Source organism: Sarcophilus harrisii, chromosome X (assembly GCF_902635505.1).
Source record: "Sarcophilus harrisii chromosome X, mSarHar1.11, whole genome shotgun sequence".
Lineage (NCBI taxonomy): Eukaryota > Metazoa > Chordata > Mammalia > Dasyuromorphia > Dasyuridae > Sarcophilus > Sarcophilus harrisii.
In genome coordinates this window covers 26,469,539-26,526,533 of record NC_045432.1, presented here as the reverse complement: position 1 = coordinate 26,526,533, position 56,995 = coordinate 26,469,539, and the positions used below count along the sequence as shown (strand labels likewise).

The 56,995-nt window shown below is 42.0% G+C and overlaps 1 protein-coding gene across 4 annotated transcripts; it reads left to right on the top strand.

Moving 5' to 3' along the window:
- The first annotated feature begins 475 nt into the window (after positions 1-475).
- On the top strand, positions 476-37,872 carry LAMP2 (lysosomal associated membrane protein 2). 4 transcript variants are annotated; one of them, XM_031945001.1, is made up of 9 exons: positions 476-680; positions 5,691-5,809; positions 6,721-6,934; positions 13,779-13,940; positions 15,014-15,201; positions 16,453-16,575; positions 19,657-19,720; positions 20,629-20,793; positions 35,199-37,872. In XM_031945001.1, the coding sequence occupies exons 1-9, from the start codon at positions 605-607 to the stop codon at positions 35,339-35,341; spliced, it is 1,254 nt and encodes a 417-aa protein (XP_031800861.1). In that variant the 5' UTR covers positions 476-604; the 3' UTR covers positions 35,342-37,872. The 4 variants fall into 4 exon arrangements, with proteins under 4 accessions (XP_031800861.1, XP_023362682.1, XP_012408683.1 ...); XM_023506914.2 differs by lacking the exon at positions 35,199-37,872 and adding an exon at positions 30,543-31,084 and having other exon boundaries at positions 477-680; XM_012553229.3 differs by lacking the exon at positions 35,199-37,872 and adding an exon at positions 24,210-24,538 and having other exon boundaries at positions 477-680.
- Positions 37,873-56,995: the final 19,123 nt, after the last annotated feature.

Here is a 56,995-nt window from a genome sequence, read left to right as displayed (position 1 = left end):
GACTAGACTAAGGTAATCAATCCCCTTCTTCTCGCTTCCCATAATTAGTCATTGACTGTACGCATTTATTGAGGGGCCATCAGGTCCCCGGCCCTAGACTAGGCGCGGGACACGAAGGGGAGGTGCCGGTAAATTAATCACTGCTTCTATCATTCCCCCTGTCTCCCCACTCCAGCCTTCCCCCCCCCCTCCCACTCCCGACTCTTCCTCTTCCTCGCCCCTCCACCACCCCTTTCACTGGCGTAACAAATCTGCCTACCAACCGCCGGTAGCGTTTCTAGGCACCGGAGGGCGCTCTCAAGGCTCGCCCCACCCCCGCAGCCCCGCCTCTCTCCAGTTTATCCCGCCCCTCCCCTCACTAGCCCAGCCCATCCTTAGCCTAATCCCTTCCCCCCACCCTCAGCCCCGCCTTATCTCCGCCCACAAGCGCCGATCTGCCTTCTGATTGGCTAAATGTAGAACTCCGCCCCGCTTCATCATAAGACCCGGGGTCGAAGCGTCCGTGTCTCATCGTTCGGCTGCAGCGTCCCAAAGCTCCCCGTTGTCGACCATCTGATTCTGCCGGGACTTTGGTTGCCTCGGTAGCCTACCTTGGGCTAGGACCATGTCCCGCAACTGCGGTCTTACTCTCCCCCTCCTCACTCGGGGTTCGGCCTTTGCTCTGCTCTGCCTTTTATTGGGTGAGTAAGCGCTGTTGGGGGGGAGGCGGGCGCAGCTCTTACTCCCGCTCTGGGTCCGAGGCCAAGGCCGGGTCGCCCCTTGTGCGACAGCGACAACAGTGGTCGGGGAGGGGGGCTGAAGCCGGGACCGGAGGGAGTCGGGGGTGGGGGTGGGGGGCAGCGGCCTGGCCACTTGGAACAGGGGAGAAGAAGAGCTCGTGAGGTGAGGGAGGCCGGCGACCGAGGGGTGACCAAGATGAGAATGGAGCGGGGAGGGGTGCGTGGGGACCAAAGAGTGACTAAGATGAGAGGGGAGGGGAGGGGCTGTGGTGAAAGAGTAATCTCGCTGGTTGGGGGTGGGTAAGGAGTGATCTACATAGGTTGGGTAGTTGTCGGGGGCCCAAAGGCGACCCGAGTGAGGAGGGGTCAGAACGCTGCGATCTTACAGAGTGACCTGGATGGGAATGGAAAGGAAGGTGCGGAGGGAGTGGGGGGGAGAGAAATGACCAAAATGACTGTGGAGTTGGGGGGTGGGGAAGGTGGACCAGCAGTGTAGTTGATTGGTAAGCTAGGAGAAAGAGGGGGGCTGGGGGTTTTGGACTATCCTGGGGAGGAGCAGAGGAGTGACCAAAATGGGAATGGGAGGGAGTGTCAGGGACTAAAAAATGACTTCGGTGGAAGAGGGGACCAAGAAGTGACCAAAGTAGAAGTGAGAGGGTCAAGGGGGACCTGGTGGGAAAATGATATGGAGACCCTAACACTAGCCCCAGTTTGAACCCAGATCCTGAAGCCAAGTATGTCTTGGGGTGAAGAATGAATTTTTTCACCTGGGGGACACCTCCCCAGGCACTTCTCTTTGCTTGAGTGGCTTGGTGAGAGCCCCCCCCCCCACCCTTGACTCAGTTGAGGGGGCTTCCCCTAGCATGAGTTGAGTTTGAGTTGTTTCTGCTACCTGGCTCCTCAGTCTGTTGCTTTTCAGTCTTCTCCCCTTCCCCCTCATTCTATTATTACCTCCTAGGTTTGTTTTATAAGGAAAGCATCCCAGAGTTCCATCACTTATTTAGCTCAGTCAACCTCATATAAAGGAGGATGGAGGCTGGTTTTTAAATGAAGGTTGGAGGAAAAATCTTGCCAATGGATTGTAAATATCCTCTGTGTACTTTATGATAGAAAACTGAATCTTGCCATCCAACCTGCTAATCCCTCTTCCCATATGCCCCCCCCAAAGGTCCCTATTTCTTCTCCCTCCCCCCCCCACTTTCTAAATTCTCATGTAAGCCTTAAGAGGGAGCACACAAGTTCTGTGACATTTAAACTGCGTTACACAGATGAGCTTTGAATTATGGGTTTTGAATTGAGGACTTCCATGAAAGTGCTAAATGGTAAAAATTTCTCTAAAGCCAACTTGTTGAGGCAATCCTCCGGTCAATTTGAATCCTGGGGTCGTCACAGATGTTTCATTAGGATATATAGTTAGAGGGATTGTTGAATACATAGACTCTGTCATGATAGGTCCTCATATCATTTCTGAGATTTGGCAAAAGCCAAGGATTTGTCACGATGACATTAGTTGAATAGACATTTTGATCCTCTCATCTTGGGTGTTTGTGAGGTTTTATTTTTTTTTAACGAGGCTTTTTTGTTGTTGATGATGATGATGAATCATTTTAACTTCAGCAAGAAGCATTCAAATGTGTGAACTGTAATAAAGATAACCATGAAACAAAGTGACTGTAAATCATCCCAGGATAATTAACTTTTTGTCGAGATTGTGCCTTCAGATATAAGTATTCTTTTAATCAAGCTAGTTTCCCCCCACTGTGATTTACTTGTAATATGGTTATTCTGTTCCCCGCCTCCACCAATTGTGTATCAACTTTGTGACATTACAATAGATTATACATCTAGACCTTGGTTCCTGGAGCTTCTGAAATGGGCAAAACCTTCCTATCATTGTTACCTTCAAGTAATTACAAATTGTTCTGATATGAAGTGATTGCTTGGAGTCAAGGCTATCTTGAACGAGATGGCTCTGGAGGTTGGCCAAATGGACACTTCTTCCCATGCTATTGTTTCTTTCTTCCATTGTTTCTCAAAATGAACAAACATTTAATTGAAAAAAAGTTTAAATTTGGCAGTTTTTAATCATGTTGCTAACAAACGTATCAGCCTCTGGGGTACGAGTCCATTCTTGACAGTGAGTGAAAGGGTAGTACTAGTTAATTCTCTCATGGGGAAACTCTCTTTTCATGGAAAAAGATTAATTAGATGGGGAACCACATGTCAGTAGAGTCAAAGAACCTTTATGATTTCTCGGCATTAATCAAAGTTAATGTCAGCTTGGAGTGAGAATCCTTAATGTGAAAAGAATAATTGTTAGCAGCAAAGTTGGCTTTGGGGAGGAGGTACCATGTAGTAAATCAGAATAACCCAGTAGAATCATGCTACAGAGGAGCTCATTCTGCCTCTATTTCTATTTTTTCTGTAAGTTCTAGAAACTATGGAGGATTATTTTTTTATTTTTTTTTTTTTACAAGGCAATTGGGGTTAAGTGACTTGCATAGGGTCACACAGCTAGTAAACTTTAAGTATCTGAAGCTGGATTTGAACTCAGATCCTGTTGACTTTAGGACCAGTACTCTATCCACTGCACCATCTAATTTCCCCAGGACTATATATATATATATATATATATATATATATATATATATATATAATATGTACATACACACGTGTATATTTAATTTTTTATTATAACTTTTTATTGACAGAACATATGCATGGGGAATTATTTACAAAATTATCCCTTGCACTCACTTTTGTTCCGACTTTATATTAAATTATATTAAATTTATATTAAAACGTTTTTAAAAACTACTCCCTGAAAAAAAATATCCCCTGTATTCTCTTTGCTATTTTTTCACCTTTGTCCACTCCTCTTTTTTTTCTATCTAGCAAATAGTAATAAAGGCAATGTCAGAATCATTGTATGAGTTATGGTTTGTTTGCTGTCCTGGGGTATAGGGATGGGATGTTGGATTTAAAGAATTCTTAATGGGGATGGAGCTGAAGGTTAGAAATGCTTTTTAAAAAGTGGGGGCTACTTTGGGATCCCTTAGAACTGTCATTCCAAAGTTTAGTCCCAGGGTATGTCTATAATTTTGAAATGCACAGTGTAATTAAAGGATAATGACCAATGTTGCCCCCCCCCAAAGACCTGTCATCTCCCTTGGCTTCTTTGCAGAAGTGGGGGACGATAGGTATGGAATACTACATATAGAGTATCATAAGATCCTTTTTGGGGGAGGGCTATGTTTCCCTGCATTGCTTTTCTTGTCCCTCTTTTGTTATGAGATGGCTCTCTGGGAGGGCTGTGTTGGCAAATGGAGGGAAAATAAAAACAAAAGATATTGCCTAAAAATGTGTGCATATATATATATATATATTATCTTTTTGGAGAATGGGGAGTCCTAGGAGCAAACAATGATACATTGAGAATTGTCTCACTAGAGATTTGACTGAAATGCGGAACTAACTGTCCGCTTTAATTTGCTGGTTTCAGATAAAGATAGGGATCAACATTTTTGTCACTGCGATAAAATCCATGAAGAGGTATTCAAAGGCCTTGTTCTTACTTAATTTTATGCCGATACTCTACCCAAAGGCTCCATCATAAATAAGAGAGATCGCTTCTATACTTGAACAGTTGATGGTCTCTTTAGGGAAACGAAGTTGCGACAGATGCCATGTTGATCTAATAACAGAGGACATTGGTATCAGGAAGACCTGATTTCCATACCCCACTTCAGATGTTTACAGTGACTCTAAACAAGTCATTTCAGTTTTCAAATCGAAGAAGTCAGTGAATTTCAGGTTCCAAATAGATGCCCTTATGAAATAATGTCTGATCGTGACAGCATATTATGGTGCGTAACGAATCTAAGTGCAATCTGTTCAGTAAAGGATTCTGGGACAAAGCTGAGACTTGAGCTGAGCCTTGAAGGATGGAGAGAATTTCTATAGAAAGACAACCCTTTTGCCTTGTGAAGAATAGCCACAGGAGGAATGGTGTGGAGGTACACATGAACATCACTTGGTCAGGGGACGGTGAGGAGGCCAACTTTATTAGAAGTGTTGGTACTTGGAAGGATAGGAAAGGTGGGGACAAATTAAGGAGGGCCTAAAAGGTCCAGCAGAGGGACATGGAGCCCTGAAAGATTTTAAGAAAGGAAAGAATTTGGAAAAAAAAGTATTTTAAGGAAATCTGCCAGGATAATTTGGAGTAGGGAGATGCTGGGAGAGAGGTTAGTTAAGGAGTCTGTAATAATTTAGGCGGCAGGTAATAGGACTTGTGATTTCACTGGTAAAGGGGATTTCCAAGTGAGGAAATTTCCTCTATTACTACAGATCTTTTCTTCAACTTATTTAACCTGAGAGTTGCCTAGGGCACTAGGAGATAAGTGACTTGTCCAGGGTCACACGACCAGGTCGAGTCCAAGGAAGGGCTTGAATGTGCAATCTTCTGGCTTTGAGCCTGGCTCTCTATTTCCTGTACCATGCTGCCCTGATAATTTCAATGACTCCAAAATAATGTGGATCAGATGGGTTCTGAATTTTCATCTTGCTTGAAAATGTCATATTTGGGGGGCAGCTAGATGGCTCGGCAGAAAGAGCACCAGCCCTGGAGTCAGGAGGGCCCGAGTTCAAATGTGGCCTCAGAACTTAACACTTACTAGCTGTGTGACCCTGGGCAAGTCTCTTAACCCCAAATGTCTCACCAAGAAAAAGGAAACAAGTATATAATTAAGAAAATAAACATCATCATTAGCATAACTAGCATTTTAAAAAAAAATGTCATGTTTTTGTGATCATTCCAGCCTTCTTTTAAATGCATGAGAAAGCAGTGATGGAAGAACACCCAGGAGGGATGGAACTTGCATTACAAGCATCACTTGGGGTTTGTATTTACAAATGCATCTTTTTTTAGAATCATTTTGTAAAATGTTGTGGATTTTTTTTTTTTAACTCCAGGAACTCTTGAGCTCAATGCATTGGATGTTACTCTGAACAACTTTCAGGATACCGTTTGCCTGCATGCTGAATGGCAGATGAATTTCACAATAAAATATGAAACCGTAAAGTCTGGTCCCGTAAGTAAACATTTGGCAAATGAATGGGAATTTCTATTTCTATCATTTGGGCCTGATTTTGTGCTTCTGTAGCCCTGCCTCCTCTGAAAAGGCTCCTAAGTTGATTAACTTAGCACTTAGTCTATCTGTGTTTTTTTCTGTGTGCTTGAAAGCATTTAATTTTTGTGGTTTTATGAATTTTATTTCTCTGAGCTCATAAATGATTTGGGTTTCTCAGAATCGATTAAGGAAAAATGATGAAGAATATAAGCTACTCATTTTTAATTACTTAATACTTTGATGAATGCTCTTCATTTAAATGTTTCCCCTTAGCTCATCTTCCTCCTCCATTCTTGGTTTCTCTTATTTCCTTACTTGTTGGTTAAGGGTTATTTTTTCCTCTCCCCATATTCTTTTATTTTTAATTAGCCCTTTGCTTTTATTGTAATTTACCAGTCCAGATTAATACCTGCTCTCCAACTTAGAGCATTAGAGACTTGTTGGGGGGAGTGGTGGGGAGAAGGGCAGATTTACTAAGAGTCACACAGTCAGTGGGTGTCAGAAATAGTGCTCAAACTTCATCCTGAGGGATCTATCTTCATCTGTCTGCTGGGTGGTGGGGCCTCTCTGAACCTCTCTACCAACTTGCAGTCTGGGGGGAGGGGGAAAGAGGAGGACAAAGACAGATTTGTCTGCTAAACAACATTTGCTGGTCTTGACCCATAATCAGTTTTGTGATTTCCCCAGAGGAGTGAAAAATATGGAAGCACCTGAGCCCCACCTCTCCCCCCTCCCCCCCCCCTTTTTTTTTTTAACATAGCAGGCTAGGGAAAGAGTCTTAATACTAAACTCTAAACTTTGAAGAAATGCTTTTATGTATGTTCATATTTCATTTCTCTCCTTCCTTTATCCCTTTCTACTTTTTCTTTTAGAAAACCGTATCAGTTCAGGTCCCTACCAACGTATCATACAGTGGAAGTGATTGCGGTACTGTTAACAATATCTCCCAAATTCAAGTCCGATTTGGAGCCAGTTTCTTTTGGAATGTGAACTTTACCAGAGAGAAATCCACTTATTTCATTGACTCCATCTCCTTTTCCTATAACACCAGTGATAACGACACATTTCCCGATGCTAAAGAGAAAGGTAACTTGGGCATTTAGAGTTTTGTTGTTTTGAGAAGAATCAGGTAAGTTGGGTGAAGTGGTCAGAGACTTCTTGGGCAATTTCAGGTGTTTTTTTTTTTTTTTATCAAAACTTTAGGCATCCTGAGTGTGGATCACAACATAGTATTTTCACTCCTTTTGTTGTTGTTTGCTTGCTTTTTTTTTCTTTCTCATTTTTTCCATTTTTGATCTGATTTTTCTTGTGCAGCATGATAATTGTGGAAACATGTATAGAGGAACTGCACATGTTTAACATATATTGGATCACTTGCCCACTGGAAGGGAGAAGGTAGGGGAAAAAAATTAAAACAGGGTTTTATAGGGGTGAATGTCAAAAATTACCCATGTATATATTTTGAAAATAAAAAACTATAATTAAAAAATAATTACAAAAATAAAGTATGTTATCACTAAGGAAAAAAAAAAACTTCAGGCATCCAGTGATGACCAATCACATGCCCAGTCCCCAGCCTCACCCTCTTTGGCTGTTGGAAACCCTGTTGAACCAAAATTAACTGAGAAAGACTTGTAGAGTGGATATAGCATTTGTGGCTCCTTAAAGGAGCTGTTCAATTTGGAATGACTTAATCCTAGAACTAGAAGAGATTCCTGGTATTTTAAAACTGTGGCTGTTTGAGACTTCAGCTGTGGCCCACATTTCAGCCAGTTATGTGTGCAGGATGTAATGATAGCATTAATAAATATAGTTTGTACGTGAACTGAAACCCCTTCTAAAGTGGAAGGGAATTAGGCTATAGTTTAGTTGTTTTTTAGTTGCAGCTGACTCTTCCCGACCCCTTTTTGGAGTTTTCTTGGCAAAGATACTGTAATCATTTGCCATTTCCTACTCCTGTTCATTTTGCAGATGAGGAACTGAGGCACAGAGGGTGAAATGATTTAGGGTCACACAGCTAGTAAGTATTTGAGGCCAGATTTGAATTCGGTCCTTTTGACTCCAGGTCCGGCACTCTATCTACTGCTGCACCACCTAGTTCCCCTGAAACATTGTGGTATAATGGGGGAAAAACCCATTGTTATTAGACTCAGTAGAGCTAAATGCAAATGCTACTTTCCTTGGTATGCTTATGACTTGTATGACTTTAGGCAAGTCCTTTATCTCCCAGGGCCCCAGTACCTGCCTCTGTAAGATGGTGGCCCATGAGGTCCCTTCTGGCTCTAGAACTTGGAGCTCATGATTTGCTCTCGTGTGTTTTAGGGGCAATATTTTTGTTTTTCTCAGACATAGCAAACGCTTCATTTTGTTCACCATAACCGCCATCTGGAAGCAGCCTTTTTATTTAGACTTGCTAATGAATAATTCATAGTTGCCTCTAGTCTACAGAGCTGTACTTCTTGAGAGATAGAAGTAAATGATCTAAGTGTAAAGGTCGGGAAGGGGATAACAAACTAGACATTGAAAATCTTTTTGCTCAGGCTCCCTCTTATCTCCTTGGTCTACAAGAGTGTTTATTATTTTTTTTCCTCAATAGTGTTTTATTTTTCCAAATAGGCATTTAGATAGTTTCCAACATTCATTTTTGTATGATCTTGTGTTCCAAATTTTCCCCTCCCTCTCTTAGCTCCCTCTTCCCCAAGCAATCTGATACAGTTTAAACATATGCAATCCTTTTAAACATATTTTCATATCTGTCATGTACAAGAAAAATCAGACTAAAAGGGGAAAAAAAACCATGAGAAAGAAAAAGCAAACAAACAAAAAAAGGTGAAAATCCTATGCTTCAATCCACATTCAGTCTCCATAGTTCTTTCTCTGGAAGTGGTTGGCATTTTTCATCCCAAGTCTATTGAAATTGTCTTCAATTACTACTTTGCTAAAGAGAGCCAAGGCCATCACAGTTGATCATCACACAGTCTTTTTGTTCCTATGTACAATGTTCTCTTGGTTCTGCTCATTTTTCTCAGTATCAGTTCATGTGAGTCTTTCCAGACTTTTCTGAAATCAGCCTGCTCATCATTTCCTATAGAACAATAATATTCTATAACATTCATATCCCATAATTTATTCATCCATTCCCCAACTGATGAGCAGCCATTCACTTTCCAGTTCCTTGCTACTACGAAAAGGGCTGCCACAAACATTTTCGCACGTGTGGGTCCTTTCCCTTCTTTTATGATCTCTTTGGGATAAAAGCACAGTAGGAACACTGTTGGATCAAAGGGGATGCACAATTTTATAGACCTTTGGGCATTGTTCCAAACTGGAGGGTGTTCATTATTAAGCCAGAGTTTCTAGATCTCTTTTTCAGTATGTGCCTAGCAAGTGTGCTGGGTGGCAGGGGGGGAAACTCCTGAGATTGGTCTCTGGTCCCGAGTACTTTAGCTAGGGATAATTAGATAAAACTGATGTGGAATTTGGGGAGAAAACCAATGGTGTACCCTGGAAGGATGATGAGATGGCAGAAAGTGAAAGGGTGAATGTGGGCTGGTGTTTCACGGAGAAGGTACCGCTTGGCTAGGGAGAAGGAAGCCCACACAGGAACAGAGCAGCCTGAGCAAGGCAGCCATGAGTATGCAACAGGCTTCTCTGACTGTAGTTGAAATGTGCATGTTAGATGGAGTTGTGTGTCTGTGAAACTTGAACCTTCTAGCAGTCTCATGCCAGGAAACTGAATTGCTTCCATTTGGATTGTCTTAGGAAGATTCTAAAAATCACCTGGCAAAATAAGATACCGGACACCCTGAGGTCTTGAACCAGCCGAGAATTCAATCCCAGTCAGAATGGATAATAGTGCTAAGCCTGGAATCAGGAAGATCCAAGTTTAAATGTGGTTTCTGACACTTACTAGCTGTGTAGTCCTAAGTAACTCACTTAATCCCTGTTTGCCTCAGTTTTCCCAAGTATAAAATGGGGCTAATAATAGCATCTACCTCCCAAGGTTTTTGTGAAAAATCAAATGAGAAAATATTTGTAAAATGCTTAGCCCGTAGTAAGCACCATATAGGTGTCAGCTATTATTATCATTGTGGTGGTTGTTGCTAGAGGGCTTCCGAAGCTAGACTGAGTGATTTAAGCTTGTTATATATGTCATAGGGAGTTCCTACACATAGGAGTTGCTGTAGCAAGAGGAGAATTGAAAATGTAGGATGAGTTTGTAAGTGGGAGCACTAGAAACGGGGATACCAAAGGACCAAGGGTTTGGAAATAGGGTAGTTGGATTGGAGAGGAGAGAGTAAATCAAACAATAAGCATTGATTAAATGATACATATTAAGTACTTAATGTTTTTTTCATTTATTCATTGGGATACAAAGTTAACAGAATGAAACAGCCCTGTCCTCAAGGAGCTTATAATGTAACTAGGGAGATAAGAAGTACTTAAAAATATTTACAGAATATATATACTAAAATAGATGCAAAGGGGAGGTTATGCAAGGGTATAGGACACTGGAAGTTGAGGAGTTGGTTGGTTGTTGTCTGTTCTCAAAGATGACCAAAATGTTGGATGACTGCTGTGTTAGAATCAGGTTATAGTGTGTGTCTGATCAGACCAATGTGAGCTAAGCTGCTTTACCACAACATATAATCCATGGGAATTTGGGGTGGATTCTCTAAATTTGCACATCTTGCATCTCTCTTTTTTTAAACTTTTTAATTTCAAAACCTATGCATGGTTTTCAACATTCACCCTTGCAAAACCTTGTGTTCCAAATTTTTTTCTCCCTCCCTTAGACTTGCATTTCTTTTAAGCTACCTGAATTCTGCTTTGCTCCTAGAGCATGGTGCCTCCCATGTCACACAATCAATTTCAAAGTTGAGAGACCCCGTATCACTTGTATCGCTTCTTTCGACCACCATGCGAATGCTTGTTGTGTGTGAATTCTCCACAAAATAAGTCTTTTTGGCAAGCATACATTTGGCATTCAAACAGTGGCCAGCCCAGTGGAATTGCGCTCTCTGGAGCAGATTTGAATTCTTGGCAGTGTCGTTCGAGAAGGGACCTCACTCAGTGTCTGGTAGCTTCTAGTGCCAGGGCATCTTCAGAATCTTCCTAGGGCGATGCAAATGGAAGCGATTCCGTTTCCTGGCACAACACTGGCACACGGTCTAGGTTTCACAGGAATACAACAGTGAGGTCAGCACAACACCTCTGCAGCCCTTCATTGTGATAGTCAGCCTGATATCTCTTCTCCCCACACTTTCCTTCAGAGCCTCCCAAACACTAAACTACTAACCTCATTGGCATCAACCTCATTGGCAATGTATACATCCCTAGAAAGTGTACTGCCAAGATAAGGGAACTTATCCACAGTATTCAAAACTTCCCTACAGTTCTCTATATGGATGCTGTGGTGCTGGCTGCCAAAGCACCTGTGTTTTCTTGGTCTTAATCATTGGCCCAAAATTAGACACGTGGTAGACAGTTGATCCAAACTGAACTTCATCCGCCTTCTTACTGAACTAAGAATCCTGCTTCTCTCTAAGCTTATCTTGCACTTTATTTTTCATGTTGTTAAATGCTGCCTCCTTAGAGACAAACTATCCTGCTGGTATGCTGTGTAGAGTTCTCATTTTCCATTTAGCAGCTTCTGAATTTCCTCATCATTTTCCTCAAACCAATCTAGATGTTTGTGAGTGGTCTGACTTATATGAGCAAATGCAGTGCTTTATACCAAAGGTCTGAAAGCTGCCTACTCCTTTTCTGCTCCACTGTTGCCAACCATGTGTTGGCTCAACTTTCCCTCCAAGTTAACAAGGAACTGTTCTCACTCAAAGAAGTGCTTCAGGCTGTTGACATTAAATCTTCTGGTCATCATCCTATCTTGGGGCTGCTGTTTTTGTAGAATGAGAATATTTAGGGGCAGCGAGGTGGCGCAGTGGATAGAGCACCAGCCTTGAAGTCAGGAGGACCTGAGTTCAAATCTGGTCTCAGACACTTAACACTTCCTGGCTGGGTGACTGTGGGCAAGTCACTTAACCCCAATTGCCTCAGCAAAAAAAAAAAAAAGAATGAGGATATTTAGCTTGGAGAGGATAAATCTGATTAGTTCAGCACTCTACACTACACAATGCATCTCTGTCTTATTATCTACACAATACACATCTTACTCTCACATCTCCTTATAATCACATAGATGCCAATGTTTACTGCAATGGTACATCCACAAAGTTTTATTGCATTTGAGTTAACAGAAGACAGTGTTTGTGATGAGATGTACAAGTCATTAGTTGTAAGTGACTGCTGCTGTTGCTGTTTCTGACTCTATTCCTCCCAAGGACTCCCTGTCATGTCTGGTGGTCTGAGCCCACTGGAGCATTAAAATCACCCAGAATCTTCATTTAAGGTTAAGAATTACAACTCTATATTAGCACTGCCAGGTCAAAGTCCCAAAGAGATCAAAGAAAAAGGATCTATTTGTACAAAAATATTTACAGAAGCTTTTTTTTGTGTTGGCAAAGAACTGAAAATTGAGGGGATGGCCTTGGGTTGGGGAACAGCTGAACAATATTGTGATAGAATACCATTGTATTATAAGAAATGAGCCCCATGCTCTCAGAAAAGCTTGAAAAGACTGATAAGAATTGATGCAAAGTCAAATGAGCCGCACGATGATCAACCGTGAATGACTTAACTATTCTCAGCGATACAATGATCCTTATAAGACAATTCCAAAGGACTAATGATGAAGCCAGTGGGCTTCTTTTCAGGTTAATGTTTTTAATAATGGAAGGAAATTCTACATTTCAGTTAGAGATTAATGAAAATTTTTTCCTTATCCAAAGCTCACAAATCCCTTGAAATTTGTCCACAGACCTGGTCGCAAGATCCCAGTTTAATCTAGAAAATCTAGAAAAAGCTAAAGTATCTCTACAGAGAAATGTGACAACATTTCCTATCAGGAAAACGACAGCAACAAAATCTCTATATGATAAGTTCTGTTAAGGTCACTGTGTTTCACCTCACTTATATTGTCAAGGCAGAGAAAAAAATTTTAGCTGACAGACACAGAGAAGCCTATTAGGTTACTACTTAGAGTAGTAGATAGATCACTGGATTTTTTTTTTGGGGGGGGAGGGAAAGATGCTTAGAAACTATGACTGTGGGTGGTCACTAAACTTATGTCTGCCTCCATTTTCTCATCTGTAAAATGGACATAATCCCCAGTACCTTCCTCATCAGATTGTTGCCAAGTTGGATTGAAATAAGCGATAAACATGTATAGACTATATTGGATCGCTTGCTGTCTCAAGGAAGAAAGGGAGGAACTCAAAACTTTAAAAAATGCTAAAAATCCTTTTAGCATGTAGCTAAGGGAAAAAATAAAATATATGATTTATATGAAATACATATATGTATAATATAATATATATAATGTGTAAAATTTTTAAAAAGATAAATGTAAAGCACTATCTAAATGTTAGTTCTTGGTTGATAAAGTTAATAGATTTTTTCTTTTTTTATTAAAGCTTTTTATATTTTAAAAATTATTTTTTATTTAAAAATATTTTTTAAAAAAATGCACAGATAATTTTTCAACATTAACCCTTGTAAAAACCTTGTGTTCCAATTTCCCCCCCTTCTGCCACCCTTCCCCTAGATGGCAAGTGGTCCAATATATGATAAACAGATTTTTTTCAAGCAAATTCATGGCTTCATCCACAATCATTTTGGGGTTTTCTTCATGATTTGAGTATTTGTTCTTGTTAACAGGTGTTAATAGATTCTGAAGGCATCCTAATAAAATGGAGATCCTTTATAAGTTATAGGGATATGATACTTCAGAATTCTGGCAATATATTTTGTTTTTGTTTTTTTTTTACATGGGAGAAGACCAATGTCCAAACTAATTTATCTTCTTTTGTAGGAGTATTTACCACCATTTTTGAAATCAACACAGTTGAAATTCCATTGGGTGATATCTTTAGGTGTCATAGTGAAATTACAGTAAAACAGGAAAATGTCACCCACACCTACTGGGATATCTTTGTACGTGCTTTTATCCAGAACAACACATCCGACTCACAAGGTAAGATGCCGAAAGCACATCGTGCGATCCTCTGAAACTTAAGTCTTTAATTAGATCCATTATAAAAAAACCTTAAGAAATGTTCTAACCCTAGCGAGGCAGCATAGCCTAGGAAATGGAGAGCTGGTCTCCAAGCCAGCAATACCTGGCTCCTCGTCCCACTTCTGACAGATACAGGCTGGGTAATTTTGGGTGAGCCAATTAATGTCTTAGTGCTCCAAGCGTCTTTCTGTGACTACAAGTTAAAGAGAAGGTGCTGACCTGCACTGGTAAAGGGAGTTTGCTCGCCTGGGAATTCTGAGTTCCGGTCCTTCTCCTCCTGTTATCTTCAGCGCTTAAAGTTTTTCCATCAGTAATCATTATCATGATGCTCATGACCCTAAAAACTCTATAGTTTGTGATGGACTCAATAAAATTGCCATTTCTTCTAGCTAAGGATTCCAGCAGATACTGCAGTAGAACTATGGACCCTTCAGCACACTCTAAGGTTTCTTCAAACACCACTTTCTAAATTCCACTCTGTTTTTTGGTTTGTTTTGGTTTGGTTGGGGGGAGCATGTGGAGTTAAGTGACTTGCTCAAGGTCACATAGCTGGTAAGTGTCTGAGGCTAGATTTGAACACAGGTCCTTCTAATTCCAAGGACGGTGCTCTATGCACTGTCCCACATAGCTGTTTTTGTCATTGACTTGGTAATTTATGACATTTCCCAGTCATGTAATTGCTCATTTAATTGTAGATAACTCCCAGATTTAAATTCTGGCTATGCCACTTGATATCTTGTGTGACCTTAGGCTAGTCCTTTTTCCTCCCTGGCCCCTACTTTCATCCTCTGTAAGATTAGATGACCTTTGAGTTTCCTTCTAGTGCTAGATCTTGCATAATGTGTGAACTTAGACAAGTCACTTTATTCCTCTCTCCATTTTTCTTATCTGTAAAATGAGGGAATTGATGACATCTGCTCCACAACTAGGAGTTACTTGGACTCCTTAGGGAAGAAATGTTTTCTTTTTTCCTAACTTTCAAGGTTAGGAAAATATCGCAATGAAGTCATCTTAATTTTTTCCCCCTTCAGAATACGTCTGTGATGATGATGAATTCCTGACCACTGTATCAACAATTATCCCTGCTACTGTGCCCGTTCCTACTACCAAACCTGTCCCAGAAGAAAAACCCTTTCCTGGTACCTATTCTGTTAAAAATGGGAGTGCTGTCTGTCTCTTGGCCACCATGGGACTTCGTCTGAACATCACCAAAGATAAGGTACAATTGTCTCCTCTTGTTTTCCCTTCCTCTCTCCTTCCTGATGGGTCCTTGGGTTTTTTTTGTTTGTTTGTTTGTTTGTTTTTTTGGTTTGTTTGGTTGGTTGGTTTTGGTTTGGTTTGGTTTTTTTTCTGAAACGATTGAAGTTAATTGACTTGCCCAGGGGTCACACAGCCAGGAAGTGTTAAGTGTCTGAGATCTGATTTGAACTCAGGTCCTGCTGACTTCAGAGTTGGTGCTCTACTCTGCCACCTAGCTGCCTCATGGATCCTTGTTTTAATTAAACCTAGATTTTCTTAAAGATTGTTTTGGGCCTCTGAGCCACAATTCAGAAATCTACTTTTACATCATAGTCAAGGAAGGAAGTGTTAACCAACAAAAAAGAAGCTTTTTTTTTAACCTTCAACCTCTGACAAGTTGACTGTGGAATCATGTGGACTTCAGAAGGCTCCCTGGTGTTTGTCTTTTAGCTTTTATTGGCTCAGCTCCCATTTGTCATGAAGAAGGGTTAATGTAACTTGAAAAATATAAGGCCCAATGTACCTTCATCTTTCAAGTCATAGGAATTCTTCTTAGTCTTAAAACTGGCTTAGTTGCTGCAATTCTGCCTCACCAACTCAGAGTATTAATAGTTGGTCCTTACTTCCAGGCAGTTAACTGCCGATCTTAGGTTTTTCACCAAAGCATTGATCTCTAGATTAGCCGGGGCTTGACATGTAGAATAACAGCCATAGATCGGCGCGCTCTGCTCTGATGCATCATTCTCCTAGCTGTCCAGAAGCTGTCCAGAACTGCAGGAGTACCAGCTAATGAATCTTATTCTTAGGGCTCAGTGGCAGAAGCAAGTCAGATGCTCTTGTACACCAGAAAAAAAGGGCATATTCCCTTAGCTTTTTAATTGAAGCAGCTTCTTTTTTGTTGCTTAACACATCCTTCCTTGACTATGATGTAAAAGTAGATTTCTGAATCTACTCATGAGCTCCAAACAATCTTTAAGAAAATCTAAGTTTAATTAAAACAAGGATTCTTATTCTTTGTTTTTTTTGTCCTAGACTCTGGGCAGTTTGGTGAGGTCTGTGAACCTCTTCTCAGAATAAGGCTTTTCAATGACTAAAGTAAGATACATAGAATTATCAAAGAAATGAATTATATTAAAATATAACAATCTATAATTGGCAGAATCCAGGCAAATGTTATTTTGTTCAGCCCCAAAGATTATAAGGCCTCAGTACCTTCTTTCTTTCCCTAAAGGTCACTTCAGTTTTTAACATTAACCCCAATACCACGGATTATAACGGCCTGTGTCTTAAGGAATCTGCCATGTTGTGGTTGAACAACAGTGCCATTGACTCTCTTGAATTTCTGTTTGCTATAGTAAGTAACACTTTTATATTAAGCTCCCATTTCTAATTATTTGTATTAAGTGCCTGCTGTGTGCTAAGAACTTTATTAGTTAAAACAAATATTTTCTGTCCTCAGAGAACTTACCTTCTCCTCAAAGGAAACAGCTCAATCAACAAGCTTGTAGTAACTGCTTACTATGTGTGAGGTATTGTACTAGGTGCTGGGGACACAGAGACAAAAGCAAAACGGTTCCTGCCCTCAAGGAGCTAACTTTGTATCAAAGTGTCACTCATTTCTCCTGGAGAATTAGATTGGCCCAAGTAACAGCTTTCCCTCTATCTGAGAGCTCCAGTGCTTTATGCTTCAAGGTTCCCTATCTGTCAGTCAGTGGGGGGGTGTTCCTTTCACTGGTACAGACTGTAACTTATTAGACCATCTTTGAGAACTGCTAGGGCCAAAGGATTTATCCCCTTGTGGCTACTCTGGTGAGAGGTGCTCTGGGACCACAGGCATCCAGAGTCTATCCAGCTTAGCATTAGGCCTTCCAGAGATTATATTCCACTGGTATAGCCATCAAGAACCAAGAGAGGAGGAAGCCTTTGAGGGGACCTTCTATTCCAATTTTTCCCCCAAATGTGGCCTGTGGGGGTCTTTAAAGAGTTTGTGAGTTGGTCTCTTATATGAATGCTTACGGTTGTCTTAATGCTAAAGATAAGTTCCTTGGTAAAGGAGAGGATCCAGAAGTCCCCAAAACTCTCTGCATGGATTTTTTCTAAAAGCCTCTGCGAAGAACATGTGTTTTTAATATTTTTAGTTAGAACTCCATTATGGCTCTCCAGAAATATTTTAGGCCTTTCAAGGAGCATCTCATTTTTGATCCTAACATCAATACAGCCCATAGTGGCAATTTTCCTCCCTATGCACTAACTTCACGGCCCACACTCATAGTTCTGAAAGCTGTAGGCTGGTTGCCCTGGCCTTTAGTTTTGGTTGGTTGTTAACCATATATTCAGGGTATTCTCAAAGTCTTAGTGCTGATATAAGTGACTTAGTCTCTCTGTGCCTCTGTCTCCTCATCTGTACAATGAGGGAGTTGGACTCAGTGACTTTGAAGGTCCCTTCTAGCACATATTCTAGAATTCCCATGAATTTCAGTAGTCTGGTGGCAAGTGGGAATCTTTGGGATTTTGGGGAGTCTTGCCCCTTACTGGAGTGCCTCGTGAATAAAGCTCATTTGAGAACCATCGGTATAGAAGAACAGTTTTCAAATTAGGGGTTATTTCATTGAATTAAGAACACGATTTCCCCTTTTATAGAGCTAACCTAGCATAGTGCTGGGCTTGGAATGAGGAAGAACCCACACAGGTTTCTAGTCCTGTCTCCGACACATATGAGCATGATTGTGGGCAAGTCTCTTATCCTCTCACTGACTCAGGCTCTAAGACTCTAAACCTCAGTGGCTAACTAAAGACCAGGGTGGCTAGCCTTAAGCCCTTCAGAACTATGACTGCAGCCCGTGAAGTTAGTGCATAGGGAGGAAAATTGCCACCATGGGCTGTAATGATGTTAGGATAAAAAGGGAGATTGTTCTTTGAAAGGCCAAAGCACACACGAGGCGTTCCAGAAGAAGTCACAGATGGTGACCCATCCTCCACCCGCAAATTGGTTCTTTATTGGAGCACATTTCCTCTAGTCTGTAGCCCCACCCCCTCCCATAGGATGATGTTCATTTGTAAACTACTCTGAAGACTCATTATAGATTAACTATTAAGTTAGAGAGGAATCAGTTGGATAAAACTGTATATTTTCTCCCTTTATTGAAATTTGTCCCTGTTATTTGGCCTGTCTTTGATTAAACAGTTATGTTCAAAATGACTTGTTAAACTAATCGTTGGGAGCCCTGGCCATATTTACTAATTTAAGTTTTAATAGGATAGCTTTAGATTCATTTTCATTTATATTAATGATATAAAGTAGATTAAATATGTTTAAACTTACTTTTAAATATTGTTTTCCTACGGTGTTTATAGTTTTGCTTTTTTGTATGTTTGTTTTTAATAATACATAGATTTGTGCTCTGATGAACAACATATAAAAGTTGTTATTCTTTGGTCTGATGACAGGACAGTGGTAGGGATTTATTGTGAAGATTTTTCTAGTGCGTTTTTGCTTGATTTGTCCAGTGTCGCTATATGTTTCAAGTACACACAGCTTCTTATGACAAACAGAACTGACTGTCCTAGGAAAAGGAAATTTAATTTCATTTTGGTATAAAAAAAGTTAAAAAAAAAAAAAGCAATCTCCCAAATAGTTTGATGCTTAAATCTTTCTATTAAATAAAATCCTTCAAATAATGAAATAAAATTTAAAAAATCCTCTGTTATGGTGCCATAAGATCTAATTGTGGTCTATACCACCTTCAGAAGGCTTTACTCATTTAGTTCCATAAAGGAAAGAATGCCATGTGTTGTTCTTGTCATTGTTGGGTTTTTAATTCTATTTATTTAGCCCATAATGCTAATTCGAATCATCTGGGGAACCCTAAGTGACTAAAGGCCATGTGATTGAAAATGTAGTGAAGAAGAAGGAAAACAGAGGAACAGGATTTGGTATTTCTTTTGAAGTCTCCTAGGAGAGAGAGTGTGGTGTAGTAGATAGAAAAGACCCAGATTCAGGTCCCTCTGATATATACCAATTGTGTTACCCTGGGCAAGTCCCCTAACCTGGTCTCCTAGGTAACTCTGGAAGCCTGGAGATTGCAGAGAAGGTTCCATCATGCACTAGTGGAAGGTGTTTCTTCAGCTGGCAGTTTCTCGAGCCAATGAAATCCCAGGCCCAGGCCCTGGCCCTATATCCAATTGCTTTCCTGGTTTCAGCATCTCATGTTGGGGGGCGGGACCTCGCTCCATTGCCACAGTTGTCCATCTCATCGCACATTTCCATCCATGTCCCGTTTCTATTTTCCTTCAACAATATTGTTCTGGGCCCGCTTTCTTCTGCTCTGCTATCTTGGGCCTCAGCCTGCCTTTTTCCCTCTGGATGTTTAATGTTACTGTAGACAGTTGTGAGATGATCCTGCATTTTGTTTAACTGAAAGCTTTCTTCAAACAGAGAGATGAAAACCGGTTCTATCTGAAAGGGGTGAATATCAGCTTGCCTTTTGTAAAAGGTTCTGGTAAGCCAAATGGGTCCTCCCAACCTGAGGAGGGGAGGGTGGGACAGGGGGACAGAATAAATGAGAGTCACTTGACCTTGGGTTATCTATTTTTAGTGAATACTTAACTACTTAGAGTTCCTTTAGTGTTTTCCATGAGACCAAAAGCTAGTTTATTGTTGGAAATGAGGTCACAGCTAAAATTTGGAAACTTGCTTAATTAAAGTTTATTGATGGAACTCTGACATAAGTAGAGTGTTGAGTCCTTTCAAAATAGGGAAGGGAAAGAAGAAGAGAATTAGCATTTCTATAGTACCTACTATGTGCCAGGAATCATGCTAAGCATTTTTTTTATAAATATTATCTCATAATATAGTTTAAAATACTCAGGTTAATTTGGATTGTAGAGAAGGCTAAAGATTGAGAGTGACAAGTGTTAGGGACTGACTGCAGTTCCCCTGGAAGGACATGAGACCCGGAGTTTGCTCCTAACAGACAAGGGCAGCAGACTTCAGACAGAGGGCCTGCCTTAGGCAAGGCATTTAACTTTTCTGGGTCTGAATTTCCCCTTCAGTAAAATGAAGGGATTGAACTAGACAGTCCCTGAGACTCCTTCCAACTCTAGCTCTGTGATCCCACGTCTGATCTGGGGCAAATCCCTTCCCTTCCCTGGGCCTCAGGTTCCCCCTCTATATAATTGAAGGGGTTGGGGGGAAATGACCTTTAGGGCCCCTTCCACCTCCAAGTCTATGATTCTAAGAGTCTAAGGAGAATATCTTTAATATTAACCCATTTGCTATTATTAAAAATCATAAATTCTGAAAAATTTGTATGTCCCAAGCTAGCATCCTTAACTAGGAATCTTAAGACCTTGGGCAAGCTCTAATTTGACATTTGAAGAAATAACGGATCTTTATTTTTCTTTAAAGGGTTCGTTGCTGGCAATAACAACCTTACCTGTTGGGATGCCCCATTAGGAAGCTCTTACATGTGCAAGAAGGAGGATGTCATTGTAGTTTCTGATTCATTTAAAATAAATACTTTTGATCTAAGAGTACAGCCTTTCAACGTGATGGAAGGAAAGTATGCCACAGGTAAGAATAAAGCAGATTTTATTAAAAATTTCTTCTATGGAAGTTACAAACCCAACAGCCCAATAGAGAAAATAGACACTTTTCTGGGCTGCAGACCTTCCTGTGCACAGGGCGATCTGCAGATGAGGCTGAAGTTTGCACTCGCTTTGCTCAGACTTAAGTTGATCGGGCTGTTACAGGAATTCAAGAAGAGCCAAATATGAAGAACAAAATGTATGAACAAAGTGAGGGCAGCTTTAGTGAACTTAGTTAATAGGCTAGAGCAGGGGTCCTCAAACTATGGCCCACGGGCCAGATGCAGCAGCTGAGGATGTTTATCCCCCTCACCCAGGGCTATGAAGTTTCTTTATTTAAAGGCCCACAAAACAAAGGTTTTGTTTTTACTATAGTCCGGCTCTCCAACAGTCTGAGGGACAGTGAACTGGCCCCCTATTTAAAAAGTTTGAGGATCCCTGGGCTAGAGCAAAGGTCAGCAAATTTTTGGCAGGGCCTGTGAGCTAAAGATGGTTTTTGCATTTTAAAATAAAGGTTTATTGTATTTAAAAATGTAAAAACAAAAATTCAGTAGGCTAGATTTAGGCATAGTCCATGCTTTGCCGATCCCTGAGCTAGAATGCCCCTTATCCTTTTTGGAGGACAAGTTTTAGATCATGGCAGGAATATGATAGCTAAGGCCATCATCTCCTTTCATACCCTATAATATTTGTATTATTGAAAAATCCATTTTTTTATTTTATTTTTCAATGACTAGAGGCCTTTGAAAAATGTGGTAAATTTGGATTATCTTTTTTTGTCCTCAATAGGATTTTACTTTTCCAAATACACATAAAAATAGTTTCCATCATTAATGTGTTTAACTAGATACAATTTCTGTTTGGAATATTTAAATAGAAAAATATACGTATTAAGGGCATGTAGAGGTTCACTAGAGAACAAGATGAGTATGTGTAGAAGAAGATATGCTATTGTTACAAATGAGAAGGATGACTGTGTTCTTCAGCATTCCAAACAAGATTTGCTAGTCATTTCTTTTTATGTTTTCTTTTGTTTTCTTTTCTTTTAATAATTGCTTTTTATTTTCAAAATACATGCAAAGATAGTTCTTAACATTCACCTTTGCAAAACCTTGTGTTCCATATTTTTCTCCCTCCTTCCCCACCTCCCCTAGACAGCAAGTAATCCAATCTAGGTTAAACATGTGCAATTCTTCTAAACATGTTTCCACATTTAGCATGCTGCACAAGAAAAATCGGATCAAAAAGGGAAAAAAGTGAGAAAAAAGCAAACAACAACTAAAAACATGAAAATACTATTCCGACATTAATTTTTGTAAGATTTTGAGTTTCAGAATTTTTTTCTCTCTCCTTTCCTTACTTACCTCCTTCCTCCCCTCAAGGCAGCAAGCAGTCTGATATGTTATACCCGTACAATCATTTTAAACAAATTTCCCTATTTGTCATGTGAAAGAAAAATCAGAACAAAAGGGGGGAAAAATGTGGATTAACTTGACCAGCTCGAAAGAGCAGAGGATTCGAAACAATGTGTACCTGTACACAAATGGGCTTTGGGGAGTGTCCCCAGCACAGTTTTACATGTACTGATCCTAAAAGTAATGCCAGCTTTTTAGATGTTTAAAAAAAGAGAAACATTAATGGCACTACAGAATTATTCATTATTGCAAATTCTAAATCATGCATATATTTCTTTCACTAATATGCCCTTTCTCTCTGACTATTGAATTTTGTTTTGCAGCCAGGGATAAATGGACCATATCAGTTATTCCCATCTTCTGCATACAGAATTTTCATAGTGAAATACAACCCAAAAACCTTACTGTAAATATTGTAAATAAAACTAGCCATGCTTTATGAAGCATCTCATTGATTCTGTAGTGGGCTTAAATCCTGAATTTGATTTCATTCTGTGAAAATTAAGCTTTTCACATCAGTGCAACCCAAATGTTTACTTCTGAAATTAATTTTCCCCCCTGTCAATCCTTCAAAGATTTGGATTCTTTGAGAACTTTATTTTGACTATCTTTTTTTTTTCTGATGTCTTGTGTTATTAACCTTGTTTTTGGTCCCAGGATTTAAGAGTCTTTTCAAGTGTGTTTATTCCTCAGTTATTTGTAATAGAGATGAGCTATGTTTTCTTCTCATTTGGAACTCTGGCCTTACGTGTACAAATATTTAAGGATATCCAACTAGGGGAGCTACATGACCCAAGAGTCAGGAAGACCTGAGTTCAAATCCTGTCTCAGGCACAGCTGTATAACCCTGGGCAAGTCACTTAACCCCAATTGCCTCCACCAAAAAAAATTGTAAAAAGAATACTTATCCAGAATATATATACAAGCTGGTAAAGTTTGATAACATGATATAGTAATCTATTCGTGAAAAAAAAACAAAACAACTGTTGTCCACAGGTGCCAAAAAGCCAGGTTTGCTTGGCTAAATAGGGCAAAATAGAGAAACTGAAATGTCAAATGGGGAATATGGCTTGGTCACAGAAGAAGGAACAGTGTGGTATATGGTAGAACAGAGACCTAGATTTGCAGGCCGAAGACCTGAATGTGAATCTCAGCTCTGTTCCTTACTACCTGTATCATCTTCAGCAAATCACTTCTTTTTCCCTGAGCCTCAGTTTGCTCCTCTGCAAAATGAGGCAATTGGACCAGCTGCCCTCTGAGGTCCCTTCCTGCTTTATTTTTGTGATCTTGGACAAGTCACTTCTTGTCCAAGTTTCCTCACCCATAATATAGGAAGATTGAACTAAATGGCTTCTTAAGTCCCTTCTGGCTCTTGATTCAGTAGCATGTGGAGCCAGAGTAATCTCAAACTGTGACTCTGGGAGTGAATTGAAACAGGCCATCTTTTTGACTCTTGGGTATTTGTGGTCTATCCCTCAGTTGCTTGTTTCTGTGGGGAGGATAAAACCTGGGCAGCATAGGCTGTTCTGATCCAACATTTCCGACTGTTTCCAAGTAAACAGCCCAGGGATGTGGCTCCTGTCTGTGAGCTGGGAGTCAGAGGAAGGATCACATTCTTTACCTTCAATGGAGTTCCCAAGTCACCCAACCCCAAGGAGAAATAACTCCACCCAGTAGCCATTCACCTTCCCATCAGTTTTCCATTCTGGTTCTGTAGTCCTCTTACACTTCCCATCAAGCAACGGCTCTTTAAAAAGGAGCAGATGGCCTCGAGGGGTGGGTCTTGGGCCTGTGTCTGCCACCTCGCTGCTTGGGGTCATCTCCAATTCTCTGGGGCTTTGAGCGGGTTCAGAAAGTTGGTTGCTTAAAACGACTTGCTTTTTGAACACTAAGCAAAATTATTTCTAAAGCTCAATATAATCAGTTGTGGACAAATCAAGGATTTTGCTTGTATTTACTGTTTGTTGCAAACTTTTTCTATCTACAGCCCAGGAGTGCTCACTGGACGATGACAGCATTCTAATCCCAGTTGTAGTTGGTGCCGGGCTTGCAGGCTTGATTCTCATTATAGTGGTTGCTTACATAATTGGCAGAAGAAAAAGCTATGCTGGATATCAGACCTTGTAAACGGAATCACTGTTTACAGTATGATGAAGCAAGTGCAAGTTCCAAAATTAAACACCATTCAATTGCAATATCATTAAGCTGCGATCCAGAACTTTGGGGGGGGAGGGATTGGGGTGTGTGTGGGGGGAATGGGAATTGAAACAAACTGCAGCAACAAAACAAACAACAATAATAAAAAAAAAGAGCAAAATAAAATGCATGGTCATGTGGCTTTCCTTTCCCAACTAAAAAGTAAACTCATCAAGTTTCCATTTTTCAATCAAAAAAAAAGAGAGAGAGAGAAAGGAAAAAAATATTCATAATCAAATAGATTAAAGAGCCCATTTTGGGGCTCTTGTTACTATTTGAGCTTTCTACTTCTATACCTACAGTAAGGAAAATGTTTCATAATGAAAGGAATTACCTACACATGACAAACCGGGGCATTTTGTCCCCTTCCCTTCTCCACTGAAATTTGTACTTGCTTCTTCTGTGTTTTTATGATGATCTCTTTGGAAGATAAACTTAACACAGCCCTTGCTAATTCTGTACATCTTGATCTTGGAAAATACTCACAAATGGATTTATCCAGTGCTGAACAACATCTCAGTCTTAGCAGGGGCTGCTCGCTTCCCTTTATAGAATTTTGACCATGTTTTTTGGTGGTAGCTGTAAAAACCAGAGTAATACTGGTTACTTCCCCTCCTACTTCTCTCTTTATTACTGTGGCTTTGCTTAGGTTTTAAACAAATAATTGGATAGCATTGAAAGCACAGGATTACAACTGAGTCCTTTCAGTCTCATTTCCAAGTCCTCTAACTCATATGATGTTTGTCATAGTACTTATTAGCCTACTCTCTGTAGACTGCTTCTATCTGCAATCATAAAACTAATGGAAGGTGTTTTTTGGGGGGCGGGGCTATTGTAGCATCCTTGCTGGTATTGATTAGGTTGAAGGAATACCCATTTGATTAACTAGCTTGGCATCTGGATGATGAAGTGCACTTACCTTTTATTTGTGTTGAATAGTGTCCGATGAGGGATCTGATTGTTACTGTCATTTTGGAGCAGTACCCATCCCAAAAGATGCTCTCTTCTCTGTTTCTGAACCAGCATGACTTGCTGCCTGACTCCTAACATTGAAATGGTTCTGTGCTAATTAGAACTTGCATTGTGGTTATTTCTGATGACAGGGCCCATTTGTGGGCTTTGTGGTGAGATGCGTCAGTTATCCATCCATGGGCAGCACCTCATGTTTATGAAAAATGATTTGGGGTAGAGCAAAACTTTGGGGCTTTGTGAGTGGGCAGAGAGCACACAAGCTGGTGGCCAAAATAGAGCATCTTTTATCCTTGTATTTTTGAGGGTGAGGGGAGAGGGAGGGAGATATTCTGATGATGATGATAAATTACTATTATAGTGGAGACGTTTATTTTTATTTTTTTGCAATCAAATCGTTGTAAATGATATCATTGGCTACTTAAATGCCACAAATCTTGACTGCACTATCTAAATATATATATGTGCACACACACACACAGCATCCCAAAAGTCACTGCAGTTTTAAGTAGTTGAAAACAGCACAGAGACTTTTGGGACATATTCTGTCTTTGGAGAGAGGGAGTGGGAAAAAATGGAGAGATTTGGAGATTGAGAGTTTGAGATTGAGAAAGAGATTGAGAAAGGATTGGGAGAGAGTGAGAAAGAGATTGAGATGAAGTAATTACTCAGGTGTACAGTAGGCCATGCAGGCTCAGTCTAGCTCTAACAAGCCCACTGAAGTGATGGTTATTTTTCTGTACATCCTCAGCCTTTGGGTCGTTAGTGCTTTCATTCAACTGGTACAGAATTGGCTCGGTACTTAGTTGAGGGCCAGACAGAGCCTCAGCATCGTGGTGTTCAAATGTTTCCTAAAGATGAATTATAATCTTGGTAGCAAAGGTTGTAGATTACTGCTTTCATTGTTGTTGAGCACGAAGAGAAATCTGGAAAGTCTATTGAGGGGCCAGATAACTCACAAAAGGCTTTGGGCCTTCGATTTCAAACTGAAGCTTTTCTGAATTGGAACCACAAGAACAAGGCATGGCACTCAACACATTTGAACTAAGATTTAGCTCTCCAGATTATATATCTGCCTTGGATTTTAAAAATACCTCTAATTACCACTGTTCTGTAGAAGGGCTGACTTGCAATTCCATTGATTCTCTTCTTTAATGTGGATTGGTTTATATATAGCTATTTCAGCTGTTATTTGGTGTAGCTGTGTATCCTTTGCACCTTGTGTATGTCTCATTCATACCACAGGGTTGAACTAAATCCCAAATTTGAAGATAGTAAATACCTTCATGGTAACTTTCCAGTAGTTTAAAGAGAGTTTACGAGAGGAAAAACAGATCTATATAAATATTTTCTCATGTGTTTCTGCTTAAAATTGCTTGAACCACTGTCAATTTAACCCGCATGTTGCTTTGAAAAATCAAAATTTTTTCTTTGTTAAAGAAACTTGGTCACATTTTTTTTTAAAAATGGTCCAAGCCAAGATTTCTCACATGTGTAATTTTCTTTCTTTCTTTCTTTTTCTTGGGGATTTTTGTAATTTTATTTCTAAAGGAGATATTTGGATACTCTCTGAGTAGAAATAAGACCAAATAATTCTCTCTGTAGCTCCCACTTCATTCCCACCTTCCAATCCCCCTTTCATGCTTACATCATGTTATAGGGGAGTTGCCAAGTGAAGGGAATTTCTACGTTTCTTATACCAATGGATAAAGTTACAGAGCAGGGAGAGTTTGTTGGTGGCGTGGTAGGTATTATGGGGTGAGGAGTACCTGGCTTCTTGTCATTGAACTTTTTGGAAGTTAGGAAGAAACCACATAGTGCAATGGAAATACTGTTTGATTTAGAGTCAAAAGTGCAGAGTTCAAATCTTGGGTGTTATTTCCTAGCTGTGTGCAGATCATACTCTAGGCTTCAGTTGGACTGGATGGTCTCAAAGGTTCCTTTCAATTCTAAATCTATGATCCCAGATCTCTGATCTTGTGAAGCTTGGAAAATCCAGATGGTACTGGTATTGTTCTGCAATTCTTTATCCCATTTTTTAGGTTTCAGAAAAGCTGAAGGTTCGTTCAAGGAAGGGTTAGTTGTGTTGGTTGACAACTGGACAGACTGCAGACTGGGTTTTTCTTCCAGTAATTAGAGCTTGTATGCCTATTAGACCAAAGGTAGATCTTCTGTGTTTATAACATAGACTTCTAAGGTTGATCATGGGTCTGTTGAGGGAGTAATGTTGAGGGAGAACCACTTGTTCAGAAGTCCAGGGTAGTTCAGAACCATGAACATTCTCAAGTAATTTTCATTTCTGTATTACTTCTATAATTATAATTCATTTCTCAGTTCTTTTTAAAATAATAAAGCCCTCTAATTTTGAGATTAGAAAATTACCACCTCATGATATCATTTGATCACTGGAGATACTTTCTCAATAACCCACTTGATTTAATTTTTTTACATTTTGCTATATAACCATGCCTTTGTGAAGAGTTGATCACTGTGACTCCTGACTGTACCAACCAGTTGCTTGACTTTGTATAAATCACTTGCCCCTTTCAAATCCTCAATTTTCCCTTTTGCAGAATGAGAGACTGGACTAGATAATGGTAAATGATCTTTTTTTGATTCCCTTTCGAGCTCTGAGTCTTTGATTTTCCTTTCATTTTGTGAGATGCTTAATTTTCATGTATGAACCATCCAAGAGGTGGCTAGGTGGCCCAGTGGAGAGCATAATCTTCCTGAGTTCAAATCTGGCCTCAAATATTTACTAGTTGTGTGACCTGCCAAGTCACTTAACCCTGTTTATCTCAGTTTCCTCATCTCTAAAATGAGCTGGAGAAGGAAATGGCAAACCACTCCAATATCTTTGCCAAAAAACCCAAAAAACCCTAAATTATGCCACAAAGAGTTGAACATGCCTGAAAAAAATGAGTAACTATAAACCAAACACTTAAGCATTCTACCCCTAACTAAATTAAATTATATAGTGGCTCACTCTTTGTCTTCTAACATGATACAACAGGAAAAGGACAAATCTTCAATCTCTTACTGTTTTATGATTCATTCCAATATTTCGTCTCTTCATCGTTCTCCAAGAAGGCCATTTTGTCACACCATCCATTAATAAAATGCAGTTTTCTTCTTAGGTACCAGCATAGAACTGAGCTGGCATTGGTTATTTTTTTTCCAGTTGAAGAAATAGGACAAATGTCCTGAGAAAGGCTGATAAGGCTGAGACTTGAAGCTATCATACCAAAAATGTAATTCTTAATGCTAGTTTCTCAAGGAGAGCTCGTTATCACAGATGGGCATGCAGTTGGTTTCTGGGGATTTTGGGACTTGGTAACAAATTCAGAATAGAACAGTCCCTTCTTCCTAGTTGAATAACACATATTCCATTCACAGCAATCATGTTGCAACTTGATTTGAAACATTCTTTAATGGTCTATCATTTTAGGAGTATGTTTCAAGAATCTAGTTAAAACTTGTCCTCAAATCTCAGCTGCAAAGATCCTCTGCCTTGCCCATTTAGTCTGTTGGGCCTTTTCTGATAACAATTTATTCAATTTTGTCCTATAACTTTGTCCTTTTGGAAATGGAGAAATCTGTACTGCTTTTCTGATTTTAAAATTAATCCCAAAATAAATTTTTTTGTCTTTTCAGCATTAGGTGATGTTAAGCCCTCACCAAATGGTGGGTCATCAAGACACTTTCAGAATGAAATTAACCTTGATTTCAATTGTGATTTTGTTAAAATAATAGCCTTTCCATTGCTTCTAGAACTGCAAAAGTCAATTTGAATTATGTTCAATAAAATATTTGGTTCTAATGAAGTATTTTCCCCTAAGTCACGAACTACTAGAACTTAAAAGTTTTTTTAAGTTTTTTCTTTTAGTTGAGTCCATTTGAAGTAAGCCATAAAGTTCTTTCTTAAAGTTTTTTGGCTTGAATTGCCTTTTTGATCTACCTTGCTCATCTATGGCTTTTGACGAAAACTAAATTGGTAATATGTGTTAAGTTAATTGCCATTATGAGTAAAATATCTAATTTTGGAGGAAAACTAATATGAACCAGATTCCAGTTCGTTGCCTAATTTTGCCAACAAAGCAAAAAAGAATTCAGTTGGTGCCATGATTTAGGTCTGGTGCTTTATGACGGGAGAACAAGAGAGATGGTAACAAGCAGCTGAATGAGAATTTGGGTAAGAGAAGGAGTGGAGAACTGATGTTCACTGATCTGGTATCCTTAGTTTATCTGGACATAAATGAGAAGGAAGGCAGTCTTCAAGTTCATGCACTTGATTTCTAAGAATGAAGTAGACGATGCTGTAATTCAACCCATTGTCTCTAGTTTTATTCACAGTTCTAACAGACTTTATTATTTGATTTCCAGGATGAGAGCAGATTAGAAGTGGGTGAAAGGGTTGTTAGAAACAAACTGAAGCTAGGGAAAACTGACTGTTGACGGACCTAATGGGAAAGAAGGCAGGAACAGCTCTCTAGACCTCAGTGGAAGCTACAGGTTCCTACATTGTATCCCACAACTCAGGATAGTATTGATGTTCCCAATAATAGATCGCCTCTCAGTTTTCCCTTTAATAAGGCAGGGAAAAGTATAAATGCATCGTAGAAAGTTTTCAATCCAAAATGAATACAATTTTTAGAAAAACAGATATGTTGCTTAGGCTATGTTTCACTTAATTATCTGGAAGAATTCACTTATGTTGAAACCGTACATTCCAGAATGAGGTTAGGTAAATGAGATATAGCTGATCTGAAAAACAAGCCCAAGAACAGATGGTAAAAACTATTGATAAAATATCTATAATCAATTAAAGATCTATACCAAGAAAGAGGCAGGAAGGGGAACTAAGACTACAGAATTTTGGACAAGTGGCCAGTATGGTTGTAATGTCTATGTTGTGTACCAAAAAAAAAGTAGGGGCAGAACAGGGGCCCATTTTTAAACTTGTTTAAAAGAAGGGGGAGCACAAACACCCCCCAAACAAAAAGACAACAATAAAAACTTTTTAAAATTAAAGTTAATTAAAATTAAAGAAACTGAATATTCTGACATGTTTTGACAACTTTTCCTTCAGTCTTGATTTTGATTGGTTTTCAGTTATTTTTTTCTCTCAAATTTACCCTTTTTCTGTATTTAGCAGAAGAATGCCGTGCAGATGATGACTACTTCGTTGTACCCATAGCAGTGGGAGCGTCTTTGGGAGTATTAGTTGTCCTGGTGCTCTTGGCTTATAGTATGGGTCAGAGACATCAGGGTACCGGATATGAGCGATTTTAGCACCTGAATTGGCCCTGTCAATTTAGCGGCATGCTTGCCACATAATCAGAAGAAAATGTTTTCTTACATGATTATTAGTTCCAACTGTTTTTAGGAAGAAATAATAGAGCCAGTATTTTAAAAGGGAATGTTTTTAATGAAAGCTGTACTTTTGTAAAACTGCGAAACAGAAATGTGCTTTCCCTGGCCCATAGAAACTTAGGTTTGACAGCTTGTCTACATTGACACTTTTGTAATGTTAGCCAAGCTTTGATGAGAAGTTCAAGTGCCTTAAACTATTACGACCATGGGCACCGTTTGGATAAAATCTGTACTGTGCATAAATGACATGATGGATTTGTTTCTCTGCCAGTGTTTTCATGTATTAATGCCTAAGTTCTTGTGATTAAAGCTTCATTGCCTTGCCGTCTGTATATCATTCATTACAATAAATAGCGATGATGCAGCCCAAGTGCCCATCAGATAGGATCAACCTTTGATTTTCCATTGAATAAATAAGAGATGGTGGTCCTAAGACCAGCTGGCACTCATAGGAACATAGGACCATTATGCTGGCTGCCTTTGTTTAACAAAGACAGCTGTGGGGAAGTGCGGGTGGAGGGGAATACCAAACTTGGATGTGGGATCCTGTTTTGGTTTTTTTTTTTTTAACTAGTTATGTGACCTCTAAAGGTCTCTTAATTGCTTTGAGCCTCATTTCCCCTCTAAAAATAATTGCTTTGAGCCTGTTTTCCCCTCTAAAAATGAGGGCAGTTGAACCACTCTCTGCTTCAACTGAAAGGTACAGGTTTGGGGAACCTCAGGACCTTAAAGAATTGTCAACAAGAAGATACTCTAGTAAGGATGAAAGTAGCTTTACTATCTTGCCCAGGCAAAATGCCACCGAGGAGGTCTATCAGAACATGAGAAGGGCCTCTCTTAATGAGCTTACTTCTCTAGGATACCCTCATTCACCCTTTTCAGTACTATTAACTGGAAGCACACAAACACATTTTAGCAATAGTGGGTTTCTTCCTTGGAGTTTTTACCTTGGCTTGGTCATTGTTGGTAGGCGAACTTAAGACAGGCAATAGGGCCCACCAGGTACTATTAGACAACTGGAGTTTTGTATTCAGCTGGAGCTGGAGAATGGTGGAAGGCCTTGGGCCCGTGGATCGGATGAAGGAATTGGAAAGCTTTAGCCTACGGAAGTGACGAGAACCGGCTCTGAGAATTTGAAAGGCCATCATGGGCAAGAGGGAAGAGGTTTGCTGCTTAGAGCAAAGAGGGAGAGGAAGCTGCAAAGAGTAAAAATTAGACCTTGTGTCAGGGAAGACTTCCTAATAGGGCTGTCCAAAAGTGGAATGGGTTGTCTTGGAGGGGGTGGGGGATGTAGTGGACTTGTCAGCTAGGTAGTTGGGAGAATTGCCTGAGATGGCTGTGGAGGTCTCTTCTAGCCTTCACGTCATGTGATGATTGTATTTCTTTCCATTTACTTAGGTGATCTCTAGGCGATTCAGATTTGTTCAAGATTGCTTATTCTCTTTGGGTACCAAGCAGCTTTTGAAGGGAGAGCCTGTCCCTGCTGTCCCCAAACCCAGCAGCCATACTCTAGCTGTGTGTTGCATTACCAGGGTGTAGCTCCTATTGCTAAAGTGGGCTGGGAAATGTCCTTTACTCCCTAAGTGTCCTTCCCTGAATGCAAAAGGCAGCAGCATAGTGTTATGAGGCCATTGAATTAGGGAGCAGCACTGGAAATTTGGCCCACTGTATAGCTTGACTTCTCTCCTTCCAAATTTGACTTCTTCCTCTGTAAAAAGAAGGGGAATGGACTTGGACTGTATGAATTTTCTCTTTTGAAGAGAGTAAATGTATGACAAGCAACAGTTCACTGAGTTGGGAAGAGACAGATTGAAAGTTGGTTTACCATTTTATTATTATTTTAATTCAATTAGTGGAAAGATACTGACCTGTTTTCAGAAGATTGTAGATATTTTGACCTTTTATTTATTTGTTTAGTTTTCTTTCAAGATATCAGCAGTAAAGAATTGTTTAGCATTTTGCTAATTGGTTGTTGCTTCAGCATCTCATTTGGTTTTCCTCAGTGAAGGGCCGGCAGTGCTATAATTCCTTTTAATAATTTATTGAGATTCACACTGCAACCCAGAGTCCCTTAGCAGCTGCCTTTCTAATTAAAATGCAGGTGTGGTCTATGAGTTTAAAATAGCAAGGAGCAGGGGGAAAATGGCAAGTTTATTGCCCAAGTATAAACCACCTTATGTATCTCTGTTTTTTTCTGTAGTTATATTATTGGTATTTGGGTGAAATTCAGTTCAACTCAAGAAACATTTTTAATGATTTTAGCAAAGGAAATCTATTATATTGAAATATGATTATCAAGTTTAAAAAAAAAACAGAGTTCATGGATTCCATGTTAATGACTCCTGGCCTAGGGCCTAAGTCCCTGTCAGGGACCTTAAGGACCATTTGGTCCAGCCCTCTGACGAATGAGATGGAGCAACAGAGGTTATTCAATCTCCCTCCCAAACCTCCCATATATCCTCTGTGATTAGAGCTTAGGACTAATGTTCCTCAAGAAGCAATTAGTAAAGTGTCTTCTCAGTGCTGGGCCCCATTAAGAATCACAAAAGTTAAGACATGGGAGCAGAGAAGAGGACTCTACAAAGAGGCCCATTGAGACTTTGTATCAGGACAAATATCCTCACTGTTGTGGCTGCCCAAAAGTAGAATGGGCTGCCAGCTTGTCCGACCACACTTGGCATGTATTGGGAGAACATGGGGGCCGAAGGGGACGGTTACCGTTAAGAATCGCTCAGAGAAGATGACCCACTAGTTTCACCTTTTACATGATAAAATTGGGCTCATTGTTCTTCCTGCAGGTGTAGTAGTTACTGCAAAGTACTACAGTGTGTGGTGGCCTTGTGTAATAATAGCACACTGGGACCCACTTGGAGCAACTGGCCTTGTCTCTCATAGGACATTGCCTTCCCATAATGCCTTTTAGGTACTTTTTTTTGGCTTGGTTCAAGAAGGACATAAGGTATGCCAAAGACTGTTTCATTATGTATCCTGTAATACTTATCAAGTGGTTACTACAATATGATCTGTGCCCTGTATCAGCCATGTAAAAATGAAAAACATCACAAAGCCCTCAAGGATTTAAACTCAAAATAGGTATATTATAATAATTATCATGTTTTAAGGTTTGCAAATTACATACATTATCCTCACAACACCGTGAGGTAGGCACTATTATTATCCTTCTTTTACAGATAAGGAAACTGATCACAGGGAGGTTAAGAAATTTATCCAAGGTCACACAGCTCTTCAACTTCTAAGGCAGGTTTTGGAACTCGGATCTTCCTGATTCCACATTTAGCACGCTGTCCACTATACCAAAGTGCTTTATAAGAAAGGGGGGAAAAAAGGATTTTAGCTGATAGGAAGTAAAGCAGACTTCATGGAGGAGGTATCCCCTGGGCTAGGCCTTTAAGGAAAAAAGATTTCAGCATCTGACAATGGGATGAAGGTACGAGATAGGACAGGACAAATTCGAGACAATGACTGGTAGTCATAGAATTCTAAACCTAGAGGGTTAACGGACCTCAGAGGCTAGCTTCACGTTCACAGATGAGGAAACTGAGCTACAGAGAAGTTGGTTAAGTGACTTATTTGGGATCACACAGCTGAAGATTGTCCGAGGCAGGATTTGAACTCAGATCTCCCTGACTCCAAATCTGTGTCGCCTCCATCACATCACACTGCTGAGTTTGGCTAAAACCTAAAATGTAAGAAAGGAAGTAGCAGAAAAAAGACCCAGAAGGCAAAATTGGGCCAGACTGTGGAGGGTCTTCAGCGCCCCGTTGAGGAGTGTGAAATCGGACAAGTTAACAGTTCAACATGGCTGTAGCCACCTGGTACCCACCCACCTGCTCCAAACTGGTCAGCGTGTTAATACCTGTATGAATAAACCTGTTTTGTCTTTTCCAAGTTGCTCTCTTACAGGAGCTCTTTTTTTGGAACCTCATGTTGCGCCTGTATTGTATTTTGGTGGGGGCTGTGGCGGGTCAGGAAGCGGAGTGTAGGAGATGGGTCTGTTCTCCAGTGTCTAACAGAGGAAATGGGCGCTGGCCAACAGTGAGCCAAGCAAAGCTTTTGTTTGCACTTCCACTTGAGATGGTCCTTTCCTCCTAGTGGAGACTTGGCTTTAGTGGAGCCAGTTGGGTTGTGTGTTTCTGGGTTTGGTTGGTCTTGGGGGAGAGGGGCAAGAAGGGACAAGTGTGGGAGGTGGGGACAAAAGCAACCATTTTGGAGACCAGAGTTTTGTTTGTTTGTTTATTTGTTTTGTAAGAGTCAGCAAAGGAGCTGGACGAATGGAAAGACCAGATTTGAGGAAAAGGGAAAAGTGACAAGGTTGTTAAAGATTAATCTCAGTATATTTGCTCCTGGCTTAATTGCTCAAATCCTTAGTTCTTTACTAATATCCTTTCCCTGCTTTCTGTTTGTTCTTTTTCAACAGCCCAAGAATGCTTTGCTGACTCTGACCTGAACTTTCTTATCCCAATCGCAGTGGGTGTGGCCCTTGGCTTCCTTATAATTCTTGTCTTTATCTCCTATATAATTGGAAGAAGGAAAAGTCACACTGGCTATCAGTCTGTGTAATCACTTCATCCTTCATTGGCTTTCATTTCTAACCAACCAAAGTTAACGTGTTTGCTACATGGTGCGCTAGTTGTTGTTCTAGAGTCAAAATTTCTTCCCTCCCGTGAGTTTACTAACCAGCTTTCATGTGAGCGAGCCTTGTCCAAAACCAGATGGGTTCTTTCCGTCCAAGCTGGAATGTAATTACTGAAGGAAAGATTTGCTCCTTTAAAACATTGTCTCTTATGGATCTTGTGGCTGGATGTATTCTCCAGTATGGCAGAGCCCAAACCATCCATGCATGACTCTTGTCCAGGTCCCTCGGCCAATCTCGAGGGAGTCCGCCCAACGTGCCCAGGGCCTCCTGGCTCTCGCCGTTAGGCAACACTATCCCTTATCCCTCGTTCTTGCTGGATACTCAGCCCGTCTCCCTTTCCAATCCTCTATCTCTTCCATTTCCTCTTTTACACAGCTTTGTGCATGTCACTCATCGTTCCCAATGTGCTGTGGCCCATTTCTCCCCACTCTGTGTCTGTCTCTCCATTCCCTTTTGGCTGACCCTCAATTCTGATTCCTTGGAAACTGATTGATGACATGCTTTACTATCATAGCGCATCGGTATTCAGAAGATGGGGTTTTATTTCAGGGAGAAGCTTGGAGTCATCGAAAGCTGGCACCATCTCCCAAATTTGATCCAGGGGCTTAAATGCAGATTTAAGCTCTTAAGTCAATTTCTCAACAGGCTTTTTTTATTGAAGTTTTTTTTTTTTACTTTCAAAGTATATGCAAGGATAATTTTTCAACACTGACCCTTGAAAAACCTTGTGTTCCCATTCAACGGGCTTTTATTAAGCACTTACTATATGCCAGGCAATGGTGCTAGGCTAGTGATGCAAAGAAAGGCAAACAAATCCGTCCAGAAACTTACGTTCTAATGGATCAGATTGTTAATGATGGAAGGGACCTTCAAAGGTCATTGAGTCCAGCCTTTTCATTTTACCAGAGGGGATACTTAAGCCCACTGAGAGGAAATGAGCCAGTGTGGGATGGTATAAAGAGGACTGGATTTGGAGTTAAAGGAAGTGGGTTCAAATCCCACCTCATATACTTACTAGTCATGTGTATTTGAAGCAAATCAGTTCACTTTCCTAAGTCTCAGTTTCCCTATATGTAAAATGAGGGGGCTGTATCTGAGGATCCTTTAAAGGGAACGTTTCACAGTTCTACTTAAATCTTGCTACTTTTCCCAATGCACTTTGACATTTCCCTCTCCACAATGAAGAGGAGTGTTGTTATTGAATTAAGTTACTGCAGAAAGAGACGGAATCTTGGCAATTTCTCTGATTTCAGACTTTAAATTTAGTCCACGGCAATGATTCTCTCCATACCCCCAAGAAGATCATTGTTATTTTTCCATTAATGGAATCTTGACCACTATATTATGATTGAGAGCAAAAGCCCGGCTGTTTTCTTTCTTACTATGACCTGCTAGCTGTTGATTATTATTGTTTTTAAATAAACATTACGTTGATTGATGATCACCTTCTCTAAGAAGGAAAATTGTGCCCCACTGAATATAGAATAAATTGATTATCTCACATTTTGACCCCTGGGTAGAATGATAAATAAAGAATGACCTTTTTCAGTTTTTTAAGAGTTATGTTTTGTAGGGAGGCAGTCTGTTTCCCTGGAATGCCAAGTTACTCAGAAAGCTAAGTCCCCTTCTCTCAATTCATATAGCGACTTGTGTGTTATAATTCTTTGTGATTAAATAGTTGTTTCATTGAGGACTTTTTTGTTTGTTTGCATGTGTTTTGGTTTCTTTTTTCTAAGCAGCTAGTGCTAATCCCAGGGATGACATGCTCTGTAGACTGTCCTCATTTTGAATGTCCTGGAAATTTGTTTCACTTGATAGATATATCCCTATGGCAAGCCCATTTGGCACCAGCCTTGGGGGGAAGGTACTCCCAGCCTCATATTTGCTTTACCGATGGAGTGTCACATTATCCTTATGTTTCCCTCGCCTTAATCATCACGATGGGCCTGTGGTCTCACTTCTGCTATTGTACAGAACACATCCCTTTCACTTCTTGGAATGTGCAGCTCTTGTCTGTATCCTCCCATAAATCCCCAACCACGTGCAAATTTGTAGAGCTTTGGATGCTTTTTTAAGTGTACTCTCCCTTCTAGTGACACTGGCGCAAGGTTTCATTTCCCACCTCCAAGCCTTTGCATCTGCTGTCTCCCATGGCTATAATGCACTCCCTCCTCACCTTCACCTCTTGGAATCCCAAGCTTCCTCCTGAGCACAACTCAGGTGCCACCTGAGGCCTTTCCTGATGCTGCCCCCCCCAGTTATTAGTATTCTCCTCTTCCTAAAATTACTTTGTATGTACTTCATATTTATCTCTGTCCATGTTTATCTCTTCCCAGTAGAATGTACGCTCCTTGGGGGGCAGAGGCTGCTTGTTTTTTTTGTCTTTGTATCTCCAGTGCTTTAGAATAGTGCCCGGCACACTGTAGGTGTTTAATAAATGTTGAATTGAATTACACCACATTGGGTTGTTTCATCTCTCTGGGCCTCAGTTTCCCATTCTGTAAAATGATGGAGTTGGACTGCATGACCTTCAAAGAATCCTGTAAGGTCTAAATTAGTGCTAGCGGGACTGCTTTCCATGTCTAGCGGTAACACTAGGAGGATGTTTGTTTTAACCACGATACCTCTCTGTGGGGTAATTCAGGACCCCAAAAAGCCCCAAAGATGACTCCATTGGGTTTTCTTTTGGTTTAAAGACAGAATTGAACATTACCCTTTATTTAAGTCCAAAGCTACGTCTCAGCACAATACATACGGTCACCCTTTTGCTTCCACCATTAAGCAGATCTAAAAACATTTGTCAACTATTGAGGTTATGAGATGCTTTCTTCCCCTGCTAAAGATCGTAGAGTTTCTCAGGCATCTTTCTCTGCTCCTTTGCTTGGCCTATCACCTTTAAAGGCCTACTTCCCAATTTAGGACAGAGCATTAGCTTGTTTAATTATATCTCCCTTAGAGCACTCTAGCTATGGCTTACCGATTCCAGCATCCATCTTGCCGGTGTATGGATATAAAGAATTTTTCTCCTTGGAAGCCTCCTTTTGGAAACGTTTAAGATGTTGAAGGTTCTAAGAGCTTGGGTCAACATGACCCAGTCTCAGCAAATATACGTGACACAGGTGACCTAGAGACAAGATCATCTTTTGACCTTGATAAAACCTTAATTTAAAAAATGTTTTTGGATGCCGGGGCTCATATTGTTTTTCTTTTTAATGGGAGGGAAAGAATGTAAAAGTCAGAATTCTAAAAATGAATGTTATTTTTTTTTCTTGAAAAATATGTCGATGCTTTTAAAAAAGTTATATTGTTGTCTTGGGTTTTTTTATACCACACTGGTTTCTAGATAGAGCTCCCCCTTCTTCCCCCACCAAATCCAGTGTCTCTTGTAACTAATCATTGTTTTTGATATTACATGCCAGATTCCAGCCTTAGAGTCCTCCATTTCTCCCATGAAAGGAGGGAAATGATGGGGTTATTGTTTTTATAACACAATCATTTGAGGATATTGCCCAGCCTTCCCCTTACCCCCAAACCCATGCAGTGAGCCTTCCCTTATAATAAAGAAAAAATTCCCTTATAAAAAAGAAAAATGAAATAGAATCATCTGATATAGTGACAAAGTTCTAATAGAGTATGCAAAAGACTACACCCATAATCTCCCACTTCCCCAATGAAAGAAGGGAGATAGTTATGTTTCCTCATCTCTTCTCTTGAGCCAAGATTTTATCTTGATAATTAAAACCTACATTAAAAAAAGAGAAAAAGTTATACTCAGAAAATTATCATAAATGCATCCTAAAACACTGAATTTTATTTAGAAACTGTGTTGTGTCCCTCAGCTTCATTTTAGAAAAAAACTAGCAGATAGTGTAGCTTTCTCTTGTTGTCATAGCTCACCGAACAGGACTGAACCAGAACAGGATGGAAACTTGAGGCCTTTCCCACCTCCAGGCCAGGAGGTTTGAAAAGCATTCAGCTCTGTTTACTTGGTTTACTTTGATGCCAGTGACATCATACTGGATCAGAAAGCTACCGAGCCTGTGACATCTAGGTGGTTTTGCAGTCAGGTTTAGTTGGGAGGGACGGCTAGCCTCTGCTGCTATTGAAATATTTAGATAGATGTGGATATTTGCTAAATTTAGCCAAAGTATACCACAGGCACTTTGGTCGACTATTTGGGGCTCTAGAAGAAAGGATTCGAGCTCCATGTTTTTCTTGAGCAGTTATGGGGTTCATCACATTGGGTCATTTTGGATTTATTTCATGTGTTGATTTTAGTCTCAGCTAAGTGGATTCATGGAGCCTCCCTGAACAGCCCTCATCCATGGTTTATCTTTAGAGAGAAACATTTCAGAACCTTAGTCCAGGCCAAGGGGCCTACATTGCCATGGAAATACCAGGCATGCAATTCTAGAAACTGAGACCTGACTTACGTCTGCTCTTCTTGGCCAATGGGTTTCAGAGAATAACATTCTTCGTGGATTCTAATGTATGGCATCGGTTCAGTTCATTCTGTCCCAAGAAAGGTTGGGGGGACATGAAGAGGGTTTATTTTATTGTAGTTGTAATCTCACCACAAAATCTTTATATACAAAAGCATACATATCACATCAAGTAATCGGGTTATCCAAATCACTAATTATTTACATATGTAGAGAAGAAGAAATTTCAGTTGGAAGTCCATTCATGGTTTTTATATTTTGGAATGTCACTAAAGATGAATCGTTCATATGTTTATAGAATAGCAACATTTCATTCTAGGAAGCCACGTGAAATTAAAAGAGACTTGAATAACTTTTAGGTTAAAAAAAAAAGAAAGGGAGCATCCATTGCACCCAACTGGGACTCAATGGAACTTTTTCTGCCTTGGGTTGTAATCATTTACATACCACACTGCAGAGCCCAAACCCTGGGCTGTCATATTCTCACCCAACTTGAAGTTCCTGCCCGGCTTCTTTTAAGAGTCCAAAGGATACTTTGCAGGGTTGGGGCTGCTTAAGAAGCCAACATCAAACAAGCACATTAAGGTTACTGTAGCATGGGGTGATTAATAATATGGTCCTCTGACTTGGAGAAAGGTTGTATTTTTTAATAATCATTGGCTAGTGATGTGCACGTGCTTTTTTTTAAAATAAGTTTACTTTGATGTTTGGCATTTTCTCAGTATTGTAGTGGTGATTTAAATGCTAAGATTGTTTTTTAAGTTTCTGTATTTAGAAATCTGGGGGTACCCCATAGTCAAAGCACATGAATTAAAAAGTTGTCAAAGGAAAAATTGTAAACTATTAACAACATTTGAAAAATTGCCTAATAATAAAAGAAATACAAATAAAAACAATTGAGATCTTCCTCCCACACGCACCCTGAAAATTGTCAAGGATGACAAGATGGAAACGGTCAGTGTTGGAAGGGCTGCTGGAAAACATACATTGTTGGTGGAGTTGTGAAGAAAGCAAATTGGAATTATGCTTTTAAAAAGAGTACAATGTCTACACTTTTTGATCCAGAGTTGGTAGACCAAGAAGGTCAAAGACAGAAAGAAAGGCCCGATATGCCCCAAAATATTCACAGCATCACTGTTTTCTGGTAGTGAACACCTTGGAAACAAAGGTGTCCTTCGTTTGGTTAGGGATGGGAAAAAACACTGTAGTATTTTTATGGCACATAGTAAGCACTTAATAAATGTTTGTTGACTAACATGAATGTAATGGTACCAGGAAGAATTCAGAGAAATATGGGAAAACTTACATAACTGAAGTAAAAGAAAATGAACCATATCTGGAAAACCACAGTCTCAACGGAAAGAATTTTTAAAAATTGAACACTGTAATTATAATAAGTGTAATTCTGGAAAGAAAATGAGAAAATGTACTTCTCTTCCTTCATTAAAAGGTGTGTGTGTGGCGGGAGGGGTGAGAGGTGTAGAATACTATTTGTGTGTTGGTTGTGTTGCTTACCTGAATTTTTTGATGCTTTCTTATGGGACTAACTTGGTAGACAAAGGAAGAGAGAAGGATATGTTCAGAGATAAATATTATAGAAACAAAAAATCAATAAAACATTTTATCCAATACAATTTTATTTTTCCAATTACTTGTAAAGGTAGCTTTTGTCATTCATTTTTGTAAAATCTTATCAATCAAAATGTAAAAGAAAGTGAAAAAAATCTGGGGACATGTTTCTCTCTCTCTCTCTCTCTCTCTCTCTCTCTCTCTCTCTCTCTCTCTTTTTTTTTTTTTTTGCTTTTGTCTGCTGTCATTCTGTGTGTGTTGTGTGATCCTAGAAAGAAATCAAGAAAATGTATTTCTCTCCCTCCATTAAAAGGTGTGTGTGTGGTGGGAGGGATGAGAGGTATAGAATACTACTTGTGTATTGGTTGGGTTGCTTAGCTGCATTTTTTGATGCTTTCTTGGTAGCTAGCTTGGTAGGCAGAGAAGGGGAGAAGGATATGTTCAGAAACAAATATTATAGAGAAACAAAAGATATCAATAAACAACATTTATCCAATACTATTTTATTTTTCCAATTATTTGTAAAAGTAGCTTCCATCATTCATTTTTATAAAATCTTATCAATCAAAATGTAAAAGAAAATTAACAAAATCTGGGGACATCTTTAACGTGTTTTTTTTTTGCTTTTGTCTGCTACCACTCTGTGTGTCTGTGTGTGTAAGAGCATTTTGAGCATGCTTGTTTCAAGTGTATAAAAGGAATGAAAGAAATCTTAGGAAACATTGTATTTGTGGTGAGAGATGTATCTTTCAAAAGATGGCACAGTATCTCATATCCCATGCTTTTTGGAAGAGAGGTGGTGGACTACAGATGCTGATTGAGGCATACATTATTACACATGACAGATATTAAATTGTTTTGTTTCATTGTGCTTCTTTGTTACAGAGAAGAGAAGGGTTCTGCTGGGGCAGAGCAGAACAGGGATGTCATTGGAAAGTGCGTGATGTGAAAACATTTCCTTTCCTCAAAAGAAAAAGTTCTGAGCAAAGAACTCTAAGTACCCAGTGCCCCACGTTAAAGCTGCACAGTTCCACACTCATTTTAATAGAAGCATAGATTTAGAGCCAGAAGAAAACTTAGAGATGATGGTGATGTGATCTGTGATGTGGGGTTTGGCACCAGATGGCAGACACCAAAAGTTCGGCCATGTGAAGAACTCACAGTGTCATTCTCTTTGGCAAAAGGTAGATTAATCTAAGGGGATGGGTTACAGACAAAATGAAAGGAAACAAGAGACACCGGGAATGGTGAATGTGAAATAGAGTGGGAGAGCATATGAAAGACCACCCTAAAAGAGTTAGCTGTAAGGTGAAGTGGGGTTAGGAAGCAGAGTGGTGTTAGGGGAGAGACCACATGGCATGGGGGAGGGGGAAAGACACCAGAATGAGGAGTGCTGCGGTGGACTGACCCAAAGGAAGGCATAAAAAAAGCCATGGGCCACAAGTTGTTTTATAAGGAAAATTTAGCCTCGGGGACTTGACAAATAACTTGAATTTCTGATTAGATTATCTCCAGAGGGTAGAACCATGGAACTAAACTGATCTCAGTTATCAGATCCTCCTGCCTACCTGCCCCGGGGATCAATTCTTTAGTTTCTCTTGGTCCAAAACACCATTCAGGACCTCATCAATGGGATCCAGCTTTCTCATTTTAAAGATGAGGAAACTCAGAGTGAGTGACTTGCTGAGGTGCACACAGCTAGTAAGTATCAAAGGCAAGATTTGAACCTAGTCTGGTATTCTCTCCATTATACCATGGTGTCTCTTGTTTATATGTGGTCTCCATATCCCTTTATGCTATGCTTCACACACACCACTTGTTTTTCTTAGGCGATTTGAATTATAACTAAGGTCCTTTTTTTAAAAAAAATAGCAAGTCACCTTTTTAACAAGCTTGTTGTATTTTTAGATCTTAAATCAGGACCATCCTGTCCCTCAGACTGTTCTGAACTCAGAATCATTTAAAACATTTTTCTTATTTTACGAGGATCATTCAAAAATTATATTGAACTTGATGAACACCAAATAAAATGAGCATTTTCACATAGGAAAATATAAAAAGATTTTACAGTGAGCTTTTCTCTTAAAATATATAATAAATTCAGCATAGAACTTTCTAAGTTGTCATGCTCACCTAGGTCCTTCTGAATTTCTTCTTCTTTTCTATGTGTTTTTAATGTGCAAATGACCCTCTTTTCTTTCTGTTGGCAGTCCTATCACTAGTTGTTCTCTCTCTCTCTCTCTCATCTCTGCCCTTCTACTGGGGGAAAAGAGGAGAAGAAACCCTCATAGCAAATATGTGTGGTCAAACATAACATCTCCACATAGGCCAAGGCTGAAAATGTCTGTTTTTCGTGTCCCTCGAGTCCATGGTCTATCTCTCTGTCAGCTGCCGTGTTTCATCATTTGTTCTCTGGAAGCATGCTCGGTCACCAGCATTAAGTCTTTACAGATTGTTTTTCTTTGTAGCATTATTATTGCCGAAGTTGTTCTCCTGTTTCTGCTAACTTCACTCTGCATCAGTTCATATGTCTACCCGGGATAGTTGTGGAGCATCTAGTGTTGGTGCTTTAAGAAACTAAATGGCCTCCTCCTTGGGTCTACACTGATCTCCTCCCCGAGTTTAAGTGAAGCATATCTGTGGGACTCGGTGCTCCAGTTCCAACGTCCAGAGCCTCCCTCCAAGGTCTGGGGCACTTCTAAGGGTTCTCGGTACACACTCGCCAACATCTTTGAAGTTCCTGAAGTCACGGTGTCCACACCTTTAGAACTATCCATAAATCCTTAAACTGTTTTGCTTGCATAAGAGTTAAACCTCTACGTCTAATTATAGGACTTTTAAAGTGCTTTGAAATATGATATTTATAAGTACCAAAGAGACAGACTCAAAGAGTCACGGGGATCCAGAGGACAGAGATCGCGCATGTTGGGGAAGGAGGTCAGTCATTTCAGGAGCTGACCTTTGATATTTTGACAGGCCAGAGGAGGGCAACCCAGGCAGAGCAAATAACAAGCAAAGGGGAAGAGACAGGATTGCACAGAAGGCAGTTCCAGAGTTCAAAAATGGTAAAGTTTGGCCAAGATGTAGAGTCTGGTAGAGCATGGAGAAAGAGCCCTGAACCACCTGGTTTAAAAGTTTGAACCTAGCATGGTTCACACGGGGGCACTCACGGAGCTTTTATTTTTATCAGAGTAGGGACTTAATGGGTTTATCAATCTGGATGGGTTGCAAGGGAGGGATCCTGAAGAAAAAGGGGCCAGCCACTGCATGGTCTAGTGCAGGGGTGGGGAACGTCTGCCCATGGGCCTTATATGACCTATGGGCTGCATTTACTAGGCCACTGCAGGTGATGATGAGGTGAAAGCTGATGTGACAACCTTCCACTGCTTGAATTCTCTAAGTTGAGAATTTTGTATGGCCTGCGAATGATGTTCTAAATATCCAAATAGCCCTTGGCAGATAAAATGTTCCCCACCATTATTGGCCTAGTGGATGTTCATAGTGGAAGTGGACTTAGAGTCAGGAAGTTGTGGTTTAGTAGTGTTCGATTGTATCCAATTCTCTGTCCTCCATTTGGGGTTCTCCTGGCAGAGATACTGGAGTGGTTTGCAATTTCCTTCTCTAGCTCATTTTACAGAGGAGAAAGCTGAGGAAAACAGGATCATGTGACTTGCTCAGGGTCACACAGCTGGTAACTGTCAGATGCCGCATTTGAAATCAGAAAGATAGTCTTCCTGAGTCCCAGTCCAGTGCTCTGTCCACTGCAGCATCACCTGAGTTCAAATCCTTCCTCAGACACTTGCTGGTCATGCCATTGGACGAGTCATTTGTCCAACAATGAGGAACGTGCCTGTTTCCTCATCTGTAAAATGAGGGAATTGGACTCAATGGCTTTTAAAGTTTCTTCCAGTTCTAGATCTAGGATTCTATTGCAATAAATAATCCAAGTGAGAATCAACTAGGTTGATTAGAGTTGGAATGGAAAGGAGGGCTGATTGGGTGAGGGAGAAGACTCAAAAGTGTTCCTGTCCCCTCCCTCCTTTCTCCTCCCTTTTTCTCCTTTCCTCTCTGCCTCCCCCCCAAAAAAAAGAACAATGGAGAAGTCAGGGAGGAAGGTAGTTTGGGAAAAGGAGAAAAAGGGATTTGGCTTTGTAGAGGCCCAACAGACAGTGGGAAGAGCTGAATGTAAATTTTCCAGAGAGGTCATTATACATGTAGAGGAACTGTCCACTATAGCTATGATTGTGATAGGAGTCAATGGCCTCAATGAGGGAAAGAGCTAGGACAAGACTGGGGATATCACTGGAGTAGAGCATGGAGAAATATAAGGACAAGTTACAATCTCGAGCGATGTCCCCATTTAATAGGTGGAATGAGAAAGGAAGGGGGAGAATAAATTGGAGTCACCCAACCACAGAGGAGACTTTGCCCAAGGAGGAGGTGCCCACCGTTGGATTGGGGGATTAGGAGGGTGCTTTTTAAAAAGTCCCCTGAGCCATTTGCATGGAATATTAGTGCTAGAAGCCAAACCCAAGGCGTCAAGGAGTGACTCAGTGGTAGGAAGTGAAAGGAGCGAGTTGACTCATCGTCAAGTCTGCCAGTGGAGGAAAAAGGAGAGGACTGTAATGGAGTGGTATGGGAAGGAGAGGCCCTGGGGTCTCCAAGGGCTACTCTGGTTCTCCTCTATACAGTGCAGGAGGCTGAAAGCTTGCTTTATAATTCCATTAGTGTCTCCCGAGCTTCACTAAGGACCGTGGAAGGGGTGGGCCCTTGTTATAAGCACCAATTTTCTACCCGAGTTTCTCATTACTTTCCTTTCATTTCTTGCATGGATCGGGCCTTTTAATAGCACTAACTACTCACTTTATTATAATAGCACTTAGTAATCATGTTATCATAAAGGAAGATGGAATAATAAGAGAGACAGGCTTAACAGAAAGCACCACATGATGCCCATCAAATGAGAATGGCTGGAAAAATACCGTGGGATGCAAAGGCCGTCCACTACTATTGCATTACAAGAGATGGAACAAAAAGGAGAATTCGTAGAGAAATGGAAGCATTTGCAGAAATTATTGCAGAGTGAAAATACAGAATTCACAATAAATCCCATTATGGGAATGAGAGAATCACTGGGAAAAAGCAGGCCTTAGTCAGTCATCTGGACAAGAGATAATGTAAATGGTGTCAAATGCAGGTCTGGAGCCCAGGTCTTCTTAATTCTAAGGTCAGACCGTTCTCATTTTCTTTCTGTCTCTGCCTCTGTCTCTCCCTTCCCTCTCTGTCCTCATTCTGTATCTCCTGTTTGTCTATTCCTCTCCATCTTTCTCTTTCCCTCTTTTCCCCCAGCTTTTCCTGCCTTCCTTTGTCTCTGTCTGTCTCTCTTTCTGTTTTTCTGTCTCTTTCTGTCTGTCTCTCTCTCTCCTCTTTCTTTCTGTCTCTGTCTCTCTGAGTCTCTCAGTCTCTCTGTGTGTGTCTCTTCCTTTCCTCTTTCCATCTTTCTCTTCCTCCCTCTGTATGTAATTTCCCCTTTGTGTTTTCTGTCTCTCTCCCCCCCTTCCCTCTCCATCTTCACTGTTTGTCCTATCTCTCTTCATCCTCTTTCTCTTCTCTGTCTCTCTGTGTGTCTGTTTCTGTCTCTGTCTCTCTTTGTCTCTGTCTCTCTCTGCCAAGACAGGACTTCTGTGGAGGACGATGTGCCATTAAAAGATAGGGAACCCCAAACCCTGCTTCCCCAGAAGGGTCCAGGAAAGCTGTTTAACCTAATTAAAAGCCAGATCTAGAGAGTAAAATGTTGGCAGCAGCAGCTCCCTTCCCTCACTCCCATGACCCTATCCAGTCGGCCCCTAAGGAAGCTTCAGTGATCTTGCAGAGGCAGTTATCAATTGTCCCCAAAGCAGGGTTCTTGGGGCTCCCCTAATGCCAACATCTGGAAACCTGTAAGGCCGTCATCTGTGAAAACGAAGGGCTTCCATTTGGGACTCCAAGTGCCTGGCCTCGTACCCAAACCATTAGGGAAGGTGGGACTGTCAGGGCCTGGACAAAGCAGAAAGGAAATGGCCTCTCAGAGAAGGCTGGACGCCCACCTGCGGGCTCTGCAAATCCCTTGGTCCTCAATGTTGGGGTCCTCCAAGGTGGGGCCCAAATTTTTCTGCATCTTGTGAGCCATTCAGAAGTGTGCGAGGGCATCTGCACCACCGCCTCCTGGAAGGAGGCCTTGGCTGGATCCCGCAGGCCCCCTGGTGAATCTCAGAGGTGATCTTGGTGGTGTTTTGGAGGTGGGGGGAAGCCAGGCTTAGAAGCTGGAGGGAAAATGACTAATTTCCCCAAATCTCAGCAGGAAAAGGAGCTCATCTGGCAAGCCTCAGCTCAGATCCTCCTTGTGCAGGAAGTCTCTCCCATCCGTTAAGGCCTTCCCTCACAGGTGACAGCCCACATGCGCTGAAGGGGCACACACCTGCCAGCTGCGCCGGCTTTTTGTTCTCCCCCCTTCTCCCCATTAGAATGTGAGCTCTTTGAGGCCAGGGGCACGTTTTCACCTTTCACTCAGCTTTTCCCAATGCTTAGCACATAGTAAGTGCTTAATAAGTGCTTGTTGACCGCCAATCCAGTTTGTATCTGAGCACGCATCCGCTATACAGCATGGCCAAGGAGTGGCCTTCCAGCTTATGTTTAGAGACCTCCAGGGGGTTGACCATTCTCCAACCTCCTGGAGTGATCCATTCCACTTTCAGACAGTTCAAACTGTTAGGAAGTTTTTCTTTTCTCTACTTTCCCTTCCCCTCCCCTCCCTTTCTCTCCCCTCTCCTCCAGTCTTTTCTTCTCTCCTCCCTTCCTCCCCCCCTCCACTCCCCTCTTCTCCTCTCTCCTCTCCTCCCATCTTCTCCCCTCCCCTTTCTTCTCTTCCTCTCCCCTCCCTTCTTCTCCCTTTCTCTTCCCTCTCTTCCCCTCCCTTCTCCTCCCCTCCCTTCCCCTCCTCTCCCCTCCCTTCCTCTCCTCTCCTCTCCCTTCTCCTCCTCTCCTCTATAGTCTAGCTGTACTAGATTTTGAACTACATTAAAAAGTGGTGATTATCAAAACAATCTGGTGCTGGCTAAGAAATCGAATGGCAGAACCAGGGAATAGATTAGGTACCCATTATGTTATAGTGAAGGACCGTAGTAATCTAGTAAATGGTAAACCCAAAGATCCAAGCTTTGGGAACAAAAACTGCTGGGAAAACTGGAAAACAGGACGGCAAAAACTAGGTATAGACCAACATCTCAGACTGTTTACCAGGATAAGCTCAAAATGGGTACAGAATTTATCAAGGGTGATACTGTAAGCAAATTAGAAGAGCATGGAATAGTTTATTTGTCAGATCTATGGATAAGGGAAGAATTTAGGACCATGGAAAGTACAGATACAAATTGTAAAACAGATCATTTTGATCGTATAAAGTTAAATTTCTTTGCACAAAACTAATGCCAGAAAAATGAAGAGGAAAGGCCAACTGGGAAACAAATTTTACGGTAAATGTCTTTGTTAAGGACTCGTTTCTCAAATATACAGAGTCAAGTTTATACAGGCATTCCCCAATTGATAAATGGTCAAAGTATATGGACAGTCAGTTTTCAGACAAAGAAATCAAAGATATCTATAGTCATAGAAAAAAAAAATCCTCTAAATCAGTATTGATTAGAGAAATGCAAATTAATACAACTCTGAGGTACCACCTCCCACCTATCAGATAATGGCTAATATGATAACAAAGAAAACTGATGAATGCTGGAGGAAATGTGGAAATCTGGGGCACTAATGCACTGTTGGTGGAGCTTTGTACTGATTCTTCCTTCCTTCCTTTTTTCCTTCCTTCCTTTTTTCCTTCCTTCCTTCCTTCCTTTTTTCCTTCCTTTCCTTCCTTTTTTCCTTCCTTCCTTCCTTCCTTCCTTCCTTCCTTCCTTCCTTCCTTCCTTCCCTCTCTCTTTCTGTCTTTCTTATATATCTTCTTGTACAAAATGACCACTAGGGAAATGGTTTCCACGATTGCTTATTTATAAATGACAAAGGATGGCTCACCATCTCAGGGAGGGAAGAGGAGGGAAGGAGGGAGGGATGGAATTTGGAATCCCAAACTTTTTTAAAAGTTTAGAAACTGCTTTAACATGTAATGGGGGGATGTCTATAGGTGCATATAGCTTTATCCCCACGTGTATAAGGCGAATGTTTGTGATGCTTATTATTCCTTACAAGCCATTTCTGAGTGGGCGGCAAATAGAATGTAAAAGAAAGTGCAGCACCTGGCTTATCTGCTCCCAGGGAGGGCTTGGGTGCTATGGTACGCTGCTCTTAGGACATCAAAACCGGAGTTGAAAAGTAAAACTTAAACCATGCATTTAGTGGCTACCACATCAAAAGGAAAATCGGGTGCCTTCTGACAGAGTTAATGGACTCGAGCAAGATGCAGAACGAAACCTGCACTCTGGGATGTGGCCAGTGTAGAGATCTCTTTTGCTTGATAAGGGATCTTTTTTTACAAGGGTTTTTCCCCCACCCTCCTTATTTTTCCCTCTTCTCAATCAGGGAGGACTCTAGGTGGTACAGTGGATAGAGGGTCTAGGATTAGGAACACCTGAGTTCAAATGCAAGGGCAAGTCACTTGGCTTCTGATCCCCTCAGTTTCCTCATCTACAAAATGGGGCTATCAATGGCACCTGTCTTGTAGGGTTGTCCCGAGGATCAGAGTGAGTGCTACATGGATGTTGGCTGTCATCCGCAGAGGTGGCAGGGAAAGGCAATGCCTCCTGGATAGAAAAGAAATAAAATAAAAGCTTTCCAAAAGAAGGTAAATAAAGTCCGTCATGTTTAGGAGCCTTTGGAGCCGGTTCGAGGTCGGGGTACAGTTGTGCCCCTCTCCCGGGGCAGAGCCTCTCCCCCCTAAAGAAGCCCCCCCCTCGCCCCAGTTGTGGGAATGACTTGATTCTCCTTTCTGGCTTTCACGGGGGGGGGCAGGAAGGGGCATTAAGGGGGGCTGTGTGCTCATCTTCAAGCCTCCTTTCAGTACAAGGACACACCCTGACATCAGGGGAGAAAAGGGGGATCTTAACCCTACTGCTCATGTCCTGGAGGCCTTGGGCCACGGGCCAGGCCTAGGGATCCTTTTCGGAGTCTTATTGGTAAATGAATCAAATCCAAACCCAAAGTTGAGAAAGAAAAGCAAAGGTTAATGAGAATAAAGGCTGGAGGTTTCCTGGTTCTGCTTCCCAGAGGCCTGAGGGGCCCAAGAAGGCCAGGTTAGGCCTCCCTGGCTAGGACTGTCTTGTTATTGTTATTCCGATGATTATTATCACCATGGCCAGGTCAGGGGCACAGGCTGTCCCTTCCCAGAGCGCCTTTAGGGTTTGCGAAGCCCTGCGCACGTGACGCCGTCCCACCCCCACAGTCATCCCCGGAGCCCCGCGCTTTGCTGCCATGTTGTCCAGAAAGGCAGAGGGTGCAGCCCGGCCTCAGCAGAAGGACTTTCCTCTTCTGGGACTTCCCCGCAGTAGAGAAATCACCGGCCCCATCGCATCCCTAAGCCTCTGGGAGGGGGGTGGGGAGAGAGGAGAATGCCATGGAAACGGGCATCCCACTACAAAGAGAGATCTGAGCCCGGAAGAATGGAAGGCTGGGAAGGGAGAGGGGGAGGGCCAGGCCCGAGGGAGGCCTGGAGGCACAAGTAAAGACTCGGCCAGGAGGGGGCAGGGCAGGACAAGGATGGAGCCCGAGGCCCTGGGCCTGCCTGTGAGGCTGCTTTAGCTGGGGGGGGAGGGGAGCGCGATCTGGCCGGACTGGATTTGCTTTTGCAAAGAGAGCCCCTCCTGCCAGAAAGAAATGCCAGCCAGCGGCCCCAGCGGCCCAGAGAAGGCCCGCGGGGAAAGTTCTTAGCAGGGAACCACTTTCACTTTCTCCTCCCCTTGCCCGAACCCCACAGCCTCCCTCCCTCCTCCCCCAAGGCGCTCACCACTGCCTAGGTGCCTTTCCACCTAAGAGCCCACCCTGGACTTCAGTGACTCATAAAGCCAAGGAGGAAGTCGCCTGGGTCGCTTTCCTTTCCACTTATTGTGGTCAACAACTTCCTAATAGAAAGTTGGCTTCCTAAGTTTGGAGCTTTCGGGCTCTTCCCTCCTGGCTGTCCCAGGCCCGGGACGGGGGCTGGAACCCGGGTTCCGAGCCAGCAGGCTGAGCCCTGGACAAGAAAGGGGGTCCACTTCCGGGGGCCTGAGGCGGCAGGAAGGGGTAGCCAGATCTGGCGGCCGGCAGGGTCCGCGTCCTAGGGCCCTCTGAGCAGGTGGCCCTCCCTCTCTCCCTTCCCATCCTTCCGTTCTTCCATAGGTCCACAAGTAGTATGGGTCAGCTCCCGGCCCTGCTGCCGAGGGAGCTCCCAGCAGCCTTTGCGATGGCTGGACTGGAACGGCCCAGCGGCCGGGATCCCGTTTCTGAAACAACTGCTCCGGACCATGTGGGCAGACAGCTGCCTTGGCGGCGCCCCGACCCCCCCACCCCAGCCCCTACTGGCTCTGCGTCCGGGCCGCTCGGACAAAAGACTTCATTGAAGAGCGAAGAGCTGGTGGGATGCGGGGGAAGGCGGCCTGAACTGGATGTCAGCGGGTGCGAATTAGGAGCTCCCCTCTCCCCAGTGGCCAAAGCACTTCAAATCCAGTCCTCAGTTTCCCCAACTGTAAACTGTAAACTAAAAGGTCCCCTTCCAGGTCCACATCACTAACTCCGGTTAAAAGTCCTGAGATTTAAATCCTGCCCCAGATACTACCTACATGACCTTAGGCAAGTCTCTTCTCCCCCCTGTACCTCAGTTTCCCCCTCTGTAAAATGGGAGAGGGGTACCATTGGACGAGAGGGCCTCTGAAGGCCCTTCCAGCTCTAGAGCTAGGATCCTTTGAGATAGCAGCGGGAGGAAGATGGGAAGAAGCATTTACTAAGTGCCCACTATGTGCCTGATAAGTGCTTTACCAATATTCTCTCATTCCATCTCAAGCTGGAAAGCTTCTTAAAGCTCTTCCGGTCTAGCCCCATCCTTTCCCAGGCCCCCAAATCTGGAGCTAGAGGGGATCCCTGGTACAACATCCTTCCACCCCTTTACCCATGTGGAAACCGAGGCCCGTCAGAGTCACTGCCACGGGAAATGGTCCCTTCAGTGTTATGGAGGTGATGGGGGCGGGAGAGAGGCTGGAAATTAAAAAAAAAAATCTTATGATGACGGTTGGCCCAGAAGGGAGATCTCAGGGACCACGGGATTTCAGCGGGTTCCGTTCTGCAGATCTGTCTCCGGCTCGGCTTTGGCTCGGACATGGCGGGAGATTGCGTCACGCAGCGTCCAACGAGCAGGCAGAGATTATTTCCACACCGAACCCACAGACTTATCATTAAGGGTATCTCACATGACTCTCGGATAGGTTCCAACGGAGGGCAGAGTGGCCAGCAAAACATTGCCCGTCTCCGCTCCCAGCTGCTGGGAGCTTCACACTGAGCGTCAGCTCCACGGATAGAATTAAAGAACCAAAACCAGTCCACCAGAAAGCATTTATTAAGCTCCTCTTGGTGTGCTGGGAAAAGCACTGACTCTGGACTCAGTTTCCAGTTTCTGGCCACTACAAAGAGAGCTGCCACAAACATTTTTGCACATGTGGGTCCCTTTTCCTCCTTTAAGATCTTTTTGGGACACAGGCCCAGTAGGGACATGCTGGGTCAAAGGGTATGTACAGTTTGATAACTTTTTGGGCATAATTCCAGATTGCTCTCCAGAATGGTTGGATTTGTTCACAACTCTACCAACGATGCATCAGTGTCCCAGTTTCCCCACATCTCCCCATTCCGCATTATCTTTCCCTGTCATTCTAGCCAATCTGACAGGTGTGTAGTAGCAGAGTTGTTTTAATTTGCATTTCTCTGATCAATAATGATCTGAAGCACCTTTTCCTATGACTAGAAATGGCTTTAATTTCTTCATCTGAAAATTGTTCATATCCTTTTATCAACTGGAGAATGACTTGTATTCTTAGAAATTTGAGTCAATTCTCTCTCTATTTTGGAAATGAGGCCGTTATCAGAAAATACGGATATAAAATGTTTTCCCAGTTTGTTGCTTCCCTTCTAATCTTGGCTGCATTAGTTTTGTTTGTACAAAAGCTTTTCAATTTGATAAAATCAGAGTTTTTTATTTTGTGATCAGTAATGATCTCTAGTTCTTCTTTGGTCATAAATTCCTTCCTCTTCCACAGGTCTGAGAGGATTATTTATAATCTCATTCTTTATGCCTAGGTCATGAACCCATTTATCTTGGTGTACGGTGTTAAGTGTGGGTCAATGCTTTGTTTCTGCCATACTAGTTTCCAATTTTCCCAGCAGTTTTTGTCAAATAGTGAGTTCTTATCCCAGAAGCTCCCGGGGTCTTTGGGTTTATCAAATGCTAGATTACTATAGTCATAAAGTGGGACTATTTAAGGAATTGATTCCCCCTCTATTAATCTGGGCAATCTATATTTTTGTGGGTATTCATCCATCGCAGGCATTCATTCATGTCCGTGGTGTTTTCTTGGCAGAGTATTTTGCCACTTGCTTCTCCAACGGATTAAGGCAAATAGAGTTAAGTGACTTGTCCAGGGTCACATGGTTGCTAAGTGTCTTAGGTTAGATTTGTACGGAGATCTTCCTGACTCTAGGTAACCCAGTTCTCTAACCACTGAACCAGCTGGCTGCCTCCTAGGCAAACAGTGGTTAAAGTGACATGGCCAGGGCCACACTGCTAGTGTCTGATGCTGAATTTGATTTATTCTTTTTGTGCGTGTGAAGCAATTGGGGTTAAGTGACTTGGCCAGGACCACACGACTAGTAAATGCCAAGTGTCTAAGGCAATTTGAACTCAGGTCCCCCTGACTCCATGGCCAGCACTCCATCCATCAAGCCACCCAACTACCTCCATCTCTGAGTGACAGAGAGGATTTCTGTTAGAACAGTGGTTATCGCTAACAACTTAAAGGAACAAGGAAGGAGAGAGAATGAGTCCTGGGTTCAGCGGGGGTTTCTTCTGCCTCCTGCAACACAAGCTTAGTTCTCAGCATGTGGACACGGGCTTCTTACTTGCCCTTGATTTTTTTCCAGGCAAACTGTGTCCCGTGTGTATGTGGACGTATTGTAGAGCCTCACATTGAATGAATCACATGATCTGGATCCTGGAATCAGGACAAATGAGTCCCAGCCATTGCATGGAAGGCAGATCAGCCTGGTTCCACTCGGCCCCAGAGGGCAGGACCAGAACCGGCGGGCGGGAAGTCTAGGGGCCGAGTTGGCCTGATTGCGGCGGCCCCCAAATGGAAGAGCTCATTCTGGGAGGAACAGGGAATTCGGCCTAATATTTGGAGGGCCTCGAGCAAAGATGGAGGACTGCTTGGTGGGGTCACTGGGATCTGGTTCTGGGACCAGACAGACAGGTTGGTCTTGCTGGCTTCCTGGGTCCCTTTGGGGTGATTCTGTGACCCAGAGTCCCAAATTTTCTTTTTGGTGTGCCTTAAATGTCACCTCCTCCAGGGGGTCTTTCCTGATTTCCTCTTATCTACTATCTACTCCATGGTCAGTATTCTGTCCCCCTTGAAAATATTTTATATAGGGCCAGCTAGGTGGGGCAGTGGATAGAACACCCATCCTGAAATCAGGAGGACCTGAGTTCAAATGTGGCCTCAGACACTTATACTTCCTGGCTGTGTGACCCTGGGCAAGCCACTTAACCCCAATTGCCTCAGCAAAATGTATATGTATATATAGTATAAAATTTGCATTTACTTAGCTGTGTTATATTCCTCCGATGGAATGTAAGCTCCCAAGGACAGGAGCTGTTTTGTTTTTATCTTTGGGTTTCCCCGCATCCAGTGGCGTGCCAGGCACACGGTCGGCCCTCAATCATTTCATAACTGTTGTCGAAACGGTTGAGTCAGTGTTCGGGGGCAGAATGTTTTAGTCTCTGTGGGGCGGATTATCAGGTTCCTGCGCTCTATGGTCCTGCAGGGTTGACGCCTTTTCAATTAGGGAAAGGGGAGTGGGGAGGGGCCTGTGGCAAAGCTGGCCACTGGGAATTTGAGTCAGTCGTCCTTTCCCTTTCCATAAGTGGATGTGAGCGGGAGATCCTTCTAGAGGCGTCCAAGTCCTTTCTGATATGAGCTGAGGCCTTAGCTGGGGCAGAAAGGGACTGTGGGAACGCATGGCTTTGCCCTGGTGGCTTCCTGTTTCCAACGTGGGAGGATGAAAAGAAATGGAGTCAGAAGGCCTCATTTTAAAACCTTGGCTCGTTTCCTCATATGGCATTGAACAAATCCCTTCTACTCTTTGAACCTCAATTTCTTCATCTGTAAAATGGGAATAGTCATCTCCGTTCTACTTCTCTCAAAGAGCTATTACAGTTTTTCCTAAAGACTATGAGGGATTCGAGCTATTCTTGCTAAGGAGAAGACAATATCCTCTATTATCCATAACTTATTTATTCTAGATTCTTCTTATTGGTGATAGAACGTTAAGGCAGAAACCCAGTCTGCCCTCCCTTTCCCCATCTCCTCCTTTTCCTTTCCCCTCCCTTCCTTTCCCCATTTCCCCAATTTCCAGAATCCTCCACCTCATTTCTGCTCATCAATACATTCACGCTAGGGGCAACAGGAGCTAGAGCAGCGTGGCTAATTCCGAGCCACACAGGCTCCCGGGCTTTGTTCTTCCTCCCGGCCCCAGCTGCTCCCCGGTATCTGCTCTGACTGGCTGTGGCTGCGGCTGCCGTTCCTCGGCTCGGCCCACCACCTGGCGGGGGCAGCCCAAGGCATTGAAATGGCAGGTGGTGGGAGGAAAGGGGAGAAGCAGCCCCGATCTGCCTCAATAATCCCCGAGCTGGAGAATGGGCCTCGGGATCAGCAGGAGTTGGCCAGAGCCGTGGGCCAGCTGCTGTGCCCGATTTCAGTTCCTGGGCCGGGAGGGAGCTGGGACTTTTGTAAGACCACCGGACCATCCCCCTTCCGAAGGGGGATGGTCCGGTGGTCTTACAACAGCCTTGGGCCTGTTGGCGGAAGGAAGCCCTTCCTATAGAAGTCCCTGTGGAGGGCTCAGCTCCCGGCCCCAAATAGTTTCCGGATGGCCCTTCTGTCCAGCTAGAAAGTGCCCCTTCCATTGGCACTCTGAGTTCTGTACCCTTACCAGTCTCTAACTCAAGGATGCTGGAAGCCAAATGGGAAAAGTTCTGAATGGCTGTGGGTCGAAGCAGAGATCGGTCGGCTGGCTGGTCAGCCATCATTAGCAGCCCCCGATTACCCAGCGAGCTTTGTGCTGCAGCCGGGACCTTCGCATCCGCCTCATGGAGATGCTCAATGGACCAAGAAGCTTGAAGGTTCAAACCCCACGAGCGCTAGCTGTCAGCAACTTCCCAGTTTAACCTCATGTCCCAAGCCTCCCCTCCCAGAACAAAGGGCCCCGGAACTTGGCAGAGCTGAAACGGCCCCCAGAGGTCATGGGAACCTTAGATTCGAGAGCCGGAAGGGACTTCAGATAGCATCTAGTTCA

What these genes read in the sequence shown, in the direction of transcription:
- LAMP2 (XM_031945001.1), top strand. Translation starts at nt 605, where the DNA reads ATGTCCCGCAACTGCGGTCTTACTCTCCCCCTCCTCACTCGGGGTTCG. An exon ending in CAACACATCCGACTCACAAG is followed by an intron (nt 13,941 to 15,013) that starts GTAAGATGCCGA and finishes TTCCCCCTTCAG; the next exon opens with AATACGTCTGTGATGATGAT. An exon ending in GGAAGGAAAGTATGCCACAG is followed by an intron (nt 20,794 to 35,198) that starts GTAAGAATAAAG and finishes CTTTTTCAACAG; the next exon opens with CCCAAGAATGCTTTGCTGAC.